This window comes from Elephas maximus, chromosome 4 (assembly GCF_024166365.1).
Source record: "Elephas maximus indicus isolate mEleMax1 chromosome 4, mEleMax1 primary haplotype, whole genome shotgun sequence".
In the NCBI taxonomy this organism is placed as follows: Eukaryota; Metazoa; Chordata; class Mammalia; order Proboscidea; family Elephantidae; genus Elephas; species Elephas maximus.
The window spans coordinates 64375381-64447469 of NC_064822.1; the positions used below are offsets into that span (position 1 = coordinate 64375381).

The 72089-nt window shown below is 37.4% G+C and overlaps 1 protein-coding gene across 2 annotated transcripts; it reads right to left on the reverse strand.

Moving 5' to 3' along the window:
• Positions 1 to 6632: 6632 nt before the first annotated feature.
• On the reverse strand, positions 6633 to 39814 carry CD163 (CD163 molecule). Of its 2 annotated transcripts, XM_049882342.1 has the most exons (17): positions 39604 to 39814; positions 38438 to 38524; positions 36911 to 37231; positions 33490 to 33810; positions 31179 to 31499; positions 30212 to 30532; positions 20108 to 20422; positions 19695 to 20009; positions 19213 to 19305; positions 18817 to 19131; positions 15843 to 16163; positions 14519 to 14827; positions 14055 to 14090; positions 13740 to 13847; positions 11952 to 12047; positions 10938 to 10991; positions 6633 to 6860 (listed from the first exon to the last, which is right to left on the reverse strand). In XM_049882342.1, exons 1-16 carry the CDS (start codon positions 39632 to 39634, stop codon positions 10969 to 10971), a joined length of 3333 nt encoding a protein of 1110 aa, XP_049738299.1. In that variant the 5' UTR covers positions 39635 to 39814; the 3' UTR covers positions 6633 to 6860; positions 10938 to 10968. The 2 variants fall into 2 exon arrangements, with proteins under 2 accessions (XP_049738299.1, XP_049738300.1); XM_049882343.1 differs by lacking the exon at positions 6633 to 6860 and having other exon boundaries at positions 10947 to 11074.
• Positions 39815 to 72089: the final 32275 nt, after the last annotated feature.

The window sequence follows — 72089 nt, forward strand, 5'->3', positions numbered from 1 at the left end:
TTCTCTAATGGCTAGTGATAGTAAGCATTTCCTCATGTGTCTGTTAGCCACCTGAATGTCTTCTCTGGTGAAGTGTTTGTTCATATCCTTTGCCATTTGTCTTTTTGTTGTAGTGATGTTGGATTTTCCTATAGATTTCAGAGACTAGACCTTTGTTGGATATGTCATAGCCAAAAAATTTTGTCCCAATTTGTAGGTTCTCTTTTTACTTTTTTGGTGAAGTCTTTTGAAGAGAGTAAATGTTCAATTTTTAGAAGATTCCAGTTATCTAGCTTATCTTCTGGTGTTTGTGTATTGTTAGTTATGGTTTCTATGCTATTTATGCTGTGTATTAGGGCCTTTAGTGTTGACCCTTTCTTCTATGATCCTTATAGTTTTTGGTTTTATATTTAGGTCTTTGATCCATTTTGAATTAGTTTTTGTGTATGGTGTGAGATATGTATGTCCTGTTTCATTTTTTTTTGCAGATGGAATCCAGTTTTGCCAGCACCATTTGTTAAAAAGACTTTTATTCCCCCATTTAATGGACTTTGGACCTTTGTTGAAGATCAGGTGACCACAGTGGATGGATTTACATCTGGGTTCTCAAATCTGTTCCACTGGTCACTATGTCTGTCTTTGTATCAGTACCAAGCCATTTTGACTACTGTAGCTGTATAGTGGGTGTCTTAGGCTAGGTTCTCTAGAGAAGCAAAACTAGTAAAGCATATATATGTATATATATCTACATATATATATATATAGAGAGAGAGAGAGAGAGGGAGGTATTTATATCAAGGAAATGGCTGTAACTTCCCAAATCTGTGGGTCAGGATAGAGGCATCTCCTGATTCATGTAGACCCAGGGGCTGCTGAACCCATGATTGGCAAGTCAAAAAAGCAGGGCTCTTGCTCACAGGCTGTGAAGACTGATGAATTCCAAGATTGGCAGGCAAGACTGCAGATAAGCTGCTAGCTCAAGTCCCAAGAACTGGAGGTCAGATGAACAGGAGCCAACTGCAGGATCCAGAGCAAGTAAAAGCCCATGAGCCTTGCCAGAAAGTCCACTTATTTTCAATGCAGGCCACATGCCCTCAACTGATTGGCTACTCACAGGAGATCCCATCATGGAGGTGTTCACATTATATCAGCCTTGCCAGAAAGTCCACTTATTTTCAATGCGGGCCACATGCCCAAGGTAGCTCTCTTTCAACTGATTGGCTACTCACAGGAGATCCCATCATGGAGGTGTTCACATTATATCAAATCTCATCATGGAAATGATCACAACATCATAAGATTGCCAAACTACATCATAACTGCCAAACCACTGAGAATTATGGCTCAGTCAAGTTGACACACAACCTAAACCACCACAGTAGTTTCTTAGGTTAGGTAGTGTGGGGTCTCCTCGTTTATTCTTCTTCTTCAATAGTGCTTTACTTATCTGGGGCCTCTTTCCTTTCCATATAAAGTTAATGATTAGTTTTTCTATCTCATTAAAGAATGCTGTTGGTATTTGGATCTGAATTGCTTTGTATTTGTAGATTGCTTTGAGTAGAATTGACTTCTTCACAACGTAGAGTCTATCTATCCATGAGCATGGTATATTTTTCCATTTATATAGGTCTCTTTTGGTTTCTCGCAGTAGTGTTTTGTAGTTTTCTTTGTATACATCTTTTATGTCCCTGGTTAGGTTTATTCATAAGTATTTTACTTTTTTGGGGCCTATTATAAGTGGTATTGTTTTCCCGATTTCCTTTTCATCATTCTCTTTTTTGGTGTATAGGAATTCAACTGATTTTTGTATGTTTATCTTATACTTTGCTACTCTGCTGAATCTTTCTATTAGTTCCAATAGTTTCCTTTTGGAGTCTTTTGGGTTTTCTATGTATAGTATCACATCATCTGCAAATAGGGACAGTTTTACTTCTTCCTTACCAATATGGATGCCCTTTATTTCTTTTGTTTGCCTTATTGCTCTGGCTAGGACTTCCAGCACAATGTTAAATAGGAGTGGTGATAAAGGGCATACTTGTCTTGTTCCTGTTCTCAGGAGGAATGTTTTCAGCCTCTCTCCATTAAAAAAAACTAAAACAAACCAAACCCCTTGTCATTGAGTTGATTCTGACTCATAGTGACCCTGTAGGACAGGGTAGAACTGCAACCTAGGGTTTTCAAGGAGTGCCTGGTGGATTTGAACTGCCAACATTTTGGTTAGCAGCCATAGTTCTTAACCACTAGGCCACCAGTGTTTCCAATTAGATGCCCTTTATTATGTTGAGGAATTTCCCTTCTATACTTATTTTACTGAGAGTTTTTATCATGAATGGGTGTTGAACTTTATTGAATGCTTTTTCTGCATCTATGAAGATGATCACATGATTCTTTTTTCTTGTTTATGTGGTGTATTACATGATTAGTTTTCTAATGTTAAACCATCTTTGCATAGCTGGTATGAATTCCACTTGGTTGAGTGTATTATTTTTTTTATATGATGCTGAATTCTATTGGTTAGAATTTTGTTGAGGATTTTTGCATCTATATTCACAAGAGATATTTGTCTGTAATTTTCTTTTTTTTGTGGTGTCTTTGCCTGGTTTTGGTATCAAGGTTATGCTTAGCCAGCTGATTTTTGACAAAGGAATAAGTCAATCTATTGGATTAAGAATAATCTTCTCAACAAGTGATTCTGGAACAATTGGACACCAACATGCCAAAAGAAAAATCTGTGCAGAGATTTTACATCTCTCAAAAAATTAACTCAAAATACAATACAGATCTAAACATGAAATGCAGAACTATAAAACTTATAAAAGACAATGTAGAAGAAAATCTAGGTGACCTCGGGTTTGGTGATGAGATTTTAGATACAATGTTAAGAAAACCATCCATGAAAGCAAAAATTATTGAATGGTATTTCATTAAAATTAAAAACTATGAAAGACACTCCTTGGTATTTATACAAATGGGTTCAAAATTTGTCTACACAAAACCTGCACATGAATGTTTATCGCAGCTTTATTCATAATTGTTAAAACTTGGAAGCAACCATGATGTCCTTTAAGAAGAACACATTAACAGGCTGTGATGCATCCACAGAATGAAATATTATTCAGTGATTAAAAAAATTACCTATCAACTATGAAAAAACATGAAGGAACCTTAAGTGTATTTTGCTAACTGAAATAAGTAAGTCTGAAAATACTACATACTGTATGATTCCAACTATATGACATTCTGGGAAATGTTAGTAGTTAGTAGTCTATAAACAGTGATAGTATCACAAGTTATACTTAAGTGCGTAAAAGATAATAAATGTTGGATGTGTTTTGCACCCACATAACCATATTTCATTTTGATATAACATTTTGATATATCAAGGTGGCTAAGAGTATGACCTCTGGAATGAGACTACCTAGGTTCAAATTTCAGCTCTGCCGCTTACTAGCTGTATGCCTTTCAAGTCATTTAACCTCCCTGTGTTCCAGCTTTCCAAAATCTTGAATAGGTATAAAATAATACCTACCTTATCAAGTTATTGTGATGAACATATTGTTAATTTATGTAAAACATTTTGGGCAGTCCCTGGCACATAGTATTATGTTAAGTGTTAGCTACTACCACATGGAGTGGAAATTTTACCATCCTAGGAACATATTGAGCAGTGAAATGAAGGAGTGTTATCTTATGATCTAGCATTGCACTCCTAGGTATAGTCTCAAGTGAAATGAAAACATATTTCCATGCAAAAACCTGTACACCAATGTTCAGCACAGCATTATTCATTATAGCCAAAAAGTGGAAACAATCCAAATGTCCATCAATTGAAGAATGGATAAATAAAATGTGGTATATTCATATGTGGTAAGCAGAATAATAGTCCCCCAAAGATGTCCATGTTCTAAAACCTAGAACCTGTGAATATGTTACCTTCCATGGCAAAGAGGACTTCGCAGATGTGGTTAAGTTAAGGGTCTTGAGATGGGGCAATTATCCCATTTTCACAAGGATTCTTATGAGAGTAGGAAGAGTGTCAGAGCCAGAAAAGGAGGTGTGATGATGGAAGCAGTGGTTAAATGATGCAGGGTCACAAGCCAAGGAATGCAGGCAGCCTCTAGAAGCAGGAAGCTCATTCTCCCCTAGAGTTTTCAGAGGAAAACACATTCCTGCCAACACGTTTTAGACTTCTGACTTCCAGAACTGTTTTAAGCCTCTATGTTTGTGGTAATTTGTTACAGCAGCAATAAGAAACAAATATACCACAAAATGGAATATTACTCAACAATAAAAAGGAATCAATGTCACTGAATTGTTTCTGAATTGGTGTATGTTTTTTTGAGTATATTCTCAGCAACAACGAAAAATAAAATAAATTATAAAAAAAAGGAATGAAGTACTGATACATACTACAACATGGGTGAAACCTGAAAACATTATGTTAAATGAAAGAAATCAGTCACAAAAGGCCACATATTGTATGCTTCCATTTATTTGAAACATCCAGAATAGGCAAATCTATAGAGACAGAAAGTATATTAGTGGTTGCCTAGGGATTGGAGGGTGTTCACAGAAAATGGAAAGTGACTGCTAATAGGTACAGGGTCTCTTTTTGGGGTGAAGAAAATGTTCTTTTATTAGATTGTGGTTATGGCTGTACAACCCTGTGAATATACTAAAAACCACTGAATTCTACACTTTAAACAAGTAAATTGTAGAGTGTGTGAATTATATGGAAACCCTGGTGGCATAGTGGTTAAGTGTTACAGCTTCTAACCAAAAGGTCGGCAGTTCGAATCCACCAGATGCTCCTTGGAAACTCTATGGGGCAGTTCTACTCTGTCCTATAGGGTCGCTATGAGTCAGAATTGACTTGACGGCAGTGGATTTGGTTTGGTTTTTTTTTGTGAATTATATCTTAAACTGGTATTTAAAAAAAAAATCACATAAAACTTCTCTATGTGTAGTTTCTTCCGTCCAGTTATGTGTCAGGAAGAATTCATGCCTGCCTTGGTCATAATTTAGATAATGTGGCAAGCTACATTTTCTATAATGCATGAGTTGTTTATTCTAGTTAACATTTTTAGGGGAAAAGTTTTTATTTAAGGAAAACAGAGCTAATGTACTTTTAATTGATCCAATGGAAGTAGTTTAGTTAAGAGAAGTGAAAAAAATTAAGACGTTAATACCTGGAGCACGAGAAAGCACAGAAAATACCAAATATCTATTTCTAAAAGCACATATATTTCAATAATAGAAAATGAAATTCTGATTTTTTTCATCAATGTACATAATAACTGTGGTAATCTCCTAATTTGTCTCCAAAAGGACAGTTGTGTTCTTGGAAACATATCCTCCATATAGTCATCATACAGAACTATATAAAATGCATGTCAATCATATTGCATTCTTCATTGTATCCAAATTGCCTGTAGAATAAAGTTCAGTCATACAGGGATGTCCATCATTCCTGTCTCATCCTTCAAGATCAAGGAATATGAAATTGATTTATACCCAATAGCATCACCTTAGTGTTTGTCCTCAACTCTCAACACACACGTACACTGAATTTCTCATATGTTATAGAATTCCTTTCTTCTGCCTCAAATTCTCAACTCCCTCCTTTTACCATTAAATGCATTTGAGTGGTGAGTTGTGTAGGTTAGACAGGATACCATCAAATTTTCCTAGAAGTATGTTTTTCTGGTGTCCATCGACTCCCAGCCCCATAGGATTGAATATACTTCCCCCATGCTGTCATAATGCCCTGTACTATATTTATTACTAAATTTAATGTATTACTTAATACTTATAATGTAAATTCTTCTTCTCTGAGTAGGCTGTGATATCTTTAAGGTAAGGGATAATTTCTTATCTTTTTATACGCAAGTGTAACACAATACCTGACCAATACAAGTGCTCAATAAATTTTGCTGAATAAGTGAGTAAATAAATAAAAAATTTATGCCAAATACATATCTGAAATTGATAAGAGGTGGAAAAGAAATGGGAAGTGACTCAATGGCATGTTTCCACAAGATAGTTGGAATGCTAGAGGAAAGCATATGTAATACCTGGGTACTGAGAAAGGATTAAAAATCAGTCTGCATGTAAGATTTAGGATATTTAATTATTTAGTAGACTCTAATTGAAGCTTGGTATTGAATTACTTTAAATATTTTTTTGATGCTGTTTTCCCTTTATGTTAATGTAAATGGGTAATGGATTTTTTGTAAAAATATGGACTTTCAATATAGCAGTTGCATTTATATAGAAAAGACATCATTGATATATTCATTTCAGTTTCAATTATGCTGTCTCAAGAAATGAGGAATTGAGCTATTTGCATCCTTACCAAATATTGCTGGGCATTTTATGTCAGTGACTAGAATTACAGTGTGAAAAAGCAGTTCAAGAGTCGATAAGAGTTATGTCTTGTAGAGTTAATCATATATTATTAACAGAGCCTCCCATAATCGTTCACTATCCCTTTTTTAAAAAAAAGAAAAAGAAATCCATTTCGATTTGATAATAAAAATTATGATTTTAGACAAAACAAAACTTATTTTACACAAATGAAAACATTGTCTTTGATGATACCTTAAAAACATTGGAATGCCCATTCAGACATTCATAAAATCAAGAGCAATCTGTTAGGGTAAACTCAAACCAGCAATATTCTTTTTTTATTTAATCCCCTTGAAAGACATATACAACATTAAGTAGTGACATTCACCAATGTTTTGAAATTCAGCAGCAGTCTTTGGCATACTAGGAGACAAAGGGCTCCATGGCAACACAGCTGTAATCTTCAGTGAACTAGGTGGATTGTTGCTCCATTCAACAGTCCAGGTCTTCACCAAGGTATCTTAAAGGCTGAACTGAAGACATGAATAGATACATGTTATTTTTCTCTTCACACATATGCACATGGATGAAGGCATTACATTATAGCTCACTCACACACACACACACACGCACACAGAATCTCACATATATTACAAGAGCATACTACTTTCTTGAACTGAAAACTTAAATGCAATGACTTTCAGACTTCAGTGTGTGTAAGAATTACTTCTATTCCATAGGACTACAATGGAACTCAGGAATGTCATTTTTTAAAGCATCCCCATGTGATTCTGAAGCAGTGATTCAGTAGTAATTATTCTTTACGGAAAAAAGTAGTTTAATCATTATTTATTATAGCAGAATAATATTTGTATGTTTGAGATCATGAAATCTCATAACATGAAAATCAGCCAGTTTACACTCCCCTGCTCTCCCTGCTAACTGGCCCTCCCACAGTTTCCCACTGCTTGCTTCAAAGTAGTCAGTAGTTCCTAAACCCATGAAATAAAGTGTACTCCACATTTGGACCCTGCTAAAAACTGAGCCCAGGTCCGTTCACACTCTCTGATTCTCCCCTTCATCTGCAACCATGTGAACTCTGTGTGCGGCCCTCCACAGTGCTCCCTTCCAGAATCTGTGAAAAATAAACTGTCATTTCCTCACTTTGGTAGATGAATGTTGAAGTGTGGCTTCCCTTCCAAAAACATCCCTCACCCATGCAACTGTTCCCACCAGCTGACCCCTCTGGGTTGCCGTGTATTCCTCCTACAGTGGTGTCTCATTTACCCATTTATATTTCTCTAATATCAACACAATACATATACCAAAAAAAAAAAAAAAAAGTTACCATCCATGATGACCCCATGCATTTCAGAGTAATGCTTCACTCCATAGGGTTTTCACTGGCTGTGATCTTTCAGAAGTAGATCACCAGGCCTTTCTTCCAAAGGCACTTCTGAGTGGATTCAAACCACTAACCTTTTGGTAAGTAGCCCACCATTTAACTGTTTGTACCACCCAAGGACTCCTTTATACATGGATGTAAGCATTATAATTATATTTGATAACATGATCACATAAATGTAATCATACTATTGCATTTCTATGGATGATTTTTCATTTTTTGATTGGCTGCACCATAATTGGAGCCCTGGTGGTGCAGTGGTTAAACGTTTGGCTGTTAACCAAAAGGCTGGCAGTTTGAATCCACCGGCCACTCCTTGGAAACCCTATGGGACAGTTCTTCTCTGCCCTATTGGGTCGCAATGAGTAGGAATCCACTGAGGGCAGTGGGTTTGGGTTTTTTTGTTTGGGCACCATGATTTTTTCCAACCATGCCTCATTGACTAGCATTCACTTTATTTCTACCTTTTGGCCACTGTGAACAATGCTGCCAAAAAAAAAAAAAAGATTCCTTGTGCATTGTGATCTTAGATACTGACAGCTTTATTTGTATGGAAGAAATTGTCAGTTGCTGGGTCTAAGGACCCCTGAAGGCATATTTTATTTAATTCAAATGCAGCTGCCAGATTTCTTTCTAGAAAAGCTACCACACCTCTCATTTCCAGTAACAATGTCTGAAATTACTTTTTTCTCTATTTCCACCAGCAATGAGTATTGTTTTTAATATCTGTTAGTATGATTTCTATAAAGTGATATTTCATTGTTAACTATAATTTGAATTTCCCAGAAATTTGAGTAGTGAATTTGAGCATTCTTTTTCTTTTGTCTACAGGTCATTTGAAATTCCTTTTGTGGGAATTCTTGTCGTATCCTTCACCCAATTATTCACTGAATTTTTGTCATTGTCTTAACAATTGATATATTAGGTATATCACATATATCCATATCTAATTATTAATGTATATATGTAATTGTATATACATAAATAATCTTTTCATGTGATAAACAATTTATAAAAGCTCCATGTAGATATATTTTGGATATTAACTCTTTGCATGTTATAGATATTAACACTTTACATTTTACATACTTTTAAGAGTTTCAATATTTATCCTTTGCCTCTATCCGCATTTCTTATTGTCACATATAATATTACTACAATAAAGATGCATACTTTTGCTATATAAAATTTATAAGAATACAGTCCTCCCCAAAATAATTCTAAACAAACAGAGAAATGTATCTGCTAACTCGTTTCACCATATTTTCTTTTTTGGTGAGAAGCAAATTTTCTTGCTTCGTCCACTTTTTAACTTTTTTCTTTTGTTACACTTTCCTCATAAAAGCTAATTTTAAAATACAAATTTGATCGTGTCTTGCTCCTGCTTAATCTTCCAAAGCCTACCTAAAATAAAATATGAACACGAAGTATAGTAGATAAAACCATTTATTATAGGGCCCTATGCAGTCTTTTCAGCTTCGATTTTCTTCACTCCTGAATCCACACAACCTTTCTTACTCTCACCCATAGACTGAGATCTTCCACTGAGCAATCATGTCTTTGACACTAACGCTTTTCATCTCTGTATCCTCAGTGCTAAGGACACTACTTGTCGCCATAAATATGTTCAATATATGTTTTTGAGAGGATAAACTGTTCCCCAAAGTTGTGGTTCATCCCGACGCCTCTGTATTTTGTACATGCTGTGTTCTTTCTGTGGAATGGTCTTTCATTCATCTTTAATGTTTAACTTGAACATCGTATCTTCTTCACAATCTCCCCAAACTTTCTTAGGCAAATGTAGCTACTTCTTTTTCTGTATTCCTATAGCATCTTGTACATCTTTACCTTAGTATACAGATATAATTTTGGTCTGTTTGATAAAATTACCCCTATAATCTCTTAAAAAGATTTATTCATATTTAGTCACCCATTTTCTCCTTAGCTCCATGGTATAACATTGTTGTGCCATTGTTATTGCTTAAAATATATATGAAATAAAGAAATAATCCAGGTTTATATTTATAAAAAGTGGCTATATGTTCTGAATATGGATATATATAAAAAAATAAAAATTTTATTTACACACATATAAATATTCAGTTCATATATGTATATTTGTATATACATATGCACCTATGTATATAGGAATATATATGTATAAACATTTGTTCTTTCCAATATTTCTCCCAAATTATATGCACTTTTGGAAGACCAATTTTGTCAAATGTTTCTGAGTCATAAACCTCAGCACGGATTAATAGTAAAATATATTGCATGTTTTAATTGAACCCATTTAAAAAAATAAATATTTAATAAATATTTTATTTTGTTCTAAAAATAGATTCACTTATTTTCCAATCTGTGAAAAAATTAAGGATATTTATCTTTAATAGATGCATGCATAATTTGTAATTATTGTATGTATATTTACTAATTTGATTTACCTGTACTTTTTTCCACAATACTTCTCTTGAATTTCCTTTCCTAAAATGAAAACTCGTTTGATAATAATCTCCTGGTTTAATCAGATATTTACATCATTGTGTGTTATTTTCTGCATATCAGCATATTACATGCATTTGTCATCTCTAAATAACTGGACAAATGAAGTTATGTATTTTTATAACTTCTGTGTTGTTATTAAAGTCTTAAAACTATTATTATTCAGTGGATGTTGATGGAAGTATATAGGTAAGTTTTGACCGTCAAGTCAAATTTTTAATATCAGTTCACTTAATGAAGTAGTTCGTTGATGTGTACACATGTGGAAGCTATTGAGTGTGAGCCTTAAATATTAGTTTGATGTTTGGCACTATGGTTCTTTCATTATTTTGCCAGCAACTTATATGGAGGGGCATGATAATTAGCAGTTATAAGAAAAACTTCATGTATTTAATCTAAGTAGACTGTGAGATTACTTTTAACTACCTTAGTCTGTGTCCCAGTAATGATCCTTGGAGAAATGTCTCATATTTCAATATTAGAAATTATTATCCTCTGCTCTTCTGATTTAATGATTTCTCATTATCCTGTGGCACAACACTCAAGAGTCAATTCCTCACTTCTCAAATACTCCTAACCCAAAGGCACTGTGTAACCAGTGTGGCCTAGAACTTCAGGCAAAACACTGAGTCGAGGCTAGCGAAGCTCTCGGGAATGTATCTGTTTTGAACAAAGATAATGAATAAATTCTGTCACTTACCTCGCTGGGTTATAAATTCCCATTTTCCTTTTCAGTGTGCCTCAGGATGGCCCCCTTTTTCATTTCAGAAATAGGAAGAGATTTAGACACAGAAATTAGTCCAGCAGCATTAAAACCATCTGACTCATGGGGATCTTCTAAATGGAAGAAAATAATTACTGGAAAATAAAGCAGACCTCCCCTCACAGCACCCCAGAAGCTATATGAGCATCTAACAACGCTGCCAACTATTAGGAAGGGAAGCGAGTATGATTTAAGAGGCACAGAAAGCCTTTCCCCATCCATTAAATATGTGTTCCTGACACAGTAGCAGCAAGTACCAAATTCCTTGGGTTGAAGAAGAATGGTAGGCTCCACTCAGAGATAAGTAGCATTGAGAAGACATCAAGCCTTCATGAAGTAAGGACAGTGGCTACTGGGACATTTTTCTTCCACCCTAGAAGAGTTATGTTATCCAGAGGCAGGATTAGCCTGTTGGTGCTAAATAGAAGTCTGAGAATAAAGAAAGAGGCATGAGATACAATGGGAACTAAGGCCAGGCTTATGGATAATGATGGCTTTTGATGGGTTAAAGATGTAGAAATTTTAAGCTTTTAGACTCTTAGGAAAAATATGATAAATATCATGTGAGAGAAAGGGTAACAGGAAATGGGAGTGGAAGAAATTGTTAAAAATATATGCAAGGTAAAAATAACACTGAGGGTAGCCTTTTAGAAGATTAATTTCTGTTTTGATAAAATGAAGCCCAAGTTATAATATTCTACTATATGGTTCCTTGTCAGAAATGATCATAGGCCTCTTAAGCCAGAGGCCTCACCATGAGTGCAATTTTTATGTTCTCTAAGAATAACTTTTAGTTCATCCCTGCCTTTCTTCTCCCTTTCATGTGTCATAAGCTTCCTATGACATGCTTTTAGATTTATTTCCATTGTTAGGCAAAGTAGAATGCCTTAGCTTCAGTTGCTGCAACTGGTGTGAATCCCAGAGCTATAGACCCTCAAAGAACCCGCAGACCTGAGGAATTCAGAAAGTCCAGGTCATCTGCCTTCAGGGAAGAATTCATCTCCCGGTATTGAATTTCGTGGACAGAATTTTCTCCTCTTGATGACACTGATAAGAGAGGCCTTAGGTTAGGGATCAGCACACCATAATGCAATTTTCCCTCCCTTATGTGTGCTTTTTCCCCCCCGCACTGCAAAAATACTGACTCTTTATCCATGCTATTGGCTTGTTTCTATCCGGTCCCACTACAAAGCTTTCCCTTACACACCCAAATGAAATAGACAGGTGGCTAAACCGTCCCTATTGCCATCATATAGCAGCATAATTTCTTCCTTCAAGGCAACCAGCAGTCTTCTCTAATTTACTGGAGCTTGCTAAAATCTTTCTAAAATTTATCCTCTCCCTCCTTTCCTTCTGTAGTTAAAGTCCTTTTCACCTTTCATCTTGACTATTTCAAATTGCTCTCCCTGTCAATAATGTTGTCCTTCTTCAACCCCTCCTACATCCTGTTGCCAAAGAGACCTTTCTAAAAGACATCGTGACCTTTTCTCTCCCTTATACAATGCTCTGATGACTGACTATTTATCTTCTACCATGGAATGTATTTGGTTCTTCCCTCTTCTCTAGCTTTATCAATAGCTTCTCTCCTGACACTCAATTTTTACTCCCCTTCAAAAAACAGCAAATGTACCATCCTTTATGCTTGTTCATGTTCTTCTGTTTCTCTCTAAGCATCTTACCCAGACTTTTGAACTCCTGTCTTCAAAATTTGTCTCTAAAGCCTCCTAGCAGCCTCCTATACTCTCCTGCCCCTTTCAGTCAATTACTATCTTCTTTGATTACTTTGTTATTTATTAATATTTAAGGTGTAATAGTATATTGCAGTTATTTGTTTGCATATAAATCCCTTCCTCAAGACTTGAAGCTCCATGAAGATTAAAGTTTCTTATCCATGTTTATATCTTCAGAGACTAGCATATTGCTTGGCAGAACGGTAAAATCAGTGATAATGTAGTTAGTGCGAATAGAAGTTTGGGCAATTAGCCACATATAGCATATTCATTCTGAGCTATCAATTCTATAACAGCCCAACTAAATGTGTTCATTCTGAGCTATCAATTCTATAACAGCCCAACTAAATGTGTAGATAAGGTAGAGAACAGGGCCCAAAGCCCCTGTTCTCCTCTGAAATCATGTTTTCTTTACGCTGAGAAATTGTTCAAACCTCTTCTACGTTCTTCTTTCTGGACATTTGATACTTGGATCCAATATTTTTTGTTTTTTATCCCAAGAACCCCTTTATCCTGTAGACACATTATGTTGTTGTTGTTAGTTGCCATCAAGTAGTCTCTAACTCATGACAACCTTACGTATAACAGAACGAAACACTGCCTGGACCTGTGCCATCTTCATGATCATTGGTATGTTTGAGTCCATTGTTGTGGCTGTTATGACAACCCATCTCATGGAGCATTTCTCTTGTTGTTGCTTACCCTCTACTTTACCAAATATGGTGTCTTTTTCTAGTGATTGGGCTTTCCTGATGACATGTGATGGTGTGTAGACAACCATCACATGTTGTTAAAATCGAAAACCAAACCCACTGCTGTTGGGTTGATTCTGACTCAGAGTGACCCTGTGGGACAGAGTAGAACTGCCCCAGAGGGTTTCCAAGACTATAAATATTTACAGAAGCAGACTGCCACATCTTTCTCCTGTGAGGTGGCTGGTGGGTTTGAACTGCCAACCTTTTGGTTAGGAGCCGAGGGCTACATAATGGAGACACAACTTGACTCAGACCTGTAAGTCGCTGTCTCTGTCTTCGCTTCTGAGTCCACAAGAGGACTGCAGTGAGAAGGGCCAAGAGGATGACCCCCAGGATCCCCAGTGCAATGAGGGATGAGTGACCTAAGCAAAAGGGAAACCAAGAGAGATGGTATAAAATCTTAGCTAAAGACCCAGGGTCCTAGTTACTAATTCTCCCTTAGGTAAGATACAAGATGCCTGGAGTAAATCCCAAATCCTCGAAATTTCTTTGGACCCAAAGTCTCTAAACAAGAGGAATTCCAAATAATGCAGAGAAATGGTCTTGTGTTCATAAACTCCATAATGTACCTGTGGAATTTGGTGATTGTTTGGTCACTGCAATTCCTACAAGAGAAAAGAGAAAAAAGACTTAATTCTGGAAATAAGATATAAATGAAATATTTCTATTTCCTTGTCTGAGCACTTAGTGCTTCTCAACTAAAGAAATCACTTCTTCCCACCTAAAACTAGAATTTCTTAATCTTTCTTTCCTCTCTACAGTGTTATCTATATCTATATTCATATTTATAGGTTTATATTTTACCCATATATCTATATCCATATCTATATCGATCTCTCTATATAACATACTTTTCCTTGGTGAAGGTCATGTATAATAAGATTTTTCATCATTCTTTCAGATAGAAACATCACGATTCTCTCCCCATCAAATCCCTGAGTTGATATTTCCAGTTTTTATGCAATACACTTTTTTGCCCTCTCCTTCACTGCTGCCAGAGGTTCCAGACTTAATCAGGGCTCCTGACACTCACCTGAGCACCTCACACCAGCATCCTCCTTGTGTCCACAGTCACTGTGCCCCCAGGGTTTGGCAGGACAATCCCACAAGGAAGACTCATTCCCTTTGCACTTCACTTCATTGAGCCAGATGGGCCCAGTGCCCTGACCAAATTCTGCTTCTTTTAGTGCAGCCAAAGCTGAGCCACAGCCCAGCTGTTGACACACCACCTCTGCATCTTTCAGGTCCCAGGAGTCGTCACACACTGTCCCCCAGGAACCTCCATACCAGACTTCCACACGTCCAGAGCAATTAGTCGTTCCTTCCTGAAGTCTTATCTTGTCTGAAAAATCATAGATACCTAGGTTATTTCTCCATATGAGAAGATAAAAGCTTCTAAGAGGTCACAGAGGAAGAGAGACTTGAAATCATAAAAAAAAAAAAACTCTACTTTAAAACATTGTTTTTTTAATGTGCATATTAAAAATATATTTTTACAACTTTATCTTTTATGAAAGTATATATATATATATATTCTGGGTATATTTCATCCTGGACATGAGAATCATAGTGTGACTCAGGAAATGACAATTGGATAAAGTTAACATTGTAAAACATATACGATTAAGTCATCTCCAATAGGAAAGAGGCTGAGAGAGATTGTCGGCTAAATAGAAATCTTCTTCCAGTTGAAGAAGATGGAGAATAGGGAACTATTGAGGGATGGATCTTTCTGACTGCTTCTTTCCTTATATTAGCATAGCAAGATGATGTTGTTGTTGTTAGTTGCCATGGAGTTGCTTCTGACTCATGGCGGCCCTGTGCGTGCAGAGTAGAACTGCTCCACAGGGTTTGCAAAGCTGGGGCCTTTCAGAAGAAGATCACCAAGCCTGTCTTCCGAGGCGCTTCTGGGTGGGCTTGAACTGCCAACCTTTCAGCTCGTAGCTGAGTGCTTAACCATTTGCACCATCCAGGTATTACTAGCAAGATGATATTTAAAAGAAAAAGGTAAAGGTAAGATATACTACTCAACAGTTCAAATACTCAATCTCATGTTCTCAGCTCTTCATTTGTTCACAGGGAAAGCAACTGAATTAAATTTTCAAGCAGACCATGGGGAAAATGGTATTCCTTGGAATAATGATCACTGATCTTGAATCCCTACAGGCCAAATGAAATAAAACCAATTATGCCATCCAGGTGAAATAGGTATTAACCAGAGGTTTCCCATCCCTACTTAATTAGCTCTAACAATTTAACCCCCCTGGAGAATAGGAAAATAAAACCTAGTGTGTTTTCTCAGAAGACTACAGTGGAGCTGCAAAGTGGAACTTCCATATAGGCCATTGGGTACTCACTGGCACATGTGATCCAGGTCTCCTCTGAGGGGCTGGCCAGTCTCTGCTTCCATGGAGATGATGGGCACTGCCATAATGTGTCAGGTCCTTTTGGACACTGAACTTGGTCCACCCACATGGGCCTGGACAATGTCTTATCTGAAGGTGCAGGATCAATGCTCCCTCTGTCTGCACATCCCAGTTGCCGGCATACCACTCCCACTGTGGTTGGAGACATGCCACTCCTGCCAATGCTGCCCCAAGCTCCATTGTAAAAAACTTCCAGACGTCCCGCACAGGTCTTTCTGCTGGTCTCACTGGTCAGTCTCAGAGACATGAACTCTGGGGTGAAATACAGTTCGTAGTTGCACATCTGTGAAGCCTCAGAGGACTCCCACCCTTTACTTTGATATGACAATGGTTTTAAAAATAGGTACAGTAAGTCAATTACTGGCAATTCTTTAGTAACTTCGGGACAATTTAGTAAATTTAGTAAAAGCTAGTATTTATTCTATAAAATAACTTAGTCCTTTCTAGTCCCAGGTTTTGTACTCAGGGACTGCTTTAGAATGTCATCAAAAAACCTTTTTTTTTTTTTTATACTGATGATAAAAAAAAAAGAAAAAAAAATTTTTTTTTTATACCGATGATAATTTCCAGATCTCATTCAAAGGCTCAGAGCCTTTTCCAATTGAATAGTTTGGATTTTCTCCCTAAATTACTCTTTAGGGAGTAATTTTAGCTTCAAGCATCTTACTGTGTTCTTTTTTTTTTCCTTTCAACTTACTTTGGCAGTTAAAATTGAGCCAGCAGCAGAAAATAATGAATATCCCCCATAAGTACTGTGTTCCTTTAAAAAAATCATCTATATGAGACCAAACAGTCAACAATTACTATAAAACAAAGATGTGAATGTAAAGAATCAGGGAAACTAGGTTAACAGAAATAGAACAACCAGAACAAAAATAATGAGAATGTTCACACACTGTGAAGAATGTAATAAAGGTCACTGAACATGGGTGGAAATTGTTGAATGGGAGCCTAAATTGTTGTGTCAACCTTATATATATTTTTTAAATTGACTGAGCAGGTATTAAGATGCCCAGGCACTAAAACCAAAGTTTTGTGGGCATTACCTTAAAAAAAAAACTCCTTTGGAGTGAAATTTATTAACATATTTGCCAAATGTATTAAGATTTGGCCTCTGAAGAACACTTTTTCAGTGTTGAGTTATCTTTACCTTAAGATTTAGAAATCCTTTAGAATATTACTAATTTGAAGACCTATCTTGACATCCTTTTGGGAAGTTAGATTACCATGGATTTGGACAAAGGACAGCAAAAGGCTTTTCATGTAAAAATTAGCTTTCTCTAACCCTGTCTTTTTTTCCTTCCATTTTTCTAGTTTTGCTTCATCAGTTATTAGGATAGGCTAAGCTAAGTTTGCTGCGTTGCTAGCATCCTAACATGACAACTTTCTTGAAATAATTGTGAATAGCATGATTCGTTTCTAGCAGAGGCTGAGTTTCAGACAGCAGCTTCCATTGAAAAGTCTTTCCGTGGCGTGGAGAGCATTTTAATGCCTTCTTGGCTCACATAAACAACATAGGGACATATCTGCTATGAACATCCCTGAAGTTTTCAGATAGTGCCCTAAAAACAATTTTATATGCCTTACTGGTGGTGGTTTTTAGGGTTTTCCCTCACTTGACTTTCTCATTGTTTACTACTAGTAAAAGCAGCATTGCCAAATAATCTTGAGTTTTCCACTAAAAATAATACTGAAATGATGTTAAGCTTCTCAGCAAGTTTTTAGGTTAAACCTACTGTTGTTAGATGAACTTCTAATGTATTTGTTTCTTCCCTTTATTTGGAATGTGGTAGTAGCTTTTTTTTTTTTTTTACTGTCTTTAATCCTTGTTAAATATTAGTGACTTAAAATTTGAGAGCTAAACACTGGGATTTTTGAGTAACAGACTGAGAGTTTTGTTTGCATAACTATAATTGGCATTGTACATAGAAAGAATATGGCTACCTTTTGTTAAATCTGCACTTTCTAAATATCAAAAAAGGGAAATGGAGTATAAATCAATTTTTGTATAATTTGTTGGAAACCTGAGTTTTATTTGTTTACTATTAGGGCTTTGCCCTTTTTCTGTAAGTCTCTTGGGATCCTGTATAGAAGCTGTTATCATTAAACACCAGTTAAGTCCATTCTCTGGTACTAGCTGCAAATTCAGCTTCATATTCTACTTAACAATTTAAATAAACTGAAATATTTCTAAAAAAAAAAAAAAATCTCCTTTCCTGACACTTTACGGTTTTGCTGTGCATGTCCTCTACTAAATTTATGTCATTAAATAAGAATGATACCAGAATCTCTTCTGGCATATAGAAATTATTTACTTCCCTAAGTTAGTGAGTCATAGTATCGTTTTTCCCAATATTACAATGGAATACATTTTCCTACACCACAATAGTTTCTAAAGCTTGCCATACATACAAAACAAGAGTAGTGGTCTTTTAGGCTAAGGCTTGCTCTTATGACAGATAAGTTTCACTTGTTTGCCATGGAAAACTACTTGGGAATGGTAATCATCTTTCTCTCTGAAAAAGATAAACTGAATGTTTTCCTTCTCTTCCTCCTTAAATCTACTTCTTTATTAGTGTTATGATTATCAAATGGTGCCACTGAACGCTTGTCCAGGATCCAGCTCCATAGTTATTTATAAAAGAACTTCTCATTGTTGACTATGTTCTCATTTTCATGACATGCAAGCCCATTTCTGGATTTTTCTTTTTTGAATATCATACTATCTTGCATATGAGGTAACACTAACTCATCAAACCCACACTTCTGAGATTCTGACTCCTAAAATCATTCCCTTTGACCTGCTTTTCAAGGGATTTTCTCAGATTAATATCCCTGAGTACCCTTTACCCCATCTCAGTCCTTTCTTATAGAATTGTGCCCAGAGGGTACATGTAGAATTTACCTGAACAGATAACTCCTGCATCTTCCTTATGCCTACAATTGTGCTGCCCCCAGCCATGTGAACGGCATTGCCAGATATGAGATTCTTTTCCACTGCAGTCCAGCTCATCCAGCCAGATGGGTCCTGTTCCTTCTCCGAAATAAGCAGAACCAGTGGCATTAACGGCCACTCCACAGCCCAGCTGTCTGCACACCACATGAGCATCACTAAAGTCCCAGCTGTCATCACAGATGGTGCCCCAGGAGCCTTCGTGGTAGACCTCCACTCTCCCAGCACAGCGACCTCCACCATTGACCAGGCGAAGTTGACCACTCCCTGAAAAGAGAATAGAAAATATCAATAAAATGTATTCCTAAGGCTTGAGATCATTTTCATAGATTGGTCACTGATTCTCACCTATGCAGGCAGCAGCACTTTCTTCTGGAACGGGAGAGCTTGTTGGATCCGAGGAAGATGAATTGCACAGGGGTATTGTCTGGGTCTGGTTTCCTGCAAACACCAAACTGCTCAGTCATACAAGCCTCAGTGTTAGAGTGAAGAAAGGAGGTCAGATGGAGTGTTATACAAATGAGCTGGAGACAGCCATAGCTTTAGAGAGAGAGAAAGATGGAAGAGTCGACCAGACTGGGAATGAAAAAGGTGCTTTGAGGAAGGTTTAGCGTGTAGTTAAGTACTAGATAGCTATGAGATCCATGAAAACTAAGTTCATTACACTTATTAAAAGACAAGTGAGGGTAATATTCTGGCACGCTTGTCAAGATCTCTCGAAATCGACCGTTTCCTTTTCCTTTTGTTCTCCATCGCTAACAGTACAACTATTCTTAAGGCACAACCATCATGGAAGAGTTTCAATCACTGGCTGCCCTTCATCCTCTTACCTGAGCAGATTACAGAGGCCACTTGCTCTGCAGAACATAGCGATGCCCCTAGAACAGTTACTGGACAATCTCCCAAGTGCTGTTCAGTCCCAGTGCAGTGGAACATGTGACTCCAGACCTTACTACTTCTTTTCCCAAAAGGTGCTCCTCCTGGGGTAGAAAGGGCAACTCCACATTTAAGCTGCTGGCAAATGACATGGGCATCTTCCATGTCCCAGTGAGAGTTGCAAAGGGAACCCCAGACGCCAAGCGTCTTGATCTCCACTCTTCCCTCACATGAGGTCTTGCCATTTACCAAGCGGATTTCTGTGTATCCTGGAAGGAGACAATGCTTTAGGAAAAGAAGGCTGTGGCTACCTACCCCAGCCCTTTCATGGTATGGGAACAAATTGAATATGTTCTCTGGGTCTCACTTGAGCAGATGACTCCAACATCCCTGCTGTGGCTACAAGTCCCGTCTGGGCGGGGTGCTACTGGGCAGAGCGAGAGATGGGACTCGTCACCCGCACATTGAAATTCTTCAGCCCAGATCTGTCCATTTCCTTCTCCAAAGTGAGCTCCCCCCAGGATAGAGACGGCTGTGCCACACTGTAATTCCCTGCATAGCACACTGGCAGTTTCAAGAGAGAAGTCCGAATCACAGACGGTGCCCCACGTGTCTCCATGTTTCACTTCCACACGACCAGAGCAAGGAATGTCCCCTCCAACCAATCTGGGTTCCCTGTGGGCTGAAAAATAACACTTCGGTGAGAGAGAACATGATTCCCAGGTCTTCCCTCTTGGTAAGGAAAAGAGTAAAGAGCTGAAAGAGAGACCAGGGTGTCCTTGATTTTCCATACTTGTTTTTGGCTTTTCTGCCTAGAATTGGGCATAACAAATTCTAGACCTCCTCACTCCTCATTGAACCAATCCATCCAAGAGAATTCTAGAACTTTGCCTTCTGGGACCAACCATCCCAAAAGTCATGATAACAGCTCATTATTTCCAGTGTTTCACTTGCATTGTTCACAACATCAAAGCCACAGACAACGTGTACCCACTGAGTCTACCCCTTAGTTCTGGACTCAGTCTTTCACTCACTGCAACCTAGGTTCTGCCCCAACCATTCTGAATGGTTCTGTATAAACTTTTTCAAGGTACTTCCAGTTTTAAAAATGAACATCAGGCCCTTTCTTTCCACTTGACACCTGTTGCACTTGCTATATGTGGCCCTCGTCTCTCCTATTTCTTCCTCCTTTCAGCCTGACAGTGCCTTATCGGAATCCTTCTCTTATTCCCAAATCCAAGGATCTGTCCTCAACCATCTTGTCACAGAGCTCAGTCTATCAGTGAAGATAAATAATAGCAATAATAATAATGATAATAGTTGTTATTAGTTGCTGTCAAGTTGATTCCGACTCATGGTGACTGCACTGTATAGAGTAGAACCCTGCTCCACAGGGTTTTCAGTGGCTGATTTTTTGGGAGTAAATTGCCAGGCCTTTCTTCTAAGGTGCCTCGGGGGGGTGGGGGTTGAATAGCCAACCTTTCAGTTCGCACCACTCAGGGACTCAATAAAAGGTGTAGTAGCTATCATTTATTGATCACTTACGTGATTCCTATGAGGTAGCCATTATATTATTCCCATTTTTCTTTTGAGAAAACCACAGCACAGAGACCATTAGTAGCTTCCCTAATACCATTCAGTTATCAAAATTAAGGAGTGATGATAAATACTAATTCATTAGCATACTTCATGATCTTACCTTAAAAGCTTCAACATCTACTACTTCACCAATTGCACCCTATGCCACAACCTAAAGATCCTTGGGCATGCTATATGTTTTCATGCTTCTGTGCCTCTTCAGAAAATTTTCTATTTATAATGTATTTTCCTACCTTGAGTACCTGGAAAAGGCTACTTCTTTTCAGGGCTGCTCAATTTCTCATTCTTGGCCCTCTCACCCAAGGACACACAATTTAGTTTAAATACTAATATTCAAATAATAATCGGGTAAGTCCAAAAATAGAAATATGTGTTAGATACAAAACTAACAAATAATGGAGTCATCAACTCCATTTGGGAGCATATAGGAGAAAAGCACAATCTGATCTGAGTTTTACAAAACAATGAAGGCTTTGACTCTGGCAAGCAAACAGCATGTGAGATAGCATTTAAAGAACACAGCTATGAAATAAATAGCATGGTGTAATTGAGGAATTTTAAGTAATTTGGTATAGCTGGCATTTCAAATGTAGAGAAAAGAGATGCCAGAGATAAAGCTAAAGAAATGGGGCTCAGATGGTGCTCAGAAGGGCTCTTATGCTAAGAAGAGGAACACTATTATCCAGATAACTAAGAGTTTCTTGTAAAATAAAAACCAAAAAAACAAACCTGTTGCCATCGAGCCGATTCTGACTCGTAGCAAACTTAAAGGACAGAGTAGAAGTGCCCCACAGGGTTTCCAGGGCTGTAAATTTTTACGGAAGCAGGCTGCCACATCTTTCTCCCACAGAAGAGCCAGTGGCTTCGAACTGATGACCTTTTGGTTAGCAGCTGAGCTTTTAACCACTGCACCACCAGGGCTCCTTCTCTTTTGAAATACTCAAAGGCAATCCAAATTGTTTGGGAGACACAAACTATTTCCTTTAAGTTTTTTTTTTTAACAAAAGAAATACATTTGAAATTGGACCTCGAGAGGTGTCTAAGCCTTTGCAGGTGCCTGCCATCAAACATCACTAATTCTTATGATCCTTTGGCATTACTATCGACATGATACAAATACCTGTTAAACCTTGACAATTTTCTAAAATCTCTAGGAAATGTTTCAGATATGACTACCTTCTGTATCAGAGCAGTGTAGAACGTCTTAGCATGTCAAAATTTCACCCACTTATCTATTAAAAATGTACAAAGCAAGTCCTCATACAAATTTGAGATGAAGAGCATGTGGTTTTCTAAATACAGCTGAGTTGAAAACAAAAAATGCCTCTATAACACAAATAAAGACCCTTGGCTTGGAAGGTCCTTAATTTCTTTGTGTCTAATCATTATTTGAGCATGAAATTCCTCTAAGATATCACTGATTAGTATTCGTATAGTCCCATCCCACTTTTGGACAGCCCTAAATCTTTACATAAAGACAGTTTCTTAGATTAAGTCCAATTCAGCTTTCCAGTAACCTCTGGCTCTCTCACCTGGATCTATTTGAAACAAAATAAAACAAAACACAAGCAGAAGAAAAAAAAAAGAAAAGAAAGAAAAGGCAAACAAACTGTTTACTCTTCCATGTTGAAAGCTGTTAAACATTTGAAAACAAATTCCTTCTATAAATATCCTCTTGGTTCCTTGGTTCCTAAAATATTTGAGTCCAGGGCAAAGGGGAAGTTCTCCCACTCAGAAAGTGATGGCTAGGGGAATTAATCCACTTCTCTTCCTAAGCAATAGGGCCTTGGAGACTCCATCCTCAACCAGCGTTTAATCCATGAAACTACTAGAACGATATTGATCTACACTATGAACTGGGTTCCTTATATCATTTGCTGCACATACATGGTTAGAATATTGAAAATCTAACCCTTTAAAAGGCTTTTTCCTTCTTAATCTACGACTGCATTTTTACATAAGAGCCACTAAATGAATTTTTGTGCCTGGATTTAGCCTCTTTTATCAACATGTTAAGCTTTTCCCTGCATAAGTAACTAAATCTGTATTAATTTCTTAAGAAATAATTAATTACAATTACTCCTTTTTGTTTAATAATAGATAAAACTTACAATATGATTTAAAGAAGCATTAATACATTTTCACTTTGAAAGTACTTGAAAAGTACAGCTTGTTCTAATCCCAAAATTATTGCTAACCAAAGAGTCAGCAGTTCGAATCTGCCAGGTGCTCCTTGGAAACTCTATGGGGCAGTTCTACTCTGTCCTGTAGGGTCGCTATGAGTCGGAATCGACTCGACGGTACTGGGTTTGGTTTGGTTTTTGGTTTAAGTAAAAATATAGCACAACTCAAAATAAACTGTTTCTTAAGGTCAGATGTCCACTATAGCATAAATACAACAATCACCAACAAAATGGAATTCAAAGGCATTTAATGACCAATATATTCTATACCTCTTTCTGACTGGTTTGTCTAATCCTGTACCTCAGAGATAAATTGTTGCTTTATCTTTGTAATCTTCCTGTTTCATTGAGTTCTTCTGGCCCTTTCCAGCCTCATAACCTCTTGTTCAATAAAGCTATAGGAATTTTAACAGATTAGGGAATTTGTGGTTTGGACTTTGCAGGCACAGATAACATTTCCATAATTTATTCCTGGAGATCTTCTGAACATATCAAGCAAATCAAAAGACTAAATTGCAAACTCTATTTCTAGCAAAACAAGGAAAGAACTAAAACCCAGGAGCCAAAATTAGCAGAGAATCTTCTAAAAGCTACAAAAATGTAAAGAAAGCATTTACAAAAGAGAGCTAAGAAGGCACATGAAAAATAGCAAACAAAAATACAGTTCTGTAAGGTAAAATGCCCATCTTAAGATGCAAACTAAAGTTTCTTCTTTGTAATGGTGGGGCAAGGCTGGCACCAGGAGCTCCCCAAGAGGCAGATCTAAATGTGCAATTGCACAGGTAGGACGTAGCAAGGTTGTCTTTGCATTATGAAAAACTCCGCAACTGCCCATCTCCATTGCTTGGGAGAAATGCAATCAAAATAAACTTGGAATCATGTGAACATATAATATGAATTATAAAACAATGATCTCTACTAGCCTGGCACATATCCCTCCAGAAAAATCTATTGCTTCTTGAAGAGTAAGGAACCAAAGGGACTGTTATGACATCTGAAGGAAGGATATCATAAGAAAAAAGAAGGATAAGGCCAAGAATTTTTTTTTTTTTAATTCACAAGAAACGTTGTGCTAGGAAACAGATGAAAAGTGTGATAAGATCTTTCAGTATGGATTTTTAAGAACTTAATGAAATGTTTTTTTTTTTATGTTAGCCTCTCTGAAGCAAGTGTACAAAACCGAGGTAAAGGAGCTTATAGAACAGATGGCAAGACTATGAGCACATTTGAACTGTGAGCTGTCAGTCCTCAGGAACAAAAAGAGTGTAAAGAAAAATTGACACCAACACCGAAATGAAAACAACTGGAAGGAGTGTGGGCTCCTCTGAACAGAGTTTAGAAATGAGAGGATAGGACAGAGTAGAAATGAGAAAAGCAAACCAATAAAAAATCAAAATGATTATAATGTAATAGGAAGAAAATAATATGGAGACAGAGGAAATCTGGCATATGTATAAATTGAGGTTCCTAAGGCGGGGGCAAAAGGTCAGCAGTTCAAATCCACCAGACGCTCCTTGGAAACTGTATGGGGCAGTTCTACTCTGTCTTATAGGGTCGCTATGAGTCAAAATCGACTCAATGGCAACAGGATTTTTGGTTTGGGGGGTGGGAGGAGATTTAATGAAACAGAGCAAACATCTAACTATATAATTGAAAGAAATTTTCCTGCTTGAATCTACATATCGAAAAGGCATATCCTGGTCTAAAAACAAAACAAAAAAATCCAGAACCTTAAAGTAAGGCAATAAAAGAAATAAAGTTACTTAAGGGGGAAAAAAAAAATCAAGATAACTTCAGACTTCTCCATAATTTCTTTACTGGGCTTAAAAGAAAAGGCAGTTAGCAACACCTACAATATTTTCAAGGGGGAAAAAAAGAAAAAGAAAGAGAGACCTAATTTTTCTATACCTAGCCAAACCAGGTGGTGGTGAACATGTTTTTATAGGTTCTTGAAGATTTTACTGGAGACAAAACTCATCAAATCAAGAAATGACTAGGTATCCATAGTAAAAAGACCAAATGGCAAGCTTTGCAATTATTTAACTGTAACATTGAAATGATAACAAATGTGAAGATTAGAGTGAAAGAACAGAATGTAAATATTAATATTCCTGAAAATGCATACATAGGCATTCTAAAAAGAAAATAAATTGGGAAACAGTGGAAAAGAAGGTAGGTGGTAGAATAAGTACAACGACTTCCTTATCTTTAGTAGTTGCAGGTTAAACATCATCATATGAAGGTGAAAACCAAATAATGACGGTATGAGTATATTTAAGAGTATGGAAGTAAATATTTAAAAACATAACTTATCAATATTGACTGATTTAAGGAAGAGAGAATAGAGGAGGAAGAAAGAAAAATTATATTATTAATTTTCACAAGATGTTAACAGATACCATTGAAATAAGAAACAAGGGATTACATAAATTATACAGAGTTGTAAAAGTTTTATAGGTATGGCCTACATGATATCCATCTGCTCCTTATTTCTGACTACAGAATGCTGATTTTACTATTAGCAGTAATATGCTCTTTTAAAAAACTATATTCCCCAGACTCCTTTCAGAAAGGTTAGTCAATTACATGATAACAAGGGTGACAGAGGCCTCTGGGAAAACTTTTCACAGGGTGCTGATTCCACACCTTCTTCCTTCTGACCTGTAAGGAAACTCTTAGGAAGTCGAGTTTTAGGTATGGTAGAGTGGGAAGGCAGAGAGTGCCTGAGTTCTTAATGTCCCGGGAAAAGTTACATAAGCTTCAAACTGTCTTCCTATTTTGTCCAGAAGGATCTGATTAGTACTGTGGAAAAACAACTCTAGGTGTTTCTTGGTGACCATGGAGCCACCAAATCATCCTTAAATAAACCCATGTTGTTTAAACTTACGTTATTGGGGATTTATATTATATGTAGCTGAATAGAATCCAAAAGAATTCAGAATGCATTATGGTAAATGAGGTACTCTAGTAATAAAACCTAAATTATGCTTGTGGTTGAATGGAGTTGATGGGAAAGAAATACTAATAACTCAGATATTATGGACTGGAAAACTAATGAGTCCTGTTTTCCGTAGTAGGATATAAATGGACAATTTTCCCCTTGAAAAGCAAACAATGTGCTCACTAAAGCTGCAACACTAGAGAATATAGTGGGAAAATGATAAAAATCTTTAAAACATCAGACTGTTTTTTTGACCTGGATCTTCCTTCCCACCTTTAGACAGAGGTGAACCCGGACCAGAAGTAGCCAGGCTACAAGCAGAAATGAGAGGGGCAATATCAACTTTGTAAGGGAGGCATACTCTTCCTACAGCTGCTATATGTAGTTAATTGAGAGTTTGGTAACTTGCAGAATTGGAAAGAGAAAACAAACAAACAAACAAACAAACAAACAAACAAACACAAAAAGCCTTGTTAAATATCCTGTCACCCAAATTCATGTGGTTCCAAAGCTAAGCTTTAGCAGAAGGCAAGACTGATGCTTCGCATATGAAGGCAATGACATACCAGGAAAGACATGATTTAGGTCTTGCCTTTCCTCCCATACCTGTGGTTTTAAATGACCTCAAGGCAGTTACCAATAAGTAAAAGGAAGGGGCTGGTCACAGCACTAAGTATGTGAACCCATTCTTTGACTGTGGTTACTTTCGCATGGCATTGGATTAAAGCAAAATAGACTAGAAGGCTACTAAGTTTTGAGGGAAATGTTTTGCAGCAAGCACCAGTCAAAATGACTACTCAATCCTTAATGCAATCCAAGGTTCCCTAAAACAATGCCAGCAGGGAGTATTCATGAAATGTACGCAAACCCCACATAGATACACTCTCCAAACTGAGCTCAGATGTGACTATGAAGAGTAATGTACTAGGAAGAATTGCCCAGAGAAGTACCTGGACCGGTGAAGAGACAATGGACAGAGAACTTCTTCTCAGAGATCAGAACCTTGTCTATCAACTTGGCTTACCAAGTTGCTCACTCATTTACAGAGTAGGGAGCCTTTATCATTCTTGTCCAGAAGGATCTGATTAGTACTGTGGAAAAACAACTCTAGGTGTTTCTTGGTGACCATGGAGCCACCAAATCATCCTTAAACTGTTTACCTATTTGGCTTATTTAAATGAGAAAAAAGAAGGGCAAAACTTTGCCTTGTTATTGTTGTTAGGTGACGTAGAGTTGGTTATGACTCATAGAAACCCTATGTGTAGCAGAATGAAACACTGTCCGGTCCACTGTGCCATCCTCACAATCACTGCTATGTTTGAGCCCATTGTTGCAGCCACTGTGTCAGTCCGTCTCACGGAGGGTCTTCCTCTTTTTCTGACCCAAAGTAAACTCACCCACTATTTTACTTTGCCTTCTTAAACCATTGTTATTTGGTTCTATTTTACATGCAGCTGAACCTAATGCTAATTAATGTAAAATATAATTAATAGGACAAAATACAAAGCATCTAAATTTAAAAGGAAATTATCAGACATATAAGTATGTTTACACAGATACACAAAGATCCAAAAAAAAGGTCATCACATATTTTTGGCTGCAACTTAATACATAATATAACAATATAACAATACACAGTATACTAAACTAAGATCAAATATATCTCTCATCTAAAAAAATAAATACCAACTCTAGGATGAGTATAAATGATGAACCAAAAACAAAATGATTCATAAAGGTAAAAAGTAAGAGAATAGAAAAACGTGAATAATGCAGTAGTTACGACATTGATATCAGACAAATTTGATTCAGAACAAAACCCACCCAACCATGAAATGATGAAAACTTTATAATACTGAAGACAGCAATTCACAGTGACCACAGAACAATCATATAAAAAGCTATGCCCCAGCTTCACAGAGCAAAAACACTTACAAACTATAGGAGATTCAAGATGAAACAGCAACAATTAAGCGGTAAAGCACTTTAATTCATGTCTCAATTTATGTCCAATTACATGGACAAAAAAAAAAAATAAAGGTAAAGAAGATTCAAATAACGAAGTTATTTAAAAATCACAGCTACTAGTGAACTCAGCACTTTATAAGTAAATATACTCCTTCACATATTTATATTAACAAACAGGAAAGAATAAAAATTGATTAAGCACCCAGCTCAAGAAGTTAGAGATAAAAAGAAACCAAGCTTTAGGAAATCAGAAGTGAATTAATACAAAGATGAACAAATTCTAATAAATTAGAAAACAAATATAGTGCTACTTTAAAACGAAATCCAAATGCCAGTTCTTTAAAGCAAGTTTTTAAAAGCTGAACCAATAACTAATCTTATGAAATAAAGGAAATTAAAAAGCAGAAATAAACACACACAATAATAAATGATAGGAGAAATGTCATAGATACCATCGAGACAGAAACAATTATAAGACTCAGAAAGATCTTAAAAAAATACTAATACAAAATTTTAGCCAAGATATTTTACTAAGTGAAGACCTGATGTACAGATCAATCTGTACAATATGTCACCATTTGAATAACAAAAGGGGGTGACACTTGCATTTGGATTTTTTTTTTTTGTATTTGCATGAAAGGTCTTTTAAATCCACGTATAAAAACTTCATCCATATTAAGTTGCCTGTGAGGAGGTGAATTGGATAGTTGGGGGCAGCAGCCAGGGAAGATTTTAACCTTCCCTACTTTGAAAAGGAAACCCTGGTGGCATAGTGGTTAAGTGCTACGGCTGCTAACCAAAGGGTCGGCAGTTTGAATCCACCAGGAGCTCCTTGGAAACTCTATGGGGGCAGTTCTACTCTGTCCTGTATGGTTGCTATGAATTGGAATCAACTCGAAAGCACTGGGTTTGGTTTGCTTTGAAGATTAAACCATGTGAATGTATTGCCAATCAAGAGTTAAAAAAAAAAAAAAAGAATGTAACAATTTAAATGCGTGCATTAAAGGATTGCGTTTTTTTCAATCATTCCCTCACCTGGGCACACCTAGGTTGGGAGGTGCTTAGAGTGATGCTATTGGTTAGTGAATATGCAGCACATAAAAGTTTCCACCCTGTGACTAGTTCTCTACGTGTTTAATGGTTTTGCTCTTACAGTGTTTCATCTATAGTCTTTTTGCCATATTAATAAGTTATGTCAATATATTGCCTTAATGTTGAAAAGGTATCACTTTAAAGTTAACATTTGTATAGATATAATTAACATAAAAATACTAACAATTATCCACAAACTTGGACAACTCACAGCTCACTTTTGAAATTTTGAAAGAGGTTAAAGAGTGAAATATGAATGTATGTTCAGAAGGAGGAAAATTCTTTAACGGTAAAATAAAGGGAGCCTAAGCTTCAGTCATATCTGTTTATCTGACAAAATTACTTATAAAATCATTTGGTGAGCCTCCCATGAAACACATATTTAAGTCTTTTCTTAAAAATTTCAATCCTCCTTAATCTTTTTACCCTCCATTAATTTAAAAAGTACTCAAAAGAGTTGGGAATCAGCTAAAGCCAGCAAAAAACAAATTCCTTTTTGCCCAAGGTAACAAATGGATTATAAATTTACCTGAGACTCTGATAGTGAAATTTGTATAGATATTTTCTGGTTTTTTAAGAGAGATTTAGTTATAGAGACCAATGCTTCTCATAAGTTTTAAGTCTATTGCTGGAATTTTGCCCCCTTGGAATTAAATTTCCTATTAGTGGAGTTGATTGAAAGTCATACCTGAGCAGGTGATTTTGACTTCTTCATGGGGATGACAGGCAAGTCCACCCCATTGCCAATTCTTGCAGTCCCACAGAGAAGTTTCATTTCCTTCACAACTGCTTACAAACAGCCATGTGTTTGTGGCCTTGACTTTGGAATAAGCTTGGTAGGATGTTTTGAGCACAGATCCACACCCCAGCTGCCTGCAAACCACATTGGCTTCTTTCAGTCCCCAGTTTTTGTCACACGCCTTCCCTAACAATTTCTGAATTTTCACCTCCACCGTCCCAGCACAGCGGCTGCCTCCACCTACAAGTCTCAGCTCCAGATCTTGTCCATCTGCAAAAGGGACATAAACTTAGGTCATAGGCACTACACAGGCTGGCTCGCAATGGATATTTTTTATCTTGCTCCTAGCCAGACACTCAGACACTTACCTATTTCCTGGCTTTTCTAGAAACAGCCAGCAGAGACCATGAATTTGGTTAGAAATAGGATTGTAGTTTCAAAAGTTAATTAAATTGTCAATGGTTGAAAAATATGAGCAAGTCACATTTAAAAGGGTGACCTATAAATGTTTGTCTCTCCGAGCTCTGGATAGATTTAGAATTTTAAATGTGGTCTCTCACAGCAGTCTGAATAGTTACTGCAGAAAAGAGAGTCAGACAACCTTCCAAACCAAATAGTGTATCAAAAATTAAAACCCCTAAAAACCAAACCTGTTGCCATTGAGTGGATTCTAACTCATTGCAACCCCATTGGTTACAGAGTAGAACTGCTCCATAGGATTTTCTTGGTTATAATCTTTATGAAAGTAGATTGCCAGGTCTTTCTTCTGTGGAGCGGCTGGATGGACTCTAACCACCAACCTTTAGGCTAGCAGCCCATCAAAAACCGCTGTGATATTTTTACCTCTCACATCTCACACCTATTGCTAATCCTGAAGAACACAGGCTCTTCCCTCTCTGGTTTTCTTTTAACTTACCAGAACACGTCACACCAGCATCTTCATTATGATTGCAGTAATGCTTTCCCCATTCGCGATGTCTGCACTGCCAGACAGTAGGTTCATGCCCCTGGCAGGAAACACTATCAAGCCAAATGGGTCCAGATCCCTCACTGGCATTAACTCGGCCAGTCCCGACAATGGCCATCGGACATCCCAGTTGTTTACACACCACAGCGGCATCACTACTGTCCCAGCCATCATCACACACCGTCCCCCATTCTCCTTGGAATTTCACTTCCAATCTTCCTGAACATTCAGTGGGTCCATCTGCCAATCTTAGGCTCAGATCTGCTCCCCCTGTGACAAGGACACAAAACAACTCAGTGATAAGTAACCAGGAAGAGACTATATATAAACTGCTATACCTGAGATGAGCAAAGGAAGAAGACAAATAAAACAATGATATACCACCACTAAAAAATTTAAAGATGGAAGGAGAATGGGTCAGCCAAGAAGGTAGGATGCTTCAGTATAGACAGCATGTACCAAACAGCAAGAGTTTCTAATAGGAAATCCAGGGGCTGAATTTTAGCTGTCCTAAAACACCACCACCACAGTGGTTGCTGAGTCGATTCTGACTCATGGTGACTCCATGAGTTTCAGAGTAGAACTCTGCCCTCTTGGGTTTTCAATGGCTGTGATTTTTCAGAAGTAGATTGCCAGGCCTTTCTTCTGAGGCACCTCTGGGGGGATTCCAGCTGCCAATCTTTCCATTAGTAGCCAAACTCTTTGCAGTTTGCACCACCCAGAGACTCCTGAATTTTACCTAGAGACACGTTTATTTGACGGCTCCCCAATTTTTGTTGGAATTTACTTTTTCTTGTTAAAATATATTTGAATGTATTTAGGTGGTGCCCACATACTCCAGTTTGCCTCAAACCTCACCATTCCCTTTTGCCTCTGACTGCATTACCTATTTATACTACCTGGTTTATGTTTATACCTGGCCCCTTTGTGACCACTTCCTAAGTTTATAAGCAGAGCAAAGAGAAAAGAGACCTTGCCACTACTACTCTTACCTTCTCCTATCCCTCAAAGAACAAATCTTGATTCAGAGTAGTGTCCTATTATAAATAAAGGTCTTATTTATTCCTCTGGCAGTTTCAGAGGAAAAAGACCTTTATTTTTTTCCACAATATATAAAGATGGGAGGAGAGTGGGCTGGCCAGGAAGACAAGATATTTCAGTATACATATTGTGGGACAATTTTGTTTTTCCCACCATAATACTTTTAATTGTGCTACCTCAGCATGGGTAAAACACGTTGAGAAGAAATGCACTAATTGAGGCTTAGATAGTTTTTGGTGGGTAAGGGAAAAACAGAAGATGCATACTGTCCTTTTCCTACCCCAAATCCCTTTCACTTTCTTCCACTAACGAAATCCATCTTTCCTGTAGGAATCCCATTCTTTGTGTTGCAGGCCATAAATGGTCACCTTGTTCCACGTGAGAAAAACTACTGTATTTAAGAAATGGAGAGAGAGATTGAACCCTGATGGCATTGTTTAAGCACTGGAATCCAGCTATGCCTGAGGCTACCTGTACCCCTAGATTTCCTAGTTATGTGAATAAGAATTCTCTTCTTTTTAAGTTAGTTTGAATTGGGTTTCCTTTGCTGGAAAAAACACCTGGTGAAGACAAGGGCATTTTTTTTTTTTTAAACTCTAAATATGTTTTCCTAAATGTTCCCTGGGGTTCAAGGTCCACTAGTTATCCTTAGAACTAAGAACTTTGGGGGGAAAGGGATAGTGGTGGCTTTGCTCACACAAACCCATTGGCCCGGCTTCCTGGTCTAGGCATGGAATGTGAGAATCTCTACACAGGCACAGGTTAGAGTCATCCCATAGCCCTAGCAGAAATGAGGTTTAAATAGGAAGCCAAAATGTGTCTTTTTTCCATAGTGTGAATCAGCGAATTTGAATTAATGACTTTGGTGGGTTAGAGGATGATGAGGTGAGTGGTGTGCTTTTAACAACTCTCCCAGAAGCAAAATTTCCTAGTTAAGCATTTTATTGTTTTTATAACTAAATTCTTCCCAAAACACTTCCTTCTACCCTCACCCTGGATCTCAGTTTCACTATTTATCTATCCTCTCCTAACCTATTTATCCTAATTCAGCTAAGGTTAAAACTCCACAGTTATAGGCGCTGGAACCTGAAATGAGGTGATAATGAGGCAACAAAGGAAGCAGACGTCATTATGTTTTTAAGAGTTTGGACTTTTACTACTATTACCTATTTCTTTTGTTCTTTCATGGAGAACAGGACAAATCCGCATCAGTCCTTACCTAAGCAAATCACTCCAGCGTCCTCAGCATGATCGCAATTATGCTTTCCCCATCCTCCGTGCTTGCAGTTCCAGAGAGCTGACTCATTTCCATGGCATACAAGATCATCAAACCAGATTGGTCCAGAGCCTTCTCCAAAAGAAGATGAACCAGAGAAACTGACGGCATTTCCACATTCAAGCTGTTTACAAACCACAGAAGCATGATCTATGCTGAAGTTATCATCACACACTGTTCCCCACTGTCCTTGGAATTTGACCTCTATTCTTCCTAAACACCGGTTTCCTCCATTCGCCAGCCTCATCGTCAAATCAGATCCATCTAGGGGAGAGAAAAGAGTGGAGTTCAGGAGTGACGTTCATTCAGATGTGATTTTAGAAAACAACGCTCCTCTGGATGCTTGGGACTTGATGTCCTTGAACTGGTTCACTAATTTCGGATGCTGCCCTGCCTCTCACATTGCAGAATTTCAATCTGTTGGAAATAAATGAACGATTAGGACTTTCATCTACATCTACTTACCAAGTAAAATGCTTATAGATTAAAGTTTACTTTCTATTTTGTTTTGTTTCCATCCATTACTGGGACAGAAGTAAACACTCTTATGTAGAAACAGATAATTTAATGAAAATCATTTCTTGTAAAAAACTAGGAAAAATAAAATTGGCCCAGACCACACACTAGTAAAAATGACAAGCCAGTCATTTGTTGAACATTTAAAAACTCCATTTTAATTGTCTCTATTACAGATGGTGCATAGCAACAATGAATAATTGCCTGAGGTTGAACGAGAAATTAGAAAGTAGAAAAAAAGCAAAGGTAAAAATGCAGAAGCATACACAATATTTTGCAAAAGGACACCTGTGGTATAACAAATTCTTAACTATTGAGGGGAAAAAGCAATAGAAATAATTCACTTTTTATTCATTTTCCATTTCAACCAAAGCTTCCCCCCGACCCCCACACACACAAAAAGAAAAAACAAAAACCTGGTACCATTTTCAGCAACAAACAGCTTTTGAGTAAAATTTTTTTTCTCTATATACTACCCTTAGATTTTCTGTGAGGACTAAAATAACTGAGAAAAGGAGATTTTGGGACACTTGACAAATAAAAACTGTATGTGACCTGAAAAATAAAATCGGCACGAGGTCGAAGACAATGTTTTGAAACTGTTCCTTGAAAAAAATAATTTGATTTTAAAAGCTCTAAAATCAAAAGTCAAAGGCCTCTACTTAGAAAGGTTTCTGATTATGGACTAATAATAACAGCTCATAACAAAAATATCTACACTCTGTTCCAAGTATCTGTTTTAATCTTCACAGCAACTTTCAATGTAATGTACTATTATCAGTATCCCCACTTCAGACACAATGAAACTGAGGTTAAGTAATTGGCACAGAGTCAAGCTGTAGAGCCAGGATGTAAACAGACAAATAAACAAAAAAGTAGTCCAACATCAGAATCTATGCTTTTGACTGTTCTGCCATATTGTCTCAGTGTATGTGATATTAATAAAATCTCCTAAGACATAGAGGCTAGGAGGGTTGAGAATCAATCAGGATGGAGAATCTCAGAAATGTAGACTCTACAACTTTATGGAACTAGTGAGTCCTGGAACAGCTCTGAATTCTGCCCTGGTGGTGCAGTGGTTAAGTGTTCGGCTGCTAATCAAAAGATGGGCAGTTTCAATCCACCAGCTGTTCCTTGGAAACTCTATAGGGCAATTCTACTCTGTCCTTTGAGTTGAAATTGACTCGACAGCAACTAATTTGGTTTGGTTTAGCTGAAGTTTTAGGTGTGCAGTCTTCAGGAAGCAAATTTAATTAACTCCATGCTTATGTTAAAAAAAAAAAAAAACAGAAAAAAAGAGTTAAAAGTACTACGCTGATCTTTAGCTAAACTGTCAGATCTATTAAAAAGAAAAAAAAAATTTTTTTTTTTATATAGATAGCAATAAATGTCCTAAGAGCCTGGCAAAATTGATTATGATTTTTAACATTGTGGTAGATGTTACTTTTGTTAATCCCAGTATTTTCTCCCATAGTGATTAAGAATAATAGGCAAAAGAGAAGAAAGAGGAGAAGGAGGAGAATGGAAGAGGAAGAGGAGGGGGAGAAGGGAGAAAGAGGAGGGGGAGGAGGGAAGAAGATGAGGAGAAGATACAGAGAGGAGACGTTTTCAGAGCCACGGATATAACGAGAAGCAGGGAGCCATGTGGAAACTAACATTTTCAACTGGGTATTATGTATCCGGCAGTGTACCAGTAGCTCTACATGTATTGTGTCATTGAGTCCTCTGAATATGAAATTTAGGAATATTAAACAACTTGCTCAAAATCATAGCATTAATGAGTGGCTGTACTGGAATTTAATCTAGCATCTTTTGAGCACTAGCCTGTGTCGTTCCCCTTACCCACAACGCCTGGGAAGAAATCAGCCTTTTCTGTAATCAGTCCTTTGGGGAGGTGGTTTCTACGAGAGAGACTGGGAGGTGAGAAGGCTTTGTAACGGTCAATGAAATGAGCAAAGGAGACATAGGGAAAACATAATGATAAATAGGATCAGAAATACGACCTTGGGATTTGTCATCAGAAAGGCCTGATATATAACTTTCTAGATTATTGTGAGATCAACTGAGGTAAAACCTGAGAAAATGTACTGTGAATTAAAACCCCTATTGAAATTGAATAGTATTGAATGCTGGAAAAAGCAATTATAATGTGTAATGCATCCTTCCTCCAGCAAAGAAGGTATTAGTCTTAAGCATATTTATTTCTTGATCCAGTAAATTGATTATTAATGAATGGACAATGAAAGGTAATGATTTATGGGTCAGCGCATTAAAGCAGCATGTCACTGGGAAAGGGCACAAGGAATTAACTTAGATGTTGTGATATTTTTATCTAGGAGTAGGAGGTTACATTAAACCAAAAAAATCAAACCCATTGTTGAGTCGATTCCGACTCATAGTGACCTGACAGGACAGAGTAAAACTGCCCCATAGGGTTCCAAGATTGTAAATTTATGTGGAAGCAGACTGCCACATCTTTTTCCCATGGAGTGGCTGGTGGGTTAGAACAGCCAAACTTTTGATTAGCAGCTGAGACTTAACCACTGTGTCACCAGTAATGTAATTTTAGGAGGTTACATTGGAGTTACTGAATGCAAAATTCAATCTAGCCACTTCCTCATTGATAGTAGGTGTTCAGAATCTCTTTGGACTCCCCCCCCGCCCCCCCCCACCTCCGCCCCATGGAGGCTGCCATATGTTTTCTGCTCTCCTAGCAAGGGATTAAGTAATTTTATACTTGGACTAGATTGTTTACATAAAAGTGGCTCCTTTTAATCTTTAACCCCTCTACACATTTTTTTTTCCACAAAGCATTTCATTTCAAGGTTTTGACTTACACAAGTCTTACCTGAACAGGTAACTCCAGCATCTTGTTGGTGAGTACAGTTGCTCTTTCCCCATCCATCATGTTTGCAGTCCCAGAGAGCTGATTCATTCCCTCGACAAGAAACATGTTCCATCCAAACGCGTCCAGAACCTGCACTGAAATTAGCCCATCCAGTGGCTTTGATAGCAGTTGGACATCCTAGTTGCCTACAAATCACAGAGACATCATCCATGTCCCAGCCTTTGTTGCACACTGTTCCCCATTCCTCCTGGACTTTCACCTCCACTCTCCCAGTACACCTGTGTTCACCAGCCACTAGCCTCAGCTCCTTCTCTGTTCCACCTGCAACAATAGGTTAAGACAGCAATTGGTCAAGGTCACAAAAAAGCAAGTAGAGAATTATTATTCTTTAGATTATTTATCTTTCAAAGACAGATTTGAGAACTAAGCCTGGCCCCATCCATGGTGCAATAGGAGAATGTTATTTCGTAGGCATTCAAATATAAATAGGACCATAGGCTTCACATGAAACAATGACATAAAGCCAGAAACACTAAGCAACATATTCTATAAATCTTTATTTTTTGCTTGATATTCTTTACAAACAGCAATTTATATGATCTCCAGGAAGAGTTTACCACTTAAACGTTACAAAATTTTATAGGGAAAAGCTATGTAAGTTTCTCCAAAATCCTAAATCCAATAGAAAGAAGGCTGACAGTGAATTTGTGTAGTTGAAAAGATCAGTGTCCATGACTGCAAGTAATTTAGCACCCATCTATGCATATATGGGGGAACCCTGGTGGCGTAGTGGTTAAGTGCTACCTACGGCTGTGAACCAAAGGGTCGGCAGTTCGAATCCGCCAGGCACTTCTTGGAAACTCTATGGGGCAGTTCTACTCTGTCCTGTAAGGTCACTCTGAGTCAGAATCGACTCGACGGCACTGGGTTTGGTTTGGTTTATGCATGTATGTAAGATAGGACAAATTTTAGAATCATTAGCTGAAATGTGACTAAACTTATCTACTTAAATGGAAGATAAGGTGGAGATTTTTCCCTATTATACCCTACCATAGAATAATTTCTTCTTCCCCCTAGATTGTCTGAGATGCCTTCTTGTCATTTTTTAAGCTTAATTTAGGAATCTGATGGTCCCACTGGTGTCTACCTGGCTTCCCTCTTTCAATAATTTTTTTAGATAAAATTTGGCATTTGAGTTTATTGAATTGTGCCTAAAATAGTTCTGAGAATACAGCTACTCTGTATTTTTCTCTATTTTTCACCCAGACATTACTTCCAATCTTTAAGATGTATCTTTTCCTGAGAAAGCTTATTTTATTTTGAGGAGAATCATGCTAACATTTTGTGCATTCGTTCGCGTCATATGGTTAGGTTCTTATTGTGTGCTTTTCATATCTGATCCTTTGAATCTATGAGGCATAATACCTAGTTTTTAAGTGCTACCCAACTTTCAGGAGGATTGTCTGCTGTTTAACAATTCTTGTCTGAGTGGTCTAAGAGGGCAAGTAAATTTTACAAAGTACTCACCAAGAGAACTGGTGACAAAACAGGCACTGAGGAGTAAAACCACAGCAATAGCAAATGGACTCGAGCGGACAAAACACCTTCTAAAGTCTGTGAAAAAAAGTAAAGAATTAGTATAATTTTCCCAAAAAAGAGATTTTGGAGAAGACAGATGTTTTAAGAGGTTTGGGATTAACAAAGAAGGTCAAACCACAACATAAAACTCTTCCTTCTAAAAGGCCAGGCAAACAAGACAAATTTATATCCAGAATCATATAGCCTCAGTGAAATTGCTTTGAAAACATTCGTGGTTATAGGAGATGGAGGATTAGAAGAAAGTTCGGGGTAGAAACAAAAATTCCAAAAACAGACTTTAAAACCTGGAAAATAGAAAAGGACATCAGTATAGCCTAGAAGTCGGCAGTTTTCCCTGTAGGCACAGGGCAGTTTTCCTGAAATTTCTACATTCCTTTATCTCCTCAATATTCAACTACTAATACCCCCTTCTCCAAGCCTACTCAATCCACTCTGCAGGACTGTTAAGTTCCATGAGGGAATGATTATATTTATCATGTTTTACTGTAGTTTCGCCAGCACTTGTCCCAGTGCCTGCCAAATAGTAGCTGAGGAATAATATATTGATGTGATAAAGTGGTAATGTTTATATTTAATAAGCTCAAATATCTTAACTCCAGATATAGCATGAACACTCTCAAACACTGTTAGCGCTCTCATTTTTCCTTATTATTCTAACCCAAAACTAACTGAAAAGTAAAAATGCTAAAAGAGTTTAATAAATATGTCCACATAAATCACGATGCAGAGTTCAGCACCTGAGAGTGTTATTCTAAATTTCTTCTAGGCGATCAACTTTCAATCGATATTCATTCCTCCATGTTCTGTCTTTTCTAAGGACTATTGCCTTCATACGAAGTAAAGTTCAGCTACTTTCAGTTCCTTAGTTAATTTCACTCAGCAGTTTTACTAAATTGATGCCAATCCTGATCTCCATTGCATATCTTTAAATTTTGAATCTGTGATAAATTAAAGGTACTGCCATATAAGCTTAATGGCCCTTTCTCACTCATTACTCCCTTGATATCAATCACCCTTAAATTATATCCACTGACAGTCAGAATAATTCTGTACTCCATTAAAGTGCAAACGTAGAATAAATGAGAAACTTTTACCCGCAGATCCAGAGTCTTCAAGTAGCACCATCTTAGGCTTGTCTGTCTCAAGGTTTTATGCTTTCAATGATTCCTAAATTTTCTTGTATTTTTTTCCTAGAAATGTTCTTCTAAAGAAGATAACTTTTAAGAATTCTGAAATCTCCTCACCCTCATAAGAAATGGAAAGGCTGCATAACGGAGAAGGAGTCAACCAAAAAAGAGAAGTCATTAAAAGAGCTGAGGCTCTCTTTCATACTCATGTTTATTCAGTGTGGGACATGAAACAACCAAAGGAAATTGAGAAATATTCTCCACAGATTTACAAAGAATAAGGGGAAATATTAACTGATATACTGTTGTGGAATTGAATATTTTTAATTTGTGTACTTTGTTTTGGATTAATATATGGGATACAAAAAAGTAGTAATTGTACAGTTAAATAATGTAGAAAAAAACTAAAGCAAAATGGGCATAAATATAATTAAATAATTAATGCTTTGTCATTATTTTCACTCTTAATTTTATTTCCATAATTAGATATCCCTAATGAACAATTTTATGTAGGTTATCTATAGATAGCACTTGTATTTCTTTTCTAATTGAATGGAGAGCAACAAGAGAATTAACCATGAGTATAACCAGTTCCACAAATGGTGAGACAAAGATTAGCAAGATATGATTTTAGCTCTAAATAGCTCAAAGCTAAGTAGGAAAACACATGATAACAATAATGAACATTTGTTCAACATACCGGGGAAAATAAAGGACAAGATGGTCATGTATGTAAGGATTTAACATTCAAATGTCAATTAACATGACTCCTTATATTAAGACACTAAAACAGAAAAAAAATTATCATTTCAATAGGTATAATGTATGTAATAAGCCTTTGGCAAAATATAGTCCTGGTTAAAAACTCTAAGCAAACTAGGTATAGAAGGGATCTTTCTTTACTTGATAAAGGACACCTATGAAAAACCTACAGCTAACACCATACTACCTTGAAAGACTGAATGCTTGCTTCCTACGATCAGGAGCAAGACAAGAAAGCCCATTCTCACCAATTCTATTCAACATTGTACTGGAGATTTTATCCAGAACAATCATACAAGAAAAAGAAATAAAAAGCATTCATATTAAAAAGGAAGATGTAAAACTCTATGGATGAAATAATCATCTGTTCAGAAAATATGACGGAATCTACAAAAAGCTAGTAGAATTAATAACTGAGTTTAGCAAGGTTTCAGGATATAAGATTAACATACAAATATCAAGCAACAAACAATCAGAAGTTAATTTAAAAAAATTCTATTTACAATAGTATCAAAATTATGTAAGATATTTCAAAATATGTGAAAGGCTTATACATTGCAAACTATAAAATATTGCTGAGAGAAATTAAAAAACACCTACATAAACAGAGAGATATACTGTGTTCTTGGGTTGGAAGAAAATATTGTTAAGATGTTAAGTTGATCTATAAATTCAATGCAACGCCAGTCAATATCACTGCAGGTATTTTTGAGTAAGAACTGACAAACTGATCCAAAATTAACTTGAAAAACAAAGCACCTAGAAAAGCCAAAGCAAATATTACAAAGATGAACAAGTTGGAGGACTAACATTACCCGATGTCCAGACTTATTATAAAACTGCTGAGATCAAGACAGTGCTGTATTAGAATAAAATAGATATATAGATGAATGGAACAGTGTAGAGAGCCCAGAAATAGACCAACAGATATACGACTACTGATTTTTGACAAAGAATAATCTCTTCAACAAATGAAACAGGAACAGTTGGATATCCATGTGCAGTTAGATGAATCTCCCATTTTCACACCATACACAAAAATTAACTCAAAATGAATCATAGATGTAAACCTAAAACCTAAAGCTATAAAGCTTCTAAATGAAAATATCAAAGAAAATTTTTGTGATTTCAGGTTGGACAAAGGTTCCCTAAGTACAATACCAGAAATGTGAATCATGAAATAACATTTTGATAAATTGGATTTCATCAAAATTAGAAAGGTCTGTTCTTCAAAAATGACTGTTAAAACATGATTAACATGATTTATGTAACTTTTTTTAATGTAACTGGTTTTATTGAATTATACATGTGAAAAATGAACTAGCAAATGTGCTCTATATCTTTACAACAATAATTTTTTAAAAAACAGTCACTATTAAGAGAATGTAAGAAAATATTCAAAAATTGTATATCTGATAAAGGACTTGTCAGAATTTTTAATAAGTTTTCAAAATTCTATAAGCAAATAATCAACCTAACTTAAAAGCAGTCAAAAATGTGTACAGACACTTTACCAAAGATGGCAAATAAGCACATGAAAAGATGTTTAACATCATTAATACACCCAGGACAAATAAAACCCATTGCTATCAAGTTGATTCCGACTCATAGTGACCTTATAGGACAGAGTAGAGCTGTCTCATAGATTTTCCAAGGAATGGCTAGTGGATTCAAACTGCTGACCTTCTGGTTAGCAGCCCATCATTTAACCACTGACGCCATCAGGGCTCCAAGAGAGCAGTGTTGAAAATGAACCAGTTTGGTTGGTGTGCTTGGGGGGTGAACTGCGTGTGTAATTATTACTGCTGATGATAACGCACTGTCATCAGCGCTCAATTATATGGAAATGAAAATTAAATCCAAAATGGAAAATAGTCTGTCAGTTTTTTAAACATGAAACATAATCCTAAATATTCACTTAAGAGAAATGGTAACATATGTCCCTACAAAGACTTGTATATGAATATTCATAGAAGTTTTATCTACAATAGCCTGAAACTGGAAGCAAGCAAAATATTCTTCAACTGGTAAATGGATAAACAAGCTGTGGTATACCAATGCAATGGAATATTAACCAAGAAAAACCAAACCAGCTGCCATCAAGTTGATTCTGATTTATAGCGACCCTATAGGACAGAGTAGAACTGCCCCATACAGTTTCCAAAGAGCACCTGGTGGATTTGAACTGCCAGACCTTTGGCTAGCAGCCATAGCTCTTAACCACTATGCCACCAGGCTATCCAATGGAATATTACTCATTAAAAAAGAATAAACTATTGATGCATGCTACAACAGAGATAAATCTTATACTGTATGGTTCTATTATATATAGGATTCTGGAAAATGCAAACTAATCTAGAAGCAGTTGTTGGGAGGGGTAAAATGGAAGTGTTACAATGCAGAATGATGAAGCTTTTGGGGGTGTGTAATTGATATATTCAATGTCTTGGTCATGTTGATGGCTTCACTGGTACACACATACATCAAAACTAAATGTATGCTTTAGATATGTGAAGTTCATTGCATACCACTTATGCCTCAATAATGCTGTTTAAAAAATCTTAATGAGCAACTATTGGTGGAGGATGAAGGAAAGGAAGAACCTTAATATGAGCCCCATCTTTCGGGCTTATGATGAAATGAAGTAACCAAAGCCCTCCAGTTAGGGCCAGGTATGGGGGAGCCTGAAGTTGTGAAAAGCTAGAGAGGACCTGGAAATCAGCAGATAATGTGGTAGGAAATCCGTGGCATATTTATATGGGTCTGGGCATGGGAAATGGGAAAAAGAAGAATAGGAGAGTGGTATCAGATTTTGGAACCATAGGCTTGTCAGTAAAGTCATTGTGCCCATATTTCGCATTGTATCCTTTCTCTGAACGAATTCATTAGCTTTGTCAGAGTCACCTAGTGTTTTCATAGTGAAATAAGGATCTTTGCTGCTGTGTTGACCATCTCTACGTACAAATTACAAGTGTAGAGCATGATTATATAAATGGAACAAACTCATACCTTTTCCTTACTCAATCTTCCCCCATCTGACCAAAAAGAATATCTGTGGTATCTCCCTAATTTCACCAAGGCAGAGACCCTTTGTAATGCTGAACAAACTCAGCTTTACGCTTTTTCTTTCTTTAAACAACAACAAAAAAACATTGCTCTGGAGTCAATTCCAACTCAGAGTGACACTATAGGACGGAGTAGAACTGCCCCACGGGGTTTCCAAGGAGTGGCTAGTGAATTCGAACTGCTGACCTTCTGGTTAGCAGGGGAGCTCTTAACCACTGTGCCACTAAGACTCCTTTTTTTCTTTCTTTAGACTCTACCAATCACTGAATAAGCAGTAGCATTAATTGTTCAGTCTGCTGTAGCTCACAAGAATGGTCATCTACCCCCATTGTCTTTTGCAATAGAGTGCCAGGACTTCCATACTTTCAAGTTCTTCAGCTATTATTTCTCAACCATCTGGAAAGGTCTTCAACTCTATAATCTGTTCCCCCCCCCCCGAAGACCCCAGGGTGCTGTGTCTTCTGACTTCTTTATTCTCCTGTCTTTAATTAACTCAGTTTTGTCCTTTTCCCTAGATTACTAATGTGATTCCCCTTAATATTCTAGTATATGAGATATAAATTTTAGCTATACATTTTCAAACTGAGTTATTTACATTGAACATACGAAGTGTGTATGTTGGCATGATACAATATGTACTTATTGCCCGTAAATAGTTTGTTGCAGACTGCTTATTGACCAATAGTTGATTGTGATTCCAACATAGTCTGATTTTTTTTGTCCAATTCTAGTAATTGAACTTCTGCTTTTTCTGTGCCTTGTGACAAAGTCTTTGTCATGAATCAAATTCCAGTAACTTGTTCTGCATGACCTACCTATGCCTCACTTGCTATCTTGATAACCTCTCCAAACCAATGGGTGCCTCAAGACTGGGGTCCTGCCTTTCAACAAATATTCATGGAAACAGAAGTGTCTTAGTTATCTAGTGCTGCTATAACAGAAATACCACACGTGGATGGCTTTAACAAAGAGAAATTTGTTCTCTCACGGTCTGGTAAGTTAGAAGTTCAAATTCAGGACACCAGCTCCACAGGAAGTCATCCTCTCTCTGTTGGCTCTGGAGGAAGGTCTTTGTCATCAATCTTCCCCTGGTCTAGGAGCTTCTCAGTGCAGGGCCCCTGGGTCCAAAGGATGTGGTCCCCTCCTGGTTCTTCATTCTTGGTAGCATGAGGTCCCTCTGTCTCTTTGCTCCCTTTTCTCTTTTATATCTCAAAAGAGATTGACTCAAGGTACAATGTAATTTGGTAGATTGAGCCCCGGCTCATTAATATAACTGCTTCTAATCCTACCTTATTGACATCATAGAGATGGGATTTACAACACATAGGAAAATCACATCAGATGACAAAATGGTAGACAATCACACAGTACTGGGAATCATGGCCTAGCCAAACTGACACACATTTTTGTGCGATTCAATTTAATCTACAAGAGACAATACTGTTTTACCACCAGCCAGGGGCCGAATATTTTTTCCTTTACTCCAACAGTTGCTGTGGCTAAAACTACCTAATATCACAATTCTATGGTCTACCATTAACCTAGATCAACCCCATTTTGATTGTAAATAGTTTTTCTTTAGTGTAAAAGTTTGTAAACGCCCCTAGCCCATTTATGGTCTCCCTGAAACTATCATTTGTATAGCTTTCACGTGCCCTTTAAGCCAGTCAAACACAACAGCACTCTTATGTACACTCCAAATGACATATCAAGTAAGATGAGGGCTGAAAAGAGTGTTATGGATTTGTGATGTAGTGGTCAATAATGACTTCAGTGAGAAAGCTTCAGTGAAGTGATTTTGATTTTTTTTTCCTCTGTAAAATATTAGTAAGTGACATAGTACAGGTTGTATGTGAGTGAGCTGGATGACAGAACTGTGGGCCCAGGTGAAGACTGAGATCATGATTTAAAATGGTTCCTATTTGCTCAGTTTTGTGATCTCCAGTGGTGATCACAGCTGGGGAAGGTAAATTAGATGAGAAACAGGAGTAAAGCAAATGCCAGCTACAATGTCTCTGTGGGTCACCCACTCAGAACTTCCCCATCATTGTGTAACAATTCATTGTTCTTACTGATTCCAGAAGCAATTATGCTGCAATCCTGCCAAGAAAAGGGCTACTTTCCGTTCTTTTTTTTTCCCATCCCACTGTATTTTTACAAGACTACTGTCTAAAGGATTTCTAGCCCCTGTAAAAACGTTCTAACATAAATGCTGTAGATGACAAGGCTACTATAATTTCCAGAAGCAGATGGTCAAAATTTGGCTGAAAGAAAACTCAGGTGTCAGTGTTTTCAGGGAGTGAAATAATATGCATTTTGTAAGAATTTCAAGAAGTTCAACTTGTTTTGACTTAGACATTAAAGAGATGGAAGATAATCCTAACTTAACCTACCATCAAACAAGTGAGTGGAGAAAAATAGCAACTTAGAGTAGATGAAAGTCCTTACATAGGTCTTCCGATCTGAGTCCTCTATAGCCATAGCACATGTATATATAGCATACATGGGATCACCCAGGAGCAAGAGAGGATTTGTTGATTCATCTGGATTTTTTTTTTTTGGTTAACTTTTTGGAGAAGTAAATGGAGTCGCAATGAACTTGATTTTGATTTCTGTATTTGCTAGGATGAACTGATAAAGAGGAGAAAGGAGAAAAAAAGAGTCCTGCTATTTGGCTACAGCCCTTTAAAGACCATTCAAGTTATTTGCATCTTAAGGAAACATGTTTTAAATCTATAATCATATTTGAAGTTTATAGTTAATGCCAAACCAAAAAAAACTTGTTGCCATCGAGTTGGTTCTGACTCCTAGCGACCCTAGAGAACAGGGCAGAACTGCCCCGTAGGGTTTCCAAGGAGCGGCTGGTGGATTAGAACTGCCAACGTTTGGTTAGCAGCTGAGCTTGCCGTAGCACTTAACAACTGCACCACCTCTACAACACTCTAAATCCTTAAGCCCAGTGTATGATAAACATTATATTTTAGAATCTTTTGCCTGTTATTTTTATTTTTAATTTGGAAAAATGGTTCAACAGATTTTTATTTACCTTTTCTCTTGTTTCATCCACTTTAAAAGTTCTGTTATACATATGACAGCCACCAGTTGGAGCCAGCTCCATGGCGACTAAAAACAACAACAGAAAGTTGGCAAATCGACCATGACTTTTAACTTCTAGTCACTTTTTTCCAAAGCATTTTCTACAACTTATTTTATTCCTACATAAAAAATTTTCAACACTTTTTGCTGGAATTACTTTCAGGTATTGAAAACCTCTCCTTTGGGTGAGAAGATATTTACAAAATTTAACTATCTGGATTAAATGACTTTTGAAATAATGTATCAGATTTTATCTTTTCATATCTAAGGGTAAAATAGCACCACGGGCTAGGGAAAACTATACCTGAATTAGGAAATATGACTGGGATAAAACCTAATGAGCTGATTCAGAGATAAAAATGAAAATATTATATCACAGTAATATTATATGAGCTAATTAAAATATAAAATGTCAAGGCAATTCCGAACCATGGCAACCCCCTGCATATCAGAGTAGAACTTCTCTCTTTATAGAAGTAGACTGCCAGGACTTTTCTCTGCAGTGTCACTGTTGGGTGGATTCAAATCACCAACTCTTTTGGTTAGTAGCCAAGCACAAACAATATCCACCACTCAGGTACCTCATGAGAGCATTCTATCAATAATCTAATGGAGATTTCTTTACCAAATAAGTAGCTAAAAGCATGTGAAACTCTCAGGGAAGGCAAAGAAAGCCATTTTCTAAAGAAGTCAGGAGTTTGGAATGAAATCTAAGGTCCCTAGGGGTTACTGCAAGGGATAGAAACTACCAATAGACACCTATAAAGTGAAACCTAGAATATAATGATAAAAAACAAACTATTTTTACAAAACACTTCAAGGGGTAAAACTAGAAACCACTTCCTACTTCAGTAATTTTTATGAGCCTGGTACGTAATATTAGCACTGAATTAAAAAAAAATGCTGAATAAATGAGTAAAGCAAAGTTGACTTGAAGCACTTGCTGATGAAGATCAAAGACCACAGCCTCCAATATGGATTGCACTTCAACATAAAGAAAACAAAGATCCTCACAATTGGACAAATAAGCAACATGATGGTAAATGGAGAAAATATTGAAGTTGTCCAGGATTTCATTTTACTTGGATCCACAATCAATGCTTATGGAAGCAGCAGTCCAGAAACCAAATGACACATTGCATTGGGCAAATCTGCTGCAAAGACCTCTTTAAAGTGTTCAAAAGCAAAGATGTCACTTTGAGGACAAAGGTGCACCTGACCTGAACCCCACCCCCCAAAAAAAACCCCAAAAGCCAAACCTGCTGCTGTCCAGTCGATTCTGACTCATAGCAACCCTCTGCCCCATAGCGTTTCCACCGAGTGCCTGATGGATACTAACTGCTGACCTTTTTGTTAGTAGAGGTACCTCTTAACCTCTATACCACCAGGGTTCCTGTGCCTGACCTAAACCATGGTATTTTCAATGGTTTCATTTGCATGCAGCAGCTGGGCAATGAATAAGGAAGACCAAAGAAGAAGTGAAGGCTTTGAATTATCTGTCTTGGAAGGAGTAGAGCCAGAAGGTTCTTTAGAAGTAAGGATGGAAAGACTTCGTCTCACATACTTTGAATGCCTTATCAGGAGGTACCAGTACCTGGAGAAGGACATCATGCTTGTTAAAGTAGAGGGTCAGTGAAAAAGAGGAAGATCATCAATGAGAAGGAGTGACACAGTGGCTGCAATAACTGGCTCAAACATAGTAATGATTGTGAAGATGGTGCAGGACTGGGCAATGTTTCGTTCAGTTGTAAACAGGATTGCTACGAGTTGGAACCAATGCAATGGCACCTGACAACAATACCAACAGATGAGTAAAGGGATATATTGTAGTTTAGAAGTATTTTGTTTAAAAATGTTTTACACATAACTGCTCATCTGAGTCTTTCTCTAAGCTAAAATCTAGGTCTACAAAGGAGAAAATTTTCACTTAATGGACCCATTAATCCATTAATTCTTTAACTTAGTTAATGCAATCTAATGTATGCTAGAAATTGTGACAAGTGAAAGTAACAAAATAAGTCCAATCCCTACCCTCAAAGAATTTGCTAATTTGTATCCTAAACAATTACAATGTAATAAGTCTTGCAATAAATTTATATAGAAAATGACATGAATGCATAAAAAAAAGAGAAACACTAACTCTGTTCTTGGTATTCTACTTAGGGGTTCAAAACAAATTCCAGTTCAGTTAAATGAAGTGACCCAATTTTAAATAATTATATGAGTAAATAAGTGCTGCAGTGAAAGAAAAACTGAAAATACTGAAGCTGAAGACGTGATTGTATTAGAAGTTGCTCCCAGACACCCTCCCAAATGATGGAGTTTCCCTGCAATTCCAAAAGTGTTTTTTGAACTAAATGCTTTGCCTTTAAACCCTGAATTATAAAAGGTCTAAATTGTCTAAATTGCACACAATAATAGGTTTAATTTTTAATTCAGTTCCATAAATAGATATATACCATATGTGTATGTGCGATTTAAGGTTAAAAGAATAAAACTGTGCTACCAGGGCTCTGATTTTAAAAGTAGATCCAATAAGTAGTAAAGGAATTAGAATAACTGTTTGGGGCAAAACAGGCTGATTCAATAACAGAGACCACTTAGAACTAAGGACAGAGCAAGTGTTCCCTTGAGTGCTTAAAATAGTAATATAGGATGTGAGGCAGACTTGAAGCCCAGTTGTAGTAATCAGTGAAGAATGCAGGACAAGATGGCTCTAGCCTTGGTTTATCCAAGTACTTTGGATGTATATGCAAATGTGCTAGGTTGTACAAGAAGGCAGGATTATCAGTGAGAGTGGGCTTCAGAATATGATATCCAAGAGTGAAAACAGACATTACAAGTCTGTTAACTTCTTACAGCATCATAAGATCTGGAAAATGGAGATTCAAATTGGAAAGAATGAGAGCTTTTCTTCAAAAATTAAGAAAAACGCACTTAAAAAGTCAGAGATGGAACATGATGAAGGAAAACACATTCTCAGGAGCAAAGAGGAAGGATGAGCACTAAATTCTGACGTATAAAAGAAGAAAGGAAAGAAAATTAAGTCTTCTGTGAAAGTCAAGCCAACCCTGTCTACTTATAATCACTGAGGATCCATTCTTTAATCAGGTGAAGTGTTTTTACATTTTCAGGCAGTCTGCCTTATTTAATCTTTCCAGCCACCTTGTGTTTGTGAGATCAATAATAATTTTTGCAGTTTGCAGATAAGAACTGAAGCTCGAATAAGAATGGCTTACCCAACATTGTATATTATGTAGAAGAAAAAAGGATTGAAACAGTAATATTCTTACTCCATGCCCATTTTTCTTTCCATTTAAACATATTCTATCTCAGGATTAGAAAGCTCTTTTCAACTCTTTATATAAAGATCCCCCAAGCCCCCAAGACAATGGAAATCAAATCGTGTAATGAAGAACACAACCCTAAAGACCAGAAACTTTCATTTAGACTAAAGAAGTTAGGGAGAAGAAAAAACCTGATAACCCAGCACAACTTAAATCCTTTGTGAAAATATCAATACAAATGGACGGAGTTAACTTGGTGGTGTTCAGATTTATTTATATCTTTATTGTCAATGCTCCAGATGTGAGGATGTTATCACATATTTATAGTAATCAAAATCTTTTCTCTTATTCCTTGTATGTAACAATCAAATTTATTCTTCCTACTGAATTCCAAAAGTGTATGTGAAATCTATGTTCATTCTTATAAAATTGTTTTATATTTTGTCAGCATACCGATGAGTGTTTTCATAAATGGATTTTTTTTTTTTGGAGGAGTGTAATCTTCCCTTTTTGTACAGCAGCTGTTTGCAAAAACCAGGAACTTGCTGAAAACCTCAGCCTTTTATATCCACGTCAAGAACTGAGTACAAAATGTACACGGCATAGACTGTTCTCTCTTATGGTTATTACTAAATCCTTACATCAAAGATATTTAAGAATTCACTTGAAGGCGTAGACAGTAAGGAAACAACTGGGAAAGTATGAAAAAGTAAATACTCTGGTTATTAACTAGAGTGAAAATTTTTAAACAAGTGTGTGTTGAATAACAGGAGACAATTTTCAATAAAATATAGAACATCCATTCAATGGAATATTATGCAGCTGTTAAAAATGACAATGTAGATCTCTATGTAATGGTGTGGAAAAATCCATGCAGGTCATAGAACATTATAATAGAATATGATTACATTTTATAAATATCTGCAAATTTTTACATCTGCACACATATGTATGCACATATTAAAAGGCCTAAAGAGATAAATCAAAAATTGAATTATACTTTATGACTATAAATATGTGACTATATTATATTCTATGTATCAAAAGTAAAGCAGTAATTTTTTAAAACAGGATATAACTTCCCGACTACTATAATATATTTATGTATTCAATTATTTACTTAGCAAATACTTACTGAATACCCAATAGATGCCAGTCTCTGAGATAGGTGATATGAATTTATAGATGAACAAGACATCACAAGCAAAAAAATCAACAACTGTAATTGAGTATGACTTATGTTTTGGTGGCAATGTGTGTGGGTACTATCAGAGCACAGATAAGTAGCACCCAACTTAATAAAGGGGTCGAGAAAGCTCTATCTTGTGCTAAATCTGAAACTGTATCAATAGTAGTCAGTCAGATAGGGGAGGACATATTTCAGTCAGAGGTACAAGTATTGCAAAGACTGAGTCATGTGAAAATACGACACATTCAGGAACCTGGAAGTTGTATGAATAAAACGTAAGTTGTCCATGGACTTAGGATTTATACTGGGTAGTCAAGAAAGCAAGACAAGAAAGTGGTTGACTTTATGTGGAAGATGTTGGAGATTTTGTGAAAAAGATTAGTCAGGGAAATAATGATCATATTTAAAACACAGATAACTTGGAAAACAATGTAGAGAATTAATTAATGAGGAACAATATGGACCGCAGGGTATATATCCCAAATGGTCACAAAATCTCTAGGCATCTAAGGTCAATTTTTCTTTTAACATTCAAATATCTGTGATTAGAGCCTTTACCCTGTGGTAGTGCAGAGAATCCAGTTTCTGCACCTAGAACTTATGAGACTCTTCAGTGGATGTTTCATGCTCTGGAGACTTCTCAAACTGCCTCTCCTAGATTCTCTAGAATCACCTCTGTTCTCTTGTTCTGGTTTCCTTGTAATGCTGCTACTAATAATCCTTAATAAGGATTTAAGGATATTGTTAAAAAAACTGGACAAAACAAGGCCCATAAAACAAAACGGGACTAAATGGGCACACCAACCCAGGGGCGAGGACGAGAAGGCAGGAGTGGACAAGAAAGTTGATAATGAGGAACCCAAGGTGGAGAAGGGGAGGGTGTTGACACATCATGGAGTTGACAACGAATGTCACAAAACAATATGTGTATTAATTGTTTAATGAGAAACTAATTTGCTCTGTAAACCTTCATCTAAGGAATAGTAATAATAATTAAAAAGCCATAATTACAAAGTTAACTTCGCAGGGTGGTAGGTGTGTGATTAAGTGAGAAAATGGAGGAAAAAACTCTTTAAAAACTTTAAATTTTTCAGCATCTTTCATTTCAAGTAAATGAGATCATCCACATAACTTGTCTGTTTATAACTTTTTTTTTTTGAAGAGGGGGCATAGGCATGAAAACCGTGGACCTTAACATCCAGAAAAAAATGTACATATTTTTGTGCATTTTTTGCATTCCATTTCAGGGAAGGCCAGAGATCCTCTGAAGTCCATCCATTGAGGCTAAGATTAAGAACCCTATCATATTCTTTAATCGACACATGAGTGTAAACTGAGAAAATGGACATAAAATGGCTGTGCATATTGTAAAGTGTTGTACTAATATGGGTTATCATGAAATGTCTACGAAGATGCAAAAAAAAAAAAAAAAGAAAGTAAAAGAAAACAGGACAAAACAGAAAACTTAAAATTGAATATCAGCTTGCCTTTGTGTCCATTAATCCTGCCCTTTCACAGGGTTTCCCTAGTGGATATCTCCCTATCTAGCCCCCAACCTGTTGCTATGTTTCTGGAACTTGCTTCTCCTCAAATCAGAGGCCTGTCTCTAACATTACTTCTTTCCAAGTTCCCATGGTCCCTGAGAGTAGGGAAAAATAAAAAGCAAAAATAATCTATCATTTAACCATAACAGCCTTTGACACCCAATGAAGTGTATTCTTTTGCTTATTTTGCAGAGTTTTCCTACTAATTTTGGCTAAGTATCTTTGGTTTCTACAATTAGAAGAAAACCGATGTATTCTTCTAAACAAAAGAAACCCTAAAGATGATTCCTGCAATTCTTAGAATGTTAATGTAGCTATAAAAAAAAAATTTTTTTTTAATGTAGCTATAGGCAGTTTTAAATCAGTTAATTTTTTTCTGTATATGCTTCACGAGTAATTCAAGAAAAAATTTATAAAGGTCTGAATTAAAGAAGGAGTTGTTGTGGGCCACTGAGTCAATTCTGACTCATAGTGACCCTATTGGACAAAGTAAATGTGCCCGATAGGGTTTCCTAGGATATAATCTTACAGAGGAAGCCCTGGTTGTGTAGCGGTTAAGAGCTATGGGTGTTAGCCAAAAGGTTGGCAGTTTGAATTCGCCAGGTGCTCCTTGGAAACCCTCCCTATAAGACAGTTCTACTCTGTCCTGTAAGGTCACTATGACTTGGAATTGACTCAATGGCAACTGGTTTGCTTTTTTTGTTTAATCTCTACAGAAGCAGATTGCCCTGTCTTTCCTCCCACAGAACTGCTGGTTTGAACCACAAACCTTTCATTTAGCAGTGGAGCACTTAACCATTGCACCACCCAACCCCCAAACCCAGTGCCCCGAGTCGATTCCGACTCATAGTGACCCTATAGGAAGGAGCAGAACTGCCCCATAGAGTTTCCAAGGAGAGCCTGGCAGATTCAAACTGCCAACCACTAGGGCTCCCTAAAGCAAGAGTAGTACACTTTAATAGGAGAAAGTAGTTACCAGATATTAGAAGCAAGAATCAATAAGATTTGGGGAATGGATGGGGGGTGCTAATAGGGTGGTGTGGCTGACTTCTAGCTTTGCTGCCAAGCAGCTAGGAAGAAAGGGAAGAAGACCTGAGGGTCCTTCATCATGATTGTAATTATTGGTGCATAAGTTTCACTAAGTATTTTAGAGCTCCGTATGAAATGAAGGTTATTCTGGGAAAGTCAGTCCCGAGGGGTCTGATTCTATATGAAGGCTACTGTAAAAGAAAGTAAAATTCTTCAGAGTATAGATAAGGCAAAAGGTGAATCATTCATATAGTACATAACCTGCTAATAAACACAGTTTACAAATACACAGAGAAGTGCCCAACCAGCAATCACCAAGTATCAGTTGGTAAAAAGTAAGAATATAATGGGTAGGTTAAACAGATGTTTTTATTGAAGAAAAGTAAATTACTGTGATCAGTCTGTGAGAGCTTTTATGAACAAGATAAATGACAAGCATCATCTTGACCATATGTTCAAGAACCTGACTTAGATGCTAGGGAAAAAAAAAAAAAGTAAGAGAACCAATTTAAACAATCAGTTATGAAATGCCCCAAGATGGACTGTTGAAAATGTATCTAGGATTCATTCATTTTGTGGAGATCTTAATTATTTTTTTTTTATGGTGCTTTAGAGGAAGGTTTACAGAGCAAATTAGTTTCTCATTAAACAATTAATACATACATTTTTTTGTGTCATTGGTTGCCAACCCGATGACGTGTCAGCACTCTCTCCTTCTAGACCTTGGTTTCCCCATTACCAGCTTTCCTGTCTCTGCCTGCCTTCTCACCCTTGTCCCTGGGCTGGTGTGCCCATTTAGTTGCATTTTGTTTTGTGTGCATGTCTGAAGGGCGAACCTCAGGAGTGACTTCAGTACTGAGTTAAAGTTATAAAGGGTGTCTGGGGTGCATTCCAACCCAGTGCCATTGAGTCATTTCCAACTTATAGCAACCCTATAGGACAGAGTAGAACTGCCCCATAGAGTTTCCAAGGAGTGCCTGGTGGATTTGAACTGCTGACCCTTTGGTCAGCAGCTGTAGTACTTAACCACTAGGCCACCAGGGTTTCCCCGGGGTCCATAGTCTCGGGGTTTCTCCAGTCTCTGTCAGACCAGTAAGTCTGGTCTTTTTTGAGAGTTAGAATTTTGTTCTACATTTTGAAGAACTTAATTTTTTATATTAAAAAAAATAGAGAAGACGGCTGAATAGGTAGACGCTACCTTGGGTCCCTCTTGCAACAAAGACTCAGAAAAACAAGTGAATCGATCACATACATGACAATCTATGAACCCTGACCATCAAACACAGATCTAAAGAGTTGATCTGAGTGACAGGTGAGCGAAAAGCTGTGCCCTGAACCAGCAACCGCTTCTGGAACCTGCGACCCTCTCCACAGCTTTGAGCTCTCATGGTTCCCTGGTGCCGAGTGGCAGGGCTGATAGCAGTTTGCTGAAGCAGGGCAGGCAGGGGACACAGCCCTAACCCCTTGCCCACTGGGGTAACCTCCATAGAGACTCAGCCAGCACAAGCAGGCTGCACACTAATGTGGCTAATGAGAGAACGAACGAGCAACCACGGGGAAGCAGTGACTGTTTTAGGAGCCTGGAGCCAGCGTCCCAGTCAGAAAACCTTGGCGCGAGGTTTTGGACTGGGTGCAGGGGAGCTGAGTACCACATCCTGAGACAGCGCAAACATGGGATGCAGCCCTAGCCCCCTGAAATGACCTCGGGGGAAGCCCGGCCAGTGCATGCAGGCAGCACAGTGATGCAACTGACAGGAGGAGAAGTCACCGGGAGGCAGCGACTGGTTTTGGAGCTGAGAGTGTGGCATCCCAGCCGGGGAACCGTGGCGCTGGGCTTTGGACTGGGAGCGGAGGAACTGACCAAGTCTTCTGAGACAGCACAAACACAGGCCTGACCCTCAGGGGCAATCTTGACCCAGCCAAAGCACACAGGCTACCCGCCCATCAGGAATCTCAGATAAAACAGTCCTCACCAAGCAAGATAAGTAACTTTGTCTATATTCCTGGGCACTACTCTCTTCTATCTATCTGATCCCTCCCCTCCCCTTCCCAGGCAGCTTCATTAACATTGGAATTTTCTGGGCCAAAGAGTGAAGTGTTCTGCATTTTTTTTTTTTTGTTTCGTTTTGTTTGTTTGTTTTGTCTTTTCCTAACCCATTCTCCTGGCCTGAGAGAAGCAGCTACAAAAAACCCAGGGACCAAGAATCCTTCGCTGACTTCCCGAAATTGGACTAAAAGTACAGAACCAGCACCAGCCAAGCATATGAGATCCACAGACTTGGGCTTTCATCCCTACAGGGAACAAGGTGGCTATTATAATGCAAAGGCAATTCTGGTAGGGATCTGACTGTAATTGTTTTAGCAGATTACTGGAAAGACAAGTTTCCCAGGTCTGATATCTCTACCTATTAAACAGAGCCTCACTGACCCACAACGGGGAACTGAGGGCTGAAGCTCCACCCAGACCACCTAACCTCCTGCCATAGGGGTCTGAGGATCGTGACATCTACCAATCAGTAGAGGTACATGCATTGGGTGCCTAAGGTACAGCTGGAGAGCCCACCCACCAAAGTGCTTTAGGAATAGAAACACACCTACCTCACTGGCACTTGGGGAGAGCCTGTCAGCATCCTGCCTCCCCCCGAATGTGACCCCCTGCTGCTACTAGAATCTGGTGCACACAACTATCACCACTACTCCTCTAAGCGAATAGTTGACAGTCTACCCCACACATTTGGTGACCCAAAACCAGATTCTACTCAAGAATAGTGAATGGACTCTTAGGCTTATATTTCTGGTACCAGCCCAAACTAGCTGGTAAGAGGACATAAGTGATTCAAAGCCCACAACAATCAAGACAGCAGAATCTAATAGCCCATCTACGTATATTGAAAGAAAACAAAACAAGACTCAGTGAGCAAATATAAAATAAATCATTACAATCCCTTATAGATGGCTCAGAGACAGCAGTTGATATCAAACCACATAAAGAAGCAGAGCATGATTGCTTCTACAACTCCCCAAATTAAAGAATCAAAATCTTTCCCAAATGAAGAGACAATCCTGGAATTCCAGATGCAGAATATAAAAAACTAATTTACCGAATGCTTCAAGACATCAGGGATGACTTCAAAATGAAATAAGGCAATCTACAGAAAAAGCCAAGGAACACACTGATAAAGCAGTTGAAGAAATCAGAAAGATTATTCAAGAACATAGTGGAAAAATTAATAAGCTGCAAGAATCCATAGAGAGACAGCATTCAGAAATCCAAAAGACTAACAGTAAAATAACAGAATTAGAGAACTCAGTAGGAAGTCAGAGGAGCAGAATTGAGGAATTGGAATGCAGAGTGGGGGAGGTGGAGGATAAAGCAGTTGACACCAATATAGTTGAAGAAAAATCAGATAAAAGAATTTTAAAAAATGAAGAAACCCTAAGAATCATGTGGGACTCTATCAAGAAGAATAACTTGCGTGTGATCAGAGTTCCAGAACAGGGAGGGATAACAGAAAATACAGAGAGAATAGTTGAAGATCTGTTGGCAGAAAACTTCCCTGACATCATGAAAGATGAAAGGATATCTATCCAAGATGCTCATCAAGCCCCATATAAGATTGATCCGAAAAGAAAATCACCAAGACATATTATCATCAAACTTGCCAAACCCAAAGATAAAGAGAAAATTTTAAAAGCAGCCAGAGATAAAAGAAAGGTCTCCTACAAAGGAGAATCAATAAGAATAAGTTCAGACTACTCAGCAGAAACCATGCAGTCAAGAAGGCAATGGGATGACATATATAGAGCACTGAAGGAGAAAAACTGCCAGCCAAGGATCATTTATCCGGCAAAACTCTCTCTCAAATATGAAGGCGAAATTAAAATATTTACAGATAAACACAAGCTTAGAGAATTTGCAAAAACCAAACCAAAGCTACAAGAAATACTAAAGGAAGTTGTTTGGCCAGAAAATCAATAACATCAGATACCAACACAACACAAGGTCACAGAACAGAATATCCTGATATCAACTCAAATAAGGAAATCACAAAAACAAATTAAGATTAATTTTAAAAACAAAAAAATGCTCAAAACAGGGAACCATTGAAGTCATTATGTAAAAGATCACAATAATCAAAAAGAAGGACTAAATACAGGAGGCATAGAACTGCCATATGGAGAGGAAAACAAGGCAATACAGGATGATACAAGTTAGGTTTTTACTTAGAAAAATAGGGGTAAATATTAAGGTAACCACAAAGAGGTCTAACAATTCCATAACTCCAAATAAAAACCAAGAAAAACATAACGACTCAGCAAACATAAATTCGACTACTATGAAAATGAGGAACACACAATTTAGAAAGGAAAACGTCTCAGCACAAAAAAGTAAGTGGAAAAATGAAATGGTCAACAACACACAAAAAGGCATCAAAATCACAGCACTAAACACATACTTATCTATAATTACACTGAATGTAGATGGACTAAATGCACCAATAAAGAGACAGAGAGTCTCAGAATGGAAAAAGAAACACGATCCGTCTATATGCTGCCTACAAGAGACACACCTTAGACTTAGAGACACAAACAAACTAAAACTCAAAGGATGGAAAAAAATATATCAAGCAAACAATAAGCAAAAAAGAAGAGGAGTAGCAATATTAATTTCTGACAAAATAGACTTTAAACTTAAATCCACCACAAAGGATAAAGAAGGACACTACATAATGATTAAAGGGACAGTAGACCAGGAAGATATAACCATATTAAATATTTATGCACCCAATGACAGGGCTGCAAGATACAGAAAACAAACTTTAATGGAACTCAAAAGTGAGATAGACACCTCCACAATTATAGTAGGAGACTTCAGCACACCACTTTCAGAGAAGGGCAGGAGTTCCAGTAAGAAGCTCAATAGAGACATGGAAGACCTAATTGCTACAAACAACCAACTTGACCTCATAGACTTATACAGAACACTCCACCTAACAGCTGCAAAGTATACTTTTTTTTCTAGTGCACATGGAACATTCTCTAGAATAGACCACATATTAGGTCATAAAACAAACCTTTGCAGAATCCAAAACATCGAAATATTACAAAGCATCTTCTCAGACCACAAGGCCATAAAAGTGGAAATCAATAACAGAAAAATTAGGGAAAAGAAATCAAATACTTGGAAACTGAACAATACCCTGCTGAAAAAAGACTGGGTTAGAGAAGACATTAAGGAGGGAATAAAGAAATTCATAGAATGCAACGAGAATGAAAACACTTCCTATCAAAACCTCTGGGACACAGCAAAAGCAGCGCTCAGAGGTCAATTTATATCGATAAATTCACATATACAAAAAGAAGAAAGAGCCAAAATCAGAGAACTGTCCCTACAACTTGAACAAATAGAAAGTGAGCAACAAAAGAATCCATCAGGCACCAGAGGAAAACAAATAATAAAAATTAGAGCTGAACTAAATGAATTAGAGAACAGAAAAACAATTGAAAGAATTAACAAAGCCAAAAGCTGGTTCTTTGAAAAAATTAACAAAATTGAAAAACCATTGGCCAGACTGACTAAAGAAATACAGAAAAGGAAACAAATAACCCAAATAAGAATCGAGATGGGCCATATCATAACAGACCCAACTGAAATTAAAAGAATATCAGATTATTACAAAAAACTGTACTCGAACAAATTTGCAAACCTAGAAGAAATGGATGAATTCCTAGAAAAACACTACCTACCTAAACTAACACAATCAGAAGTAGAACAACTAAATAGACCCATAACAAAAAAAGAGATTGAAAAGGTAATCAAAAATCTCCCAACAAAAAAGAGCCCTGGCCTGGGCGGCTTCACTACAGAATTCTACCAAACTTTCAAAGAGTTAACACCACTACTACTAAAGGTAATTCAAAGCATAGAAAATGATGGAATACTACCTAACTCATTCTATGAAGCCACCATATCCCTGATACCAAACAAAAAAAAAGAAAATTACAGACCTATATCCCTCATGAACATAGACGCAAAAATCCTCAACAAAATTCTAGTCAACAGAATTCAACAACATACCAAAAAAATAATCCACCATGACCAAGTGGGTATGCAAGTATGCAAGGTTGGTTTAATATTAGAAAAACCATTAATGTAATCCACCATATAAATAAAACAAAAGACAAAAAAAACATGATCTTATCAATTGATGCAGAAAAGGCATTTGACAAAGTCCAACACCCATTCATGATAAAAACTCTCAGCAAAATAGGAATTGAAGGAAAATTCCTCAACATAAGCCAACAGCCAACATCATTCTAAATGGAGAGAGCCTGAAAGCATTTCCTTTGAGAACGGGAACCAGACAAGGATGCCCTTTATCACCACTCTTATTCAACATTGTGCTAGAGGCCCTAGCCAGAGCAATTAGGCTAGACAAAGAAATAAAGGGCATCCAGATTGGCAAGGAAGAAGTAAAATTATCTCTATTTGCAGATGACATAATCTTATACACAGAAAACCCTTTGGAGTCCTCCAGAAAACTACTGACACTAGTAGAAGAGTTCGGCAGAGTCTCAGGTCACCAGATAAACATACAAAAATCACTTGGATTCCTCTACATCAACAAAAAGAACATCGAAGAGGAAATCACCAAATCAATACCATTCACAGTAGCCCCCAAGAAGATAAAATACTTAGGAATAAATCTTACCAAAGATGTAAAAGCCTATACAAAGGAAACTACAAAGTACTAGGGCAAGAAACTAAAACGGATGAAAAACATACCTTGCTCATGGATAGGAAGACTTAACATAGTAAAAATGTCTGTTCTACCAAAAGCCATCTATACATACAATGCAGTTCCGATCCAAATTCCAATGACATTTTTTAATGTGATGGAGAAACAAATCACCAACTTCATATGGAAGGGAAAGAAGCCCTGGATAAGTAAAGCATTACTGAAAAAGAAGAAGAAAGTGGGAGGCCTCACTCCACCTGATTTTAGAACATATTATACAGCCACAGTAGTCAAAACAGCCTGGTATTGGTACAATAGATCAATGGAACAGAATTGAGCACTCAGATATAAATCCATCCACATATGAGCAGCGGATATTTGACAAAGGCCCAGTGTCAGTTAATTGGGGAAAAGATAGTCTTTTTAACAAATGGTGCTGGCATAACTGGATATGCATTTGCAAAAAAATGAAAGATGACCCATACCTCACACCATGCACAAAAACTAACTCCAAGTGGATCAAAGACCTAAACATAAAGACTAAAACGATAAAGATCATGGAAGAAAAAATAGGGACAACATTAGGAGCCCTAACACAAGTCATAAACAGAATACAAAACATTGCTAAAAATGACGAAGACAAACCAGATAACTGGGAGCTTCTAAATATTAAACACCTATGCTCATCTAAAGACTTCACCAAAAGAGTAAACAGACCACCCACAGATTGGGAAAAAAATTTCAGCTATGACATCTCTGACCAACGCCTTATCTCTAAAATCTATATGATTCTGTTAAAACTCAACCATAAAAAGACAAACAACCCAATCAAAAAGTGGGCAAAGGATATGAACGTGCACTTCACTAAAGAAGATATTCAGGTAGCTAACAGAGACATGAGAAAATGCTCTCCATCATTAGCCATTTTAGAGAAATGCAAATTAAAACTACGATGAGATTCCATCTCACTCCAACAAGGCTGGCATTAATCCAAAAAACACAAAATAATAAATGTTGGAGGTGCTGTGGAGAGACTGGAACTATTATACACTGCTGGTGGGAATGTAAAATGGAACAACCACTTTGGATATCTATCTGGCGTTTTCTTAAAAAGTTAGAAATAGAACTACCATAGAACCCAGAAATCCCACTCCTCAGAATATACCCTAGAGAAATAAAAGCCTTTACACAAACAGATATATGCATACCCATGTTTATTGCAGCACTGTTTACAATAGCAAAAAGCTGGAAGCAACAAAGGTGTCCATCAATAGATGAATGGTTAAATAAATTATGGTATATTCACACAATGGAATACTACTCATCGATAAAGAACAGTGACGAATCTGTGAAACATTTCATAACATGGAGGAATCTGGAAGGCATTATGCTGAGTGAAATTAGGCAGATGCAAAAGGACAAATACTGTATAAGACCACTATTATAAGTTCTTGAGAAATAGTATAAACTGAGAAGAACACATTCTTTTGTGGTTACCAGGTTTATTTACTGATTAGTTAGTAGATAAGAACTACTTTAGGTGAAGGGAAGGACAATGCTCAATACAGGGAAGGTCAGCTCAACTGGACTGCACCAAAAGCAAAGAAATTTCCGGGATAAACTGAATGCTTCGAAGGTCAGCGAAGAAAGGGTGGGGGTTTGGGGACAATGGCTTAAGGGGACTTCTAAATCAATTGGCATAATAAACTCTATTATGAAAACATTCTGCATCCCCCTTTGAACTGTGGCATCTAGGGTCTTAAATGCTAACAAGAGGCCATCTAAGATGCATCAATTGGTCTCAACCCACCTGGATCAAAGGAGAATGAAGAACACCAAGGTCACACGATAACTATGAGCCCAAGAGACAGAAAGGGCCACATGAAGTAGAGACTTACATCATCCTGAGACCAGAAGAACTAGATGGTGCCCGGCCACAACCATGACTGCCCTGACAGGGAACACAACAGAGAACTCCTGAGGGAGCAGGAGAAAGTGGGATGCAGACCCCAAATTCTCATAAAAAGACCAGACTTAATGGTCTGACTGAGACTAGAAGAATCCCTGTGATTATGGTCCCCAAACCTTCTGTTGGCCCAGGACAGGAACCATTCCCGAAGACAACTCATCAGACATGGAAGGGACTGGACAATGGGTTGGAGAGAGATGCTGATGAAGAGTGAGCTACTTGTATCAGGTGGACACTTGAGACTGTATTGACATCTCCTGTCTGGAGGGGAGATGGGAGGTTAGAGAGGGTTAGAAACTGGCAAAAGGGTCACGAAAGGAGAGACTGGAAGAAGGGAGCGGGCTGACTCATTAGGGGGAGAGTAAATGGGAGTATGCTGTAAGGTGTATATAAGCTTATATGTGACAGACTGACTTGATTTGTAAACTTTCACTTAAAGCACAATAAAAATTATTTAAAAAAAAAAGAATAGAATGGAGATTGGATTAATACATTAATAATGAAATGCAATACAACAATGAAAATAAACTACAACTATGTTAAAAAAAATAGAATATGTACCATATATAATAGGGACTGGGCCCTGGTGGCACAGTGGCTTAATGCTTGGCTGCTAACCAAAAGGTTGGTGGTTCAAATCTACCAACTGTTCTTTGGAAACTTTATGGGGCAATTCTACTCTGTCCTATAGGGCCACTATGAGTCGGCATCAACTCGACAGCAATGGGTTTGGTTTTGGTTTTTATAATTGGGATTTGTAATGATGATAACAATAATTAAGGCAGAAGATGGTCCCTTTTCCTCACTTCCATTCTAAATCAAACATGTTAAGAGAAGGTTGTTTAGAATACAAATCATTGCTGGAACCATGTTTATTTATTACTGGGCAGACTCACTGTGCTAAGGGTCACTGCTCTCTTTGACACTAGTATCATTTTTTCATCCTCTCTGTGCATCTGACTTGGAAGATAAATTGATTTAGGACCTGCCATTGGTGGAACTTGCTAGCATTCTCTTGGCATGCCCATGAGTGTGGTAGGTTCTTACACTATGAGCTCTATCAAAAGAATGTAATCCTGGGACTCAGGCTTAGTGCAAGTATAGGAGTAAGAGAACAAATTTAGCTCTTGTGCCTTAACTGCTGCTCCTTCTCAATTTGTACTGCAGTCTGAATGGAGTATTACTGGGTACTGATTCTAATTCAGATTCTAACTCAACTCTAATTCTTTGCGCACAGCACACTCCAGAACGAAAATAAAAAATACAATCTGACATAGATACTAAAATATTTCAGAGGAACTTTCTTAAGTATCATTACACATTACAAGATAAACACAGAGAAAATCTTTGTGTTTCCAATATGGATTCTAAGTCTTCATTGCCACCTGGCCACATGAAAGGCATGTGTATAGCAACACCACCAACTCTTAATTGCTCAGACCAAAATTTTGAAGTCATTCTTGATTCCTCTCTTTTTCTTATATCCCACATCCAATTCTTCAGGAAATCCTGCTTGCATTGCTTTCAAAATATATCTACCTCCAGTGCAGCTACTCTGGTCATAAAACACCATCACCTCATCTCGGAAATTCTGCCCCAACCTCCTAACTGTGTTTATCCTTCCCAAGTATCCTCAACATGATAACCAAAGCAAACCCTTAAAAATTTAAACCATATCATGTCACTCCTTTGTTCACAACCCCCCCGAAGACTCCTTTTCTCACTCAGAGTAAAAGCTACACTCCTTAAAATGGTCTATAGGAGACCAACAAGCTCACAACCAACACCACTACTCTCCTGATGTCCCTAAATCTATTTCTTTGACTGTTTCACCACTCATTTATCCCTACCCGTACTGGCCCCCAAACATACCAGGCACAGTGCTGCCAAATATCCACCTGGTTAATTCCCACATCCTCTTCAAATCTTAACTCAGTCAGCTTCCATCAGCTTCTCAGTAAGCTTTTCCCTTAATTATATTTTAAATTGTTCCGTCATCCGCATATCTCTTTTTCCACATTACTTTTCTTTTGCTCCATAGAGTTTTTACTTTCTAACATACTATAAAAAATATATATATATAATTTACTTATTCATTTGGTCTATTTCTTTCCTGCGTGTCATTCTCTCCCCCTCCACACATCCTATGTCAGAATATGTGCTCCACAAGGGGAGGGATTTTGATCTCTGATGTTTTCTAAGCACTTAGAAAAATACTTGGTACATATTGTTGAGGTAGACCAATAAGAGTCACCTAACAGTTTTTCTAAATTGGTTCGTGCCAGGTATCTTAGTTATTGTAGTTCATAAATTGGCTCTCCCTTGCACTGAACAACTGATGCTGTTCATTGGGGCTAACACTTGGTGGGAAGTGATGGGGAGAGCCAGGTAGCACTGCACCTTACTGAACACCTTTTTTGAACATTATTAGAATTTAATTTTGAAATCACTTTCATTAATGATAACCTATGGGACCTCCTTTCATATGTGTTTGTCTAAAGAAACCAGCATTGGTCGAGATAGTCTAGGCCCTGTTTCCTTCTAGGAATTGTCCTTTATTGAGTTAAATAAATATTTCACTAACAGAAAGAATATGAATTAAATGAAGAGTTGTTTCTGTAATGATTGAGCACTTTTGAAAAGTGAATCATTAAAAAAAAATTGCTATTGGATTAAATGTGAGTAAGAAAATTGAAAAAGATTGGCAAATCAGCCTAAGAATGTAGAAAGACCCTATATACAGATTGTTGAAAATGTATCTAAGCTCTGACTCTAAGCAATTCAAAACTGGATTTCGTAGACAATGCTTTATAGATGTGATTGTATAACATCCAGGAGGGAAAACTGTAGTCATGAAATAAATAAAAAAGGAATAGTATGGGCCCTATGTCAATAGATTGGGAATGATTATACATTTACATGTTTTCAATTATATATAGAGAGAACCTTCGTGGGGCAATGGCTAAGCCTTCGACTGCTAAATGAAAGGTTGGTCCATCTGTCCACTCCATGGGATAAATAACTGACAATCTACTCCCATAAAGATTACAGCCAAGAAAACCCTATGGGCAACACTACTCTGTCACATGGGTCGCTATAAGTTGAAATCCACTTGGCAGTACCTAATGACAACAAATATATGTATGTATATATGAGGAGCCCTGATGGCTCAGTGGTTAAGAGCTAGGCTGCTAACTGAACGGCCAGCAGTTGGCCAGCACCAGCTGCTCTGTGGGAAAAAGATGGGGCAGTCTGCTTCCATACAGATTAAGAGCCTGCTGCCATCGAGTGGATTCTGACTCATATAATGATTACAGCCTTTGAAACCTTATGGGGCAGTTCTACTCTGTTCCATAGGGTTGCTATGAGTCAAAATCAACTTGAAGTACATATATATATATATGGCATTTTAAAATGATTCACACTCACTCTTTTTTTTCTGAACTATATAAGAATTAAACTAAAAACATGATGCTGATTTTTTCTTAAATACTTCCTTAAAACAAGAAAATGTTCCCTTGTTTCTATGTGTTTTCTAGATACATGGACGTTCTCTTGCATAACCAAATGCAATTATCAAAATTAGGAGAAATTATCAAACCAGGAGATTAATGTTGGTACAATAATCTTATTTAACCTAGAAATTTTATCAGATTTTACTTATTTCTTCAATATTGTCCTCTATAGCAAAAGAAAAGAAAATCTCATTTAATGTGCTGCCTTGATCACTTGCATAAGTGGTGTCCCCCAGGTTTCTCCACTGGTATGAAGTTACTATCTTTTCTTTTACAATTAAGTAATTTGGGGAGAGATACTTTAAGTATATGTAAATATCCTCCCTTCCCACCTCAACCACTACCTGGTCCAGTATCCAGTATCATTTCCTTTAGTTGCAGTGTCTGTTCAGTCTCCTTTAATCTGGAGCAGTTCCACCATGTTTATCAATACAGTAGAGTGCATAGCAGTTATTTTTGGAATGACCCTTTAATTTGAGTGTTTCTAATATTTTCCAGTCAGATTTGTGTTAAGCAGTTTTGTATTGTATCTTCTCAGTGCATTGTATCAGTGACAAATGATGTTGATCTTTTCTACTACCGGTGAGGTTAACATTGACTCACTGGTTAAGGCTTCTATGTATTCCAGGATTGAGTAAATATCCTGGGAATAATGGGAGACAGGTTTCTCACTATCAGAGAAAAATAAACAACAACAAAAAATCAAATCCATTGCTGTTGAGTCAATTCCGTCTCAAAGTAATCTTACAGGACAGAGTATAACTGCCCCATAGGGCTTCCCAAGCTGTAATCTTTACAGAAGCAGACTGCCACATCTTTCTCCCACAGAGTTGCTGGTGGATTCGAACTGCCAACCTTTTGGTTAGCAGCCAAGCACTTTAACCCCTGTGTCACCAGGGGTCCTTCACTATCAGAAAAGAGAGTTACAAGTATGGAGTCAGGAAAGACAGAATGAAGATGGTGGTGTCGGACTGGAAATGAAGACAGCAGTATGAACTGTGGTTTTTAATAGTTAGATGGATGATAGTTGTATAGATAGATATAGACAAGGATGCATTTACGTGTGTGTGTAAGTAGTGCTACAGGGGGTCTAAAAGCAGTGACACCCCAGAAGCAGTGAATTCACTTAATACTTAAACCTTGATTTCTAAATACCATTCTCCACAAAAGAACCAGAGCTCCTTGGAAAAATGGCTAATTCTAGGTCTGAACTTGAAAAGTTCAAGATAAGCCTGTTACTTTATTTTTTATTTCCCTTAAAATTTTTACTTTACTTTTATTTTTAATTCTAGATGACAAAAATTCTTTTGTATTTAATTGTGACTATAATTTTTATTATTCTGGAAATGAAACACACAATCATTGAAATGGTGAATAACCATTAAACATAGAAAGCACAATTTTATTGGAAAGTACAGTTTTATTGAAATGGATTCTATAAAAATACAACATATATTCATAATTGAATGTTATTTTTACTAGAATGATACAGGGTTCAGAATAAATTTCATCATAATTTTTTCATGGATCAAGTTGCTGAGAAATCTAGTTCACATAAATAATGGAGATAGAAATAGGGAAAGTTTTTTTTATACCAAAGCCATTCGATATGAGTTCCTTTGAGTTATGTGTCAAAAATCATATACTGTCACCAATAACTATTATTAATGATCAATCACCTAACCACTCTAATAGATATTCCTTTAATTTTATTGAAAGCAAAGAAATAACACTTTCTAACTTTCAAATATATTTGCCAACTTATCATTAAAGTAATTCTGTGTCTAAATATGTACCAGTGTCTCATTTTAATTGTAACACTGGAGTTTTCTACACCCCAAAGATGTTTTAAAGGAGTGCATCATGAAAAAATTTGAGGAGGAGAAAAGATATACCTTTATTATATAAGGAAGAGCAATTGTGACTGGGGAGTTTGGGGTGGAGAAATACTAGTACAGGACATATGCAATTGAAGATCTGCACATTGATTCCCTTTTAAACTATCCTTTCCAGTACAATCTTTACAAAGTCTCCATGTAGCACCAGAGATACAGGTACTTGAGTCAGAAAATTACTGAACTCAAACATTTTATAAAACATACATTGGAGGAAATTTAGTGTAATGCAATTTTTCTAACCACTGTTCAGCAAATCACCAAGTTTATTATAGGAATAAAAAGGTATTCACATCACTAAATGAGGTAACACGATATATCAATTTCTATTGTAGACAAAAGTTAATAAAATAATTATTAGTTTCCACTTTTAAAGACAACCGTTTGATATCATCCAAGTGGGCACATGTGGTAGTGAAAATTGGAGCAGAGGATTGGTAGTGGTGTTGATCTGGCATGTAGTTAACATTAAAGAAAAGTTAGCTATTATGCTATTATTGTTATTGTTGTTTTTATTGTTCTCTTAGGCTGGGTTCTCTAGAGAACCAAAATCAGTAAAAAGTATAAATATACACATAGATTTATATCAAGGAAGTGGCTTATGCAGTTGTAGAGGCTGGACTGCCCCAAGTCCCTGGGTTAGGATAGAAGCTTCTCCTGATTCACATAGCCACAGGGGCTGGTGAACCAAGATTGGCAGGTCAGAGAGCAGGGCTTTTGCTCACAGGCGCGAAGCTCGATCAATCTCAATATCGACAGATAAGACCACAGGTAAGCTGCTAGCTCATGTCCCAAGAACTGGAGGTCAGACAAACCAGAGCCAACTGCAGGATTTGCATGAGCAAAAAGCCCCAAGCCTTGCCGGAATGCCTGCTTATATTTGACGCAGGCCACACGCCCAAGGAAACTCCCTTTGAACTGATTGGCTACACACAGCAGATCCCACCATGAGGGTGATCACATATTGAATCTCAACTGGGAAGTGATCACAATATTATATGACTGTCAAAACACTGAGAATCGTGGCCTAGCCAAGTTGACACATAATCTTAACCATCAAAATTGTTATTATTTAGATATAGTATAAATCATTCTAGATAAAAAATATTCTGAAATTATAACCACTTTTTTTTTTTTAGGGACTACAGAGTTTTAGCTATCAATGACTAAATTTTCTAGAACTTGATTTAGATTGCATGAATTTAGATATAAGGAAACTTGGATTTAAAAACATTTTCTGGACTATATTAAAGGGGAAAATATCTATTAATAAAGATTTTGTTATTGAAATCCATAATTAGAAAACAGTTAGTCACAAATTTGCCTTGATAATTGTAAAAATATAAATATGTTAAATGAATAAGAAATCTGTACCTTTGTTAAGAGATTATAACGTTTGTTAGAGTTGCTTTAAAACAGGATGCACTCAAGAATAATGGTAATGAATTAGACTGGCCTCCCTTCTCAAGTGACAGCATTGTGACCTCAGCAGGGAATTTGTTTTCCAGGTTAAATAGTTTAATAACTTATTATCAGTAGACATGTTCTATCTACGAATATGATCATTCCCTGCTTTTTTTTTTTTAACATTTGTATAATGAACATAGGATTTTATACTTTCCTTATCTCAAGTTTTGCAGTTGTCTTACCGATGGTGCCGGACACTGGAAAGAACATGTATGGACACCACACATGCTTGGTTTCAAGGTATTAGGTCTGCTCAGAGCTATCCAGTACTCGAAAGCACACTTTCTGTGTTGCAAATTATCAAGAGTCCACAAGAATAAGACTTTTGAATAATATGTTTAAGAGCAAAAGTCCTTGCTTTTGTATGGGTGATATAATCACCCTCCTTCCTTTTCTCCTAATAATGTTCCATGGTGATGGAAGGTGAATTGAGCTGGGAATTGGGTTGAGATTAGGAAAAATAGGAATACTGGGCTGAACGGTTTTAGGGTTTTACTTATAAGAACGTTTGTTAAGATTTGCTGTGCAGACTCAAACTTCAGCTCACATGATGTTGGTTGCTAAAACTCTATTATCTGGTCTCTTTCTTGTCCAATTATATGTGCTGGGATTAGGTAGGTGGGGTCATACCTGCTGGAATAATTGTCTGATTAATACTTTATTCTTTTCCTATTCTCTACCTCTAAATAAGAAATAAAAGGTCTCTAACCCTCGATGACTTTTTCTTAACCAGCTGTACTTGGAAAACTAGGAAGCAACCATTTTATTCTCTGTTTCTGAAACAACAAGTGTGATCTTCCTTTTCCCTTTCCAATCAATATAAATATTTCATATCATTTTGAGGAATATAATGCAAAGAAAAATGGATTGGGAGTAGAAAATGAATTGGCATGTGCCTTCGTCCCTGTAAGCTCTGGATGATGAGAATAAGTTGTGATTGTCAAAGTATTCCATAAATTGAACATGTCAAAAACCAGACAGTAAATGTAGAGTGGCATTCTACTTAAATTCAACTATACAAAAATAAAAGGATATCCTCTAAAACTGGGATTGCACCAGAAGCAGTGTTCATCAAACCATCCTCCAACTATAGATAAGAGAAGGAAAAATGTGTGGGGCCCAAAAAATGATAACCAAACCAAACAAGCAAACAAATGCCTTGTCTACTGAATGAATAATAACTAAAGCTAGTATCACATTTGTGAAGAAATACAGGCTAAGACAGGGAATGTTTATATGAAGGCTCAGAGGAAAATCAATGCCTGAGTAGAAGTAGTGGGCCAAAAAAAAAAAAAAAAAAGGAAGATATTTTGGCACCCTCAGTATGTTTCCAGATGTCATGGCCTTTATGAAACATGAGAAAAATATGGGAAGGGAGCAAAATGATATAAAGTTATAACAGGGAGAGCTGGAATTGGGGCTTAGTTACATTAGAAAGGCTTGTAGAACACTAAGAATGTAACAAACCAAGAAAAAAACCAAACTCACTGCCATCTAGTCAATTTCGACTCATAGCAACCCTATAGGACAGAGTAGAACTGCCCCATAGAGTGGGGCTGATGGTAGCATTTGGAACATGGTTTCCTTAGCCACAGAGAACCAGTGGAACACAGTCTATTCATGCCTCCAGAATCAGTGAAGAACAGTGCTCTAGGTATAAGTGCTTGCATGTAATTTACTGTGTTGATCAAATACCTCCTCTTTTGAAAGAACTCACTCCCATTTATCTGATCCCTCCTCCTCTGTCCCAGGCCCCGAGCCAGCTTCAGTGACAGTCAATTTTCCTGGGCCTGAGATAGGTTCTGCTGCTCACTCTGAGCCATTCTCCCAGCCATGGAGAAGGAACAAATTAACAAATGGGGAAAAAATAATCTGCCAGCTCCCCTAAGCTGGGAACTTAGCGCAGAAGCAGCTTCTGTCCAGGCACAAGCGGTCCATTGACTTTGAATGCCTTTCATCCCTGCATGGACCCATGTGGCCCTATTTCAGCAGCTAGGCCCTTGTTGTTACAATGCAAGGCTGTCTGTGCCTGAGGTCTGACTTTAGCTGTTTCAGCTGTATGGTGGAGAGGCAGGTTTTTGACATTTGACACCGCTTTGTGTATTAAGCAGGCCCTTCACCTACCCACATCAGGGGCCTGAGGACTGGTGGCTCCAACCATGTCAAGGGCCCAAGGATAAGTGGCGCCTCCCAGTCATTACAGTTAAAAGCATTGGGTGTCTATGGTACGGCTACAGAGCCCAACCACCTGTGCACTGAAGAGAACAGGGATGAACCTTCCTCACAGACACTCAGAGGATGGTTGTCAGCCCCCTGCCTTGCTCAGAGTGTGACCCCCAGCTGGAACCAGTAGCCTCCTGCATACACAAATCACCACCACTGCTCTAAGACACTAGGTGAGAGCCTATACCACATACTTGGTGACCGACTAACTGGACACCTGAGCTGAATCCATACAAGAAAAGTGAATGAACTCCTAGGTTCATATACCTGATAACAGCTCTAGCTATCTGATGACAGGACATTAGAGCTTTGAAATCTCCAATAATCAAGCTAGCTCACTTGAGCAGTGTATTTGGGTATAACAAAACAAAACAAAGCAAGAAGCTGGGACACAGTAAGCAAACATAAAATAAATTAATACAATAACTTATAGCTGGCTCAGAGACAACAGTCAATATCAAATCACATAAAGAAGCAGACCATGATCAGTTCAACATGCTTCCAAAACAGAATTAAGGAATATTCCAGATGAAGTGGTCTTCCTGGAATTAACAGATGTAGAATACAAAAGATTAATACGTAGAACTTTTCAAGAGATCAGGAAAAATGCAGAACAAGCCAAGGAACACATAGGCAAAGCAGTTGAGGAAATTAAGAAGGTTACTCAAGAG

Bases quoted from the DNA above. Each gene is read 5' to 3' on its own strand.
- CD163 (XM_049882343.1), bottom strand. From the start codon at position 39,634: ATGGTGCTACTTGAAGACTCTGGATCTGCGG. The intron at 38,525-39,603 runs GTAAAAGTTTCT...TTTTTTTCACAG, and splicing joins TGAAGACTCTGGATCTGCGG to ACTTTAGAAGGTGTTTTGTC. The intron at 20,010-20,107 runs GTGAGACCCAGA...GTCTCCTTCCAG, and splicing joins TGTTGGAGTCATCTGCTCAA to GATACACAGAAATCCGCTTG.